The sequence below is a fragment of the Setaria viridis genome, chromosome 5 (assembly GCF_005286985.2).
Source record: "Setaria viridis chromosome 5, Setaria_viridis_v4.0, whole genome shotgun sequence".
In the NCBI taxonomy this organism is placed as follows: Eukaryota; Viridiplantae; Streptophyta; class Magnoliopsida; order Poales; family Poaceae; genus Setaria; species Setaria viridis.
This window is the reverse complement of record NC_048267.2, coordinates 12,697,994-12,767,562: the sequence shown is the minus strand read 5'-3', so window position 1 is coordinate 12,767,562 and position 69,569 is coordinate 12,697,994. Positions and strand designations below refer to the sequence as shown.

General features: G+C 46.4%; 6 protein-coding genes and 1 long non-coding RNA gene across 7 annotated transcripts in view; 5 read left to right on the top strand and 2 right to left on the bottom strand.

Annotated features, from left to right (window-relative positions):
- Positions 1 to 65, top strand: part of LOC117858920 (RING-H2 finger protein ATL66) — a 2,924-nt gene extending 2,859 nt beyond the window's left edge. The window contains exon 1 of the mRNA XM_034742077.2: positions 1 to 65. This exon is cut by the window's left edge and continues 2,859 nt beyond it. The gene's annotated coding sequence lies outside the window, so the exon portion shown is untranslated.
- Positions 66 to 3,269: 3,204 nt separating this feature from the next.
- Positions 3,270 to 4,360, top strand: LOC117855730 (uncharacterized). The gene has a single exon (XM_034738109.2). The coding sequence runs from the start codon at positions 3,579 to 3,581 to the stop codon at positions 4,104 to 4,106; it is 528 nt and encodes a 175-aa protein (XP_034594000.1). The 5' UTR covers positions 3,270 to 3,578; the 3' UTR covers positions 4,107 to 4,360.
- Positions 4,361 to 38,846: 34,486 nt separating this feature from the next.
- On the top strand, positions 38,847 to 42,009 carry LOC117855798 (uncharacterized). Its single transcript, XM_034738184.2, has 5 exons — positions 38,847 to 40,240; positions 40,340 to 40,459; positions 40,585 to 40,757; positions 41,060 to 41,249; positions 41,357 to 42,009. Exons 1-5 carry the CDS (start codon positions 39,803 to 39,805, stop codon positions 41,492 to 41,494), a joined length of 1,059 nt encoding a protein of 352 aa, XP_034594075.1. The 5' UTR covers positions 38,847 to 39,802; the 3' UTR covers positions 41,495 to 42,009.
- Positions 42,010 to 42,731: 722 nt separating this feature from the next.
- On the top strand, positions 42,732 to 46,667 carry LOC117855742 (uncharacterized). Its single transcript, XM_034738118.2, has 2 exons — positions 42,732 to 43,161; positions 44,690 to 46,667. Exon 2 carries the CDS (start codon positions 44,809 to 44,811, stop codon positions 46,591 to 46,593), a length of 1,785 nt encoding a protein of 594 aa, XP_034594009.1. The 5' UTR covers positions 42,732 to 43,161; positions 44,690 to 44,808; the 3' UTR covers positions 46,594 to 46,667.
- Positions 46,668 to 47,110: 443 nt separating this feature from the next.
- On the bottom strand, positions 47,111 to 50,984 carry LOC117855743 (sodium/calcium exchanger NCL1). The gene is made up of 7 exons (XM_034738119.2): positions 50,498 to 50,984; positions 49,139 to 49,327; positions 48,667 to 48,848; positions 48,405 to 48,550; positions 48,043 to 48,310; positions 47,653 to 47,955; positions 47,111 to 47,561 (listed from the first exon to the last, which is right to left on the bottom strand). Exons 1-7 carry the CDS (start codon positions 50,886 to 50,888, stop codon positions 47,313 to 47,315), a joined length of 1,728 nt encoding a protein of 575 aa, XP_034594010.1. The 5' UTR covers positions 50,889 to 50,984; the 3' UTR covers positions 47,111 to 47,312.
- Positions 50,985 to 52,740: 1,756 nt separating this feature from the next.
- Positions 52,741 to 57,004, top strand: LOC117858025 (uncharacterized). Its single transcript, XR_004640905.2, has 3 exons — positions 52,741 to 53,874; positions 56,608 to 56,661; positions 56,749 to 57,004. It is a non-coding gene; the product is annotated as an uncharacterized lncRNA (long non-coding RNA).
- On the bottom strand, positions 54,778 to 66,165 carry LOC117858024 (probable pre-mRNA-splicing factor ATP-dependent RNA helicase DEAH9). Its single transcript, XM_034740990.2, has 24 exons — positions 65,969 to 66,165; positions 65,708 to 65,852; positions 65,002 to 65,076; positions 64,228 to 64,317; positions 63,950 to 64,029; positions 63,401 to 63,470; positions 63,210 to 63,295; positions 62,685 to 62,754; positions 62,505 to 62,600; positions 61,649 to 61,754; positions 61,076 to 61,122; positions 60,903 to 60,986; positions 60,778 to 60,831; positions 60,093 to 60,193; positions 59,704 to 59,794; positions 59,385 to 59,549; positions 57,991 to 58,080; positions 57,833 to 57,904; positions 57,143 to 57,241; positions 56,926 to 57,012; positions 56,374 to 56,427; positions 55,398 to 55,477; positions 55,156 to 55,313; positions 54,778 to 55,042 (listed from the first exon to the last, which is right to left on the bottom strand). The coding sequence occupies exons 1-23, from the start codon at positions 66,079 to 66,081 to the stop codon at positions 55,166 to 55,168; spliced, it is 2,103 nt and encodes a 700-aa protein (XP_034596881.1). The 5' UTR covers positions 66,082 to 66,165; the 3' UTR covers positions 54,778 to 55,042; positions 55,156 to 55,165.
- Positions 66,166 to 69,569: the final 3,404 nt, after the last annotated feature.

The following is a 69,569-nucleotide window of genomic DNA, read 5'->3' as shown; positions in this document are numbered from 1 at the left end:
GTTACCAGACGTGTGTCGGCGACTTCTTGCAGTGCAACGTTTGATGGATGATGCTTCATGGGCGCGATTGGGCTTCCTTGAACCGAAGAACAGACGACCACCATGAACCGAAGACTTCCTTTATTCTAATAATCTGCAGACCGCAAACACACGCCGCAACAATAGCATTTTGCAAGCTGGCTACGAGCGACAACACAGCATCGTCAACCCAATGTTCAGAATTGAAGGAGCAGCAAAAATGGCGTTGCAAATATAACGACCTACAACTACAAAGGCATTTTGCTGACTTCTTTGCTCAGCCGATGTTTTCATGAAAAAGAATTGCACAGATGGTTTTGCAGTCGAGAGTTGAAACCAATGGCCAAGTCTGTGTATCTGGATATCCGGGACCAAGGGTCCATCTCCATTAACACGAACACTGGCAATGGTCTCCAACCATAATAGCCCGAGAATTCGACACGGGCCTCGCCGGCACAGCACAGCGAATCACCTTTCTTCTTCTTCTTCTTTTGGTCGTCGAAAGAAAGAAAGAAAGAGGAACACACTCGCCGCCGGAAGGCTTACAAAAATGGGCCTAAATGCGGGAAGGCCCAAAACGTGGAAGCCCCCCTCTTGTCCATCCACAATTTCCGTGGGTTGATAAGTTGAGCTGCTTTTGAGTCCACAGGAGAGTGAGTAGTCGTGCTGCACAGCTTGCTCTCTTCAGGTTTTCCTAAAAAAAATTAAAGAACGAACGGCCCCGGTGGCTACGCCGTCGCGATGGCCGCCGATCCAGAAACTGGGGGCCGGCCGATGATCCATGCGTAACAAAACCCATTGTTTCTCTCGATCGGGGAAGAAAAGGCCTCTTGGACGTCAAGGGGGGAAAAGAAAGGGAGGATGTCGACTCACCATTTTGGCGTCATCAAATCATTGCACCTTGCACAAGAGGCAGCCTAGGAGAGAGCTTTTTCGTGTGCTTCTCATGCCAGCCATACTGCCATAGTTTGGTTTTGTGTGGCTTGTGTTGGCCGACAGGGAATTTAGGAGCAGTATATCGATCTTCGTCTTCCCGTGGGCTGAGAGCCTGATACCAGCATCAAATGTTGTTGGTGCAGCATCTGAATCTTCAGAAGAGCCAGTGGGGAAGAATGCTTTTGAACTTTTTAACTGTCTCTCGATTGCGGCTAAACTAACTGTCCGCACAGAAAGTTGCAGCGTGAACCAACACACCAAAATGCTGTAGCAAGAGCTTGAAATAGCAATTGTTCCTTGACTGATCTCTAAGCAGCATTTTTTTTGCGACCAACACCAATTTTCCCAAACAGCAAATTACGGTGATCTTTCTTGGAAATTTGCAAAAACATCGTGTAGGAGTATTTCGTCGAGGAGTGAGCTGTAGAATTGAATCGACATGCTGCACTGCACGCACACAGACTTCCGAAGAGGGCACGTGTATCATCACACGCATGCAAACGAATGACACGGATTTCCTCATCATCACGCTGTGCTGATGTGCCTACCGATAATCACTTGGAAGATGGGAGGAGCACGATCGAGCAGGGTCCTGAAGCTATCATGATCACATCACCATCTGAAATCCTAGCTGTCGCCTGCTCGTCCGCACCTCGCAACCTGCCAACGGATCGAACCTGCGAGCGGCCTCTGCTTCTCCACCTTGCAGACGGGAAAGAAATGCACTGTTCTGCTTCTCGCCGTCAGATCAGTCACTTCAGGGAGGTACGGATCGCTACGTGTCGTGTGTCCGTGGTGCCTTTCGCGTGTGATTGATCATTCAGGTGCTGCAACCTCCGCGAACAGTCACTGACCCTTTTGCAGAAATGATTGTTAAAGCGCATTGCTGCAAGTAATATCACGAACTAAATTCTGCTACCAACCCGACCACAATTTTTGTTTCTTTAACGCACACATCAAGGACAGTTAGGAACAGATACAGGGAGTCTTGGGGCGTGTAAGCGTTGGTTTGTTCTTTTCTCGTTTTCTCATTTTATTTCGTTCACGTTTCTCGTAGATTTGTTCTGTACCGAATTTGTAAATTCGTGTAAAAATCCCCAAGGTGACATGCCTTGGCACTTACTACTAATTCTGTGGGCTGGTAAAAGAACAAAGCATTATGCTTTACGACCTCGTGCACCCGAACATACCGCTGCTGAGCTGACGGCCAGGCCAGTTCCACGAGAACGAGCTAGTGGCGCAACGAAACTTTTCCCACCATTAAAACACAAAATACACGCGCATCATGCACCGAATCATTGGGGTTATGACCGCTGACCACCAAGTAGCCCAAGATTAAGTACCAGTAGTACCAGGCCACGCACTGTAATCAACAAACCGATCACCATATCATCGCGATCATTAGCTACAAACACCGTGATCAAAACTCACTTAAATGTGAAGGAGGGAACGCGGTGCCCAATTCAGCCAGATCTACAGCTAGCAACACAAAATCCTTTTGGTTTGAGTTACACGTGATGACGACGCACTCACTACCAGAGTGAAGGCTAGTGAACACACGTCACACGTACGGCCCTAGATGTCCGACCACTGAATGAAGGAAGCAGGAACTGTCAACGAATAGTCGACTAGGCTCTCTCGCCAGGACAAACAGTCGTAAAACCATGGTGATGTTTATACATATCGACACATAATGACCCAACATATGACGTAGTTTGAGCGTTAGGTATTAGTGCAAGCAAGCAGAAAGCCGGAAAGACTGATTGGTCTAAAAGGAAGAAGAAGAAAAAACAGACGGAAAACGACTGGCATCTGTTGTAGTAAAGTGTAAACCGGGCAAAAAAATTTGGCATAACCAAAGCCCATAAAGGCGCCGAGAGGAAACTTCACACTCGACAATTGATACGCACGACGATGGATGAGTGAGTAGCAATCACTGTAGGGTCTGGCCCAGTGAACTCTTTTTTGTCGCGCCGCTTTCCGCGGCCGCGCGGCTCATCGTCCTTTTTCCGCTCCCGTCCCGTGCCGTGGTGCGGTCCAAAACAAACAAACCAACCAAGGCCTCCGTCGTCCTGACCCCCAAACGCCCGAGCCAACACCACCAACGCCGGCCGACGTCGTCGATCACCCCCGCGCGCGCGGCCTGGGACCCCAAAATATCTCTCGAGCTCTCACGTATGACGTCGTCGCGCCGCGCCACCACCACCAGGTCCCCAAGAAACAGAGACCCGCGCCTTTCGCCCTGCGCCCCCACGCGGGCCGTGTCGTTGAAGCCTCGCCCGCTCTCGGCCCCCGGCGGCTTTATAAATTGCCGGCGCGGCGCCCCTTTGCCCCAGCAAACGCACGCGACCTCCTCACTAAACAAAGTCGGAGAGGCCACCGCGCCAACGACCCAACCCCAAGCAAAGGAAACACCACCACCGCCGCTTGCAGCCCACGGATTCTCGCGTGCACTGCACGGGGGGAACTCCATTCCATTTCCAACGGAGTCGCCGACTGGGGGAGTGAGCGAATTGTTCGTTCCGCGGCCGCCGCTTCCGGCGCCGAGGAGCCAAGCAAAACTCCGTCTCCGTGCAAGTTGTTGTTGCGAGAAGAAGCGAAGCGATCGACGACTTTAACGAGCCATGAGCTCGCCAAGCTCGTGGCTGTTCTCGGACAACTCGAGGTACAGCACCCGGGCGCGGCTGCTCTTCATGGGCCTCTCCTTCGCCATCGGCATCCTCACCTTCCTCCTCTACCTCGCGCTCTGGTACGCCTGCAGCAGCAGCCGCCGCCGCCGCCAGCAGCAGCGGCGCGGCGTGGTCGGCGTGGCCGGCGCGCTGGATGAAGGCGGCGACCGCGGCATGAGCGCGGACGCGATCGCCGCGCTGCCGGCGTTCGTCTTCGCTCGCGACGGCGGCAGCGGCGAGCCGGCGGCGCCAGCGCTCGACTGCCCAGTGTGCCTCGGGCAGGTGGAGGCCGGGGAGAAGGTGCGGCGGCTGCCCAAGTGCGGGCACGCGTTCCACGCCGAGTGCGTCGACGCCTGGCTGCGCGCGCACTCCACATGCCCCATGTGCCGCGCCGCCGTCGGCGCGGCCGCCGCCGCCACCGCCACCAAGCTGCAGGCAGCCGACACCACCCCGACGCCGGCGGAGGCGCTGCCACCTGTGTAATGTGGCCGGCGAGCTGGACCACCGCCCCTGGGATCGGAATGCTTGAATTGAAGTTGAACACACATGCATGATTGGAGAACAGCAGCAGCTAGCTAGCTATAGTGACAGCAATACACACTAGGTAGTGTGATAACCTAGGATCATATAGAGGGAGTCTTGGTTTATTAAATTAATCGCGGAGATTTGTTGGTTTAATTCGTCAGGTCGTGCGTGCTTGTACAGCGATATCATATCAGTGACGTCAACTCTTGCTACTTGCAACTGTGTCCGTGCTAGCCGAGGTGAGCTGAGCTGTTTGGACTTTTTGATTGAACGGAATGGAAGGGAACGAATGGACAAGCAACCAAGCTGTCCCACACTAGGCAAAGGGTGCGTGTGCGGGCCACAACGCCCTGCCGGCCGGCTGCCTCTCGTTCCCTTTCGGCCCGTTCCGGCCGCCTTCGCCGCCAGGAACACGCGGTTCTGTTGCACGGTTCCCGCCGTCACCTCCCTCTCGGCCCGCGCGGCAGCTTGCGCGTATCAGCCAGCAGCCGCCGCCGCCTCGGCCGGTGTCCGTCCGTTCCATGAATCGATGCATTGGCATCAGCGGGGTGCGAAACCGCGTGCTCCCGTCGCCTCCAGCTTCAACCTTGGACCTGACTTGGTGCTCGTCGTCCCCGATTCCTTCTTCGCTGCGAGAGGCAAAACGGAACCGGCCGCGCACAAGACTTTATTCTCCGATTTCTTTCTTTCTTTCTCATCAGCCCTTCTTAACTTCATCTGGCCCCGTTGCCGAAATGGTTCGTTTCTTGCGAACTCGGTCGCTCGTAAATCTGGCGAGACGGAGACTTCTATCGGCTTACAGCGATCCACTATCACCTTTTATTATTCACGGCAGTTTTCGTACGAATGCTTTTGCCCTTTTCTATTTGTGAGTGCTGTGTTGGGTGTCCACTGTCAAGTGGTATGTCTGAACCCATGGAATCACACCTCCCGTTTCCATCTTCCGCAAAGCGATCAACCGGCGCTTTTCACACTCCTCAGGAAGCCCGTTCGGTCGTTTTCTATTGCTGCACCCTTTCTAGCTTTCTGGCATCTCCGTGCCAGCTGCGCGTGCCTTGCGTATCGCTGCTCACCGTGCATTTATAATCGATTGTCTCCGTGACACGATGCCACTGAGCTCTCTCCATGCTCAACTGGCCGCATACGTTCATACGTTCGATGGGAGGCGGCGGCAGCTGGGTACGTACACATCGGAGCTGCACGCAACTCAGGCTACTCAGTACGTACACGTACACCGATCGGCCGAGGTCGACGTGCTGGAGCCTTCGAGGTCGATCGTTCTTTGAGCTAACTGTGTGAACATATCCGAAGCTTGCACGGACGGGCTGTGCCCGCGATCACAGAAGTGGGCATCGGATCGAGCTCGAGCCGCGTGCTGATCGGATTTCTTGATTCGCCACGTCGGGCGCATTCGGACGCCAAATAAACTGGCTGCTATCGACCGATCGACGACGCCGATGCCGTTGCTTGCCGCTGGGTTCCAACTCCAGCCGCGGACCGATTGCTTGGATGGCATGAGGCGATCGATCAAACATCAGACAACTGGAACCGAGCTGATGAGCAGAGCTTGCGTATGGCCAAAGGGAGAACTCAATGCGGCTTTGCTTTTCTTTTGTTGGATGATGCTGGCCGAACGGACGAGAGGGAAGCTTGGGGGCAGGCCGCAGGGGTCCGCACCTATGCCCTTGCTCCTTTCTGTTGGGGCCTTGCGTCCGAGGCGCATGGGGCTCGTGCATGTTGGAGGTGAGGCGCGCGAGAGCAGTGGGCAGCTTTTGGGGACATGGAAAACAAAGCACACCAACTTGAGGGCCGGGAGGTATGGCCCCCGCCCATATGGGTGACAGATTCGTATCCGTTCCTGCCTAGGTTTGTTCCAACAGTAGGTTCCTCGAAAAAAAAAAGTTTGTTTCAGCAGTAGGGTGCCTGCATGGTTCTTAGAAACTGAAACTTTATCATCACTACTACTAGTCCATCAACCCATGCTCCCGCACGGACTAATATTTTTAGAAGCTATTGTATTTAAAAATTATTTAAAAATTAAACTCTTAACTAATAATCAAAATTGTTTACCTACTGCCCTCTTATTTTTCAATACTTCAACATAATACTTATATAGATATGTACCTATCTTTGTCTAGTTGTGATTGATTTTTAATTAATAATTACTCTATGCACGTTTTCATCCATATTCATACTTATTCCATTTTGTATCACACCTCCAATCCTCCATACATTATATTTAGCATACAAATTAATATTTTTCATTGATTCCTCACATACATGTATAAATGGTCTAAAAGGTGGCACTCATAATGTGTATATATTTTAACTTAGTATTTTTATATTAACAATGACATAAATAGGTAATTTAGAATCATATATTAGTTTACTTTTTGACATTTCTGTATGATGCACACGAAAATAATTTTTGTATGATGCAAACGAAGATAATTAGATTAATATTTAGGTGTTTACTTTAGGTTATTTTTAATAACGACACACGTGGGTAACATAGATAAAATTTTAGAATGACATTTTAAGTTATGCTTTATAATGATGTGTATTAGTAAATTGGATGAAGATTATGGGGTTACTTTAGATTATTTTTTATAATAGCTGAGCTCGGTAATTTAGATATAGGTTTAGAGCTAATTTTTGAATATTTTCACAATGACAGTGGAGGGTAACTTTTTAGAAAATATAATAGATCAATGGCTATGATTATTAGAGTTTACATGATTGGTGTTTGATGTTTTTAATTTTTATGAGAATTTATCTCTTTTTTCTAACTTGTCTCGTGGGAACTAATGCGGAGTCTCCAATGGAAAAAAATGAGACTACATTGCTACAAAACTATTACCATAAACTACCAATCGTTTGTTAAATATTCAAACACAATACTTATGTAGATATATACTTAATATCTTCATCCAATTGTGATAGATTTTAGTTAGTAATTACTCTATAATATTTTCAACCATATTTATAATCTTTAACTTTTCATTTTGCATCGCAAGTATGCGCTTGAATTTGTTTAATGAATCCTAAGTTTGAGATACAATTTTAGCATAGAAATCTATATTCTCATCACTTTATATCTTTATAAATGGTTAGTAATTACTCTATAATATTTTCAACCATATTTATAATCTTTAACTTTTCACTTTGCATCGTAGGTATGCGCTTGAATTTGTTTAATGAACCCTAAGTTTGAGATACAATTTTAGCATAGAAATCTATATTCTCATCACTTTATATCCTTATAAATGGTGACACACATCACGCGTATAGACTTTAATTATTATATCGTATACTAATAGTGAAAGATATAGACGATTTAGAATCATATTGTTGACGCCAGATTTTGACACGTATGGGATCGGCGTCAAGAGAAAAAAGGATTGGCTGATATGGTGGATTAAAGAGGTCACGATTGGGAATCGGCCGATTGGTGCTACAACTGGGAATCGGCCGATTGGCGCTACAGTATTTTGGCAGATGGAGTTGGTGAAGATCGGCCGATTGGAAGGCTGGAGCGATTGAGCCAATGTGGGCTTAAAGTGGGTTAGAGAAAGGAGAGAGAGAAAGATTGACCCATGGGAGTACAATAACCAACTCCGATACGAGTTGTGTTTGTAAATATTCGTTTTCATTTAAAATTAGAGATAGATCCTAATCGGTTAGGAAATTGGTTGTAACAGGCTATAAATAGCCATCTTTAGAGATTTGTAAACAACACATCAATCAATACAAACAAATCTACTTTTCATTGTACTTTTAAGTCGGTGACTTCGCCAATACATCTTTTTCTTTCACGAGTTCGTACGGGTTGGCGGGGCTGCATCGACACGATCTCCGGCCGATTTTGTAAGTTCCGTATATCGAGTAATATCTAAGCTTTAACTTCGGGCGCATCATTGTCGTTTTGTTTAGATTTATTCACCAGTTATCGATACTCACTAGAATTGTAGGTTTTATCTATAGCTCTAGTTTTTGTCACCAGTTATCCAGCTTGAGATTAGAATTGTCGGCTTTATCACTATTCTTTTATTAATTATCGCGTAGCCGATTAGATCTATTTCAAGTGTTGCCTTTGTAGCTTTGTTTAGTTTACTCTAGTAGTTTTCTTTGCAATCGCTACGCGATTGTCGGCTGTATCATAGCCGATTATCTTTATATAGCAAATCGGCCAATTCGCTGATACGCTTTTCGAGATCGGAACCTTAGCCGATCAGAACCCCTGGAATTTGACACGTTTTCTTCCTTGCCAATCAACAGGTCAGATTGGCTGGCACGCCGCGCGAACCGCACCAGGGCGATTACCCGAACAGGAGCTAAGCAGATTCTCCCGGGTCGTGTGTCCGACGCTGAGGGTCAATCGGCGGACTTTTAGCGCCAACACATATATTTCTGTATATTTTTAATTAAGCTTATTTGATTCAAACGTAGGGTTACCCATGTTATTTTTAATAATGGCATGTGTGGGTAATATAGATGCAAATTTAAGGTTCCTTTAAGTTTTTTTAAGTAATAGTGGTAGGCAATTCAATTGCAAATTAGGGGTTATTTTAAATATTGTTTATAATGGCATAAGTGGGTAATTTGGATGAAGATTAGGGGGTTACTTTAGTTTATTTTATATAATGGCGGATGTGGTTAATTTATATGTAGATTTAGGGGGTTACTTTAGGCTATTTATATAATGGCATAGGTGGGTAATTGTTTAGAAAACATAATAGATCCAAAGGCTACGATGATTTCAATCTATCGATTGATGGTTGGATGTTTTACTTTTTTATGAGAATTTGTAGGATTTCTCTGTTTTTCTAGACTGTCCACCTAGGAATCCTAGGTGGCTTCACCTGGAGACCTCAAATGGAGCCTCCAAGTAGTAATAATAAGATTGTGCGAGGAAAAGTTTTTCTTCTTCTTCTATTTTCCCTCCATGGATTCAGGGTACGAGTCAAAAAAAAATCATGGCCAATGTTATTTCAGCCCAAAAAGAAGTCTGGTTTTGTGTTCATCGTGTCCCGAGTGAGTTTTAAACTTGTTTGTTTAGGCCTTGTTTAGTTGCCAAAGTTGGGAGGTGCCAAATTACTGTTACAACACTGCAGCACACTGTAGTATTTCGTTTGTATTTGTGAATTATTGTCCAAACATTGACTAATTAGGCTCAAAAGATTCGTCTCGTAAAGTACAACAAAATTGTGCAATTAGTTTTTAATTTCGTCTACATTTAGTACTCCATGCATGTACCGCAAGTTTGATATGATGGGGAATCTTCTTTTTGCATAGTGTCAAAGTTGGGAGTTAGGGGTAAACTAAATAAGGGCTTAGGTTCATTTCTAATTAGATTGTGCAGCAGCTGGGCGGGAGATGCACTGATCCTAGCTTATGCAAGTTGTCCTGAATACGCATGGAGATGATCGTGTAGGATCTTGGAAAGCCAACTTTAGCCGAGCTTTATGCCACCATGGTATGATGATCCACCATATATAGGATTGTGATCCTATATCCCATCAAAATAGAGTGATCACGAGCTGAAGACACAAGCTGGTGCTCTACCTGTACCTTGAAGTAGTAGAACTGGATTTTCAAAAAACTAAAATAAAAATAAAAGAAGAGGTAGTAGTAGAACTACAACTTTCATGGCGCCCGTATGGGCCTTGTCCACGCACAGATCGCCTCTCGTATGCATCTGCAGCTCCGTGTGCTGGAAAAGTTGTTCTGCTGTCGTTTGAGAATTGCCAAATGGGAGAGCTCCACGGAGATAAAGCGAGCAACCTTTCTTTTCGTTCTTTTTTTTTGAAAAACGCAAGGGAACAACCTTTGATCTAAAATGAACAATATCCTTGACCATCATACGATGAAGTGCGACAAAAAGCGGATCAACAAAGCGCATCATAAGAACCGATCGAGCAGTTTTTTTTAGAACGGATGGCAAAGAGTTTTGCTGAATTTTTATTAGAAGAGGAGAAAAAGGAAAAGTACAACTTGGTGGATGCGACTAGGCAGTGCCCAACTGCAGAAAAAGAAGAGCAAAAAGAGAGTGGTACAGAAAAACAGAAACAAACAACTAGTGACCCCCTCGCGTTCGACAAAAACAACAACAAGAAAAAGAAAACGGAAACGGACACACTAGGCTTCCTGCTGTAGGTCTTGGTCTTAGTTGTTTCGCTGTATTGCCAATTGATATTGCCCGACTTCTTCCTTAATGAGGAACGCCACATCCTCAAAAGGCTTCCTTTCCTAATTGAATGTTCTTCTATTTCTTTCTTTTCATATGTTCCACCAAAAATACACGGCAAGCCCGTCAAAATAGGGTCTATTCTGTCTGTCTATAAGCTGCCTACTTTTTTCCCACCAGTTGTAGATTGAGGACGTTGTATCTGCTGTTGGTAAGTGATGCAGGTCAAACCATGTAGCTAGGCGGCTCCATACCGCAGTGGTGTAGGTACAGCCTTTGCACAAATGTGTTGGAGTTTCCGGAGCCATATTGCATAGCTTGCAAATTTGGTTCTTTTGGCCAATTCCGTTTTGCTAAATTATCCACCGTTAGAATTTTTCGGTGTAGTAGTATCCAAGCAAAGATCCTGCATTTGGGTTCTGTTTTGGCCTTCCATATCGGAGTGATGTTTATTTTCCTCGTTTGTCCTTGGAACTGTATGAGGTATGCACTTTTTGTGGAGTATTCGTCATTCTTTGTCCAACGCCATTTGATTTCATCCTCGTTGTCCTGATTTATTTGCTGCATCTGGATTTCCTCCCAAAGCTTTACGTATGCCCTGACCTCATCTCCTGTCGTTAGTGGCCATATTTGGTCTATCGAGTAGTTATCCTGTAGTGCTTTATACATTGTGAAGTTTTTGCGTCTAGACTTGTGAAAAAGCACCGGCGCGATGTTTTTTTGGCACCGTCCCATTTATCCAGGAGGAGTGCCAGAAGAGAGCTTTTCTACCATTGCCTACCGTCACTATTATTGATGCATTGAAAAGGTCCTTGTCATTTTTTGTGCAGGGATATCCAGTCCTTTCGATGGCCTATCTTCATTTTTCCACTGGAACCAGCACCATCATATGCGTAGGGCCGTTGCTAGCCACTCGATATCAAGGATTCCAAGTCCCCCCCCCCAGTTTTTTTGGCGTGCATGTCGTTGTCCATTTAACTAGGCAATGTTCTCCATTTACTTTTTCCGATTCCTCTCCCTTCCATAGAAATTTCTCCTCAGACGGTCTATCTGCTTTATCAACCATTTTTGCACCGGGAAAACTGTGAGATGGTATATAGGTTGAGAAGTTAGTACGCTTTTAACAAGCGTCTCTCTTCCCGCGAGGGATAACATTTTGCCCTTCCATCCTGGTAGACGACCGTCAATTTTGTCTATGAGTGGTTGGAAGTCTACTCGTCTTAGTTTTCGTGTATGCAGTGGGAGGCCCAAATATTTTCCTGGGAATGAGGACACCTTTCCTGGGAAGTTTGCTAGCGCTTCAGTGATAGTCTCTGGTGTGCATCGAATTGGGAAAATTTTCATCTTGGCGATATTGACCTTAAGTCCTGAGCAGTCGCCGAATAGTTGCAGCAGTTGCTTAATTCGTTGTAGTTCCATTCTGTTTGGATTGGCAAATATTGCTGCGTCATCAGCATAAAGGGAGCAACGCAATTTTGCCGCCGTTGGCAGGACTGGCTGGATGATGCCACGTGCTGCCGCTAGTTTCATGATTCGGTGCAGTGGGTCAATTGCAATAATTAACAACATTGGGGACAGTGGGTTGCCTTGCCTCACTCCTCTGGCATGCTTGATTTTTTTCCCTGGAGTTCCATTGAGTAGTATTCTAGAGGATGATGTGGCCAGAAGTGTTGATATCCAGTTTCTCCATTTCTGACCAAAGCCCAAAGCTTCCAGTGTCTCTAGTAGGAAAGCCCAGTTTAGTGAGTCGAATGTTTTGGAGATGTCCAGTTTAATGAAGAGAGGCCTCTTTTTTGCTTTGTGCAAGGCCTTGATTACGCTCTGGACATAGCCGAAGTTGTCGTGAATACATCGCTTCTTAATGAATGCACTTTGGCAACCTGAGATAAGACCATTTAATTTCAGTACCAGTCAATCTGCTAAGATTTTAGTACTTATTTTGGCAAGGCTGTTGATCAAACTAATGGGCTGGAAATCAGCTATTCTTGTCGCATCATCTGTCTTAGGGATTAGGACAATGTTTTCCTCGTTTATCAGCTCAAGGCGGCGTGTCCTCAAGGAATGGAAGGCTTGCAATGCGTCAATTAGATCTGCTCCTATTATGGGCCAACATTTTTTGTAGAATAGACCTATGAATCCGTCCGGTCCTGGTGCTTTCTCTGCTGGCATACTCATTACTACTTTTTTGATCTCATCTTGTTCAAAAGGCCTTTCCAGCTCAGCTAGGTCGTGGGCTTGGTATCCCAAATTGGCCCAGTTTAGGCCTTGTGTTCTTTCCTATGGTGTGCCCAACAACTGAAAAAAATGGTTGTATATAATTTCCTCTTTTGTTGGTGCTCACTGGTCTGTCCCTGGGCCGTAGTTAGTGTCGGGATGTGTAGCCGTCGCTTTCTGTTATTTGCATGAAGCATAAATAGTCTCGTGCATGCATCCCCATTGCGTATCCATGTCAACCGGGAGTGCTGTATCGCTCGTGCGCACGGAATTGTCACTAAGCCAACTGATTTAGCCTTTAGGTATTTACGAAATTCCAGTTCCTCAGTTGTGAGTGCTCTTTGCTCTTGTGCTGCATCTAGTAGTTCTAGTGCTTCATTTGCTATGGCTAGTCGCAGTGCTAGGTTTCCTAAATTTTGTCATCTCCATAATTTGAGGGCTTTCGCCGTTCTTATAAGTTTCACGTGGAGGCGCAGGATGGCATCCTGTGTATTAACTGGCTGGGTCTATGCTTCCTGTACAGTGGCTATGAATCTAGGCATGGTTACCTAATAAGACTCAAATATGAAGCCCGCATAGTTTTGTCTTTTGATGTCTCCTGTTAAGAAAAGTGGGCAGTGATCGGAACCCCTAGTAGCTAGTGCTTGTAGGTCCACGTTAGGGAAAAGAAGGTGCCATTCTGGCATCCCAAAAAATCTGTCGATTCTTGTAAACGTTGGGTTTGTTTGTTCGTTACTCCATGTGTAGCGCCTGCCCCATAGATCAATCTCCATCATCTGCATCTCGTCCAAGGCTTGTCGAAAATTGTTCATGAGGTGCCTGTTTAGTCTATTGTTGCTTTTATCGTCAGCTTTGTATATTAGATTGAAATCCCCTATCAATAGCCACTCGGGGTGGGTTTGATCTTTTAGGCTCTTCAACTCCTCTAAAAAGGCAAGCTTGTCCTGGTCATTTTGCGGGCCATAAATGCCTGTCAAGGACCAAGGTTAGTTGTTGTCTTTCATGATGACAGTGGTGGAAACAGAGTGTTCTGTGGTGGTGCAATTTTGGATGTCAAAATGTTGTTCTGCTGCTGCTAGGAGGATACCTCCTCTTGTTCTTGTTGCTGGCAGGGCGAAATAATTTTTAGCGAATTTTGGTCCCAAAGTGTCAGAGACTAGACGAGAAGTCCAGTGACTTATTTTTGTTTCTTGTAGGCAAACGATCGTCGCTCCTGAAGCGTATACTATGTTCCTGACCGTTGCTCTACTTGACGCTATGTTTAGGCCTCAAACATTCCAACACAATATGTTACAATTTTTTTACGACATTAGTCTTCAACAAAGCAACTGGCAGTACAATGATGTCCCTGCTGTGCAGGGGTTACAAGCTTGTTGTTAGGCCGCACAGGGGAGGCAGGTGTTTCACAAAAGCTAGCCCTACTACTTGGGCTCACACCAACAGTCCGGCTCCTGGTCACTTGCGCTGGGCAAATAGGTGCTGCCCCTCTGAAAACGCAAGTCCAGCTCTTCATGCTAAGAAGTGTTATAGACCGGTACATGGAGAAGGAAACAATTATCTTGTCTAACATAACTAACAGGAACAACTTATGCAACTCTGAAGGACCCAAGCCACCACTTGCTGCACGCTCTAGGCCTCCTGAACTCCCTCCTGCACCTGTTCTGCTGCGGCCAGGCTTGGGGCAACCCTGCTGCTGCACTTCTTGCGCTTAGACTGATTGCCCTACTCCACCAAAGTCCTAACGGCGTCCATCTTTGTGTCGTTTATTGGCTGCGGAAGATGTTTAGCAAATTGGTTAAAATCAGAAGTATTTGTAGCCTTTGCTTTAGGTGAGAGTTCACCGAATTTACTGATGAGGACTTGTTGTGCCATTTGAACGGTGTCCCTGCTTGGGTTCAATTTTGCTTTGGTTGCTATTCTAGTGCTCTTTCTTTGCGGTGTGGCTGTTTGAAGGTGTGTTTCAACTGATGTGGTGGGGTTCTTGCTCGGCGGAGTATTTAGTAGGGGGGTAGCCGGTTTGCAGGAGATGAATTCTATGAATGTGGCCAGATCATCCATATTGGTTTGGCTTGCATCGATTGCTTAGGTGCTCTCTGTTGCAGGGGTTGTGTCATTGTGATCTTCATTGTGTTGTACAATAGGATCTGGGGAGCTTGTGGGTGTTGTGTGTGCCACTGTATGAGGGATCTCTTCTATTTGGGGTGTAGCTATTGGAGGGGTTGTGGTGGCTGTGTATGTATCACCCTGATGGTGATCTTCTATGTGAGTTACACTAGCCGAGGTAATTGCAAGTGCATGTTCAGGAACCACCTAGGGGTTGCTGTCGGTGTGCAGCTCTCCTGCTGTAAGCTCTTCTTCTGCTCCTGTCGGTGAGGAGATGTGAAACCAATCTGGTGCTGCTGCAAGCATCTCCAGGATGAGAGTCTCTTTTGAAGGGTGGCCTACATAGGAATGGGTGTTGCAACACTCATCAAGCATGGGGTCTACCCAATCATCCATTCTAAGCACAATAGGAGAGAAGTGTTCATTACTATTTTCATAAGTGGAGATAGGCTGACCCATGATCTGGATAAGCGGTTGGCGAAGGTGACTCGCTTTCCACTGCCTTTCTTCTTCCAGGTTGGCCGCCCGCTTGCCTGATGTGGAACAGTGTTGCCGGTGAAGAGGAACAATGGCTTGTTGCGGCTAGAGGGCACCCTGTTGCCGCCTCTGTATCTGTTGGTGCTGTAGCAATCTTCAGCTGCTTCCCTGCAACGCGTCATCCTCCCCCAGGAGGATTGGCTTCGCTGCCGCCTCACCCCACGGTGGAAGTTTGCGTCGTAGTCATCGGGGTCATCCCTACGGGGGCGGTACTCACGGCCAGGACGGTCGTCGTGGTCCTGTCCGCGGTGCCGCTCACCCAGGGAGTCCGACGCCCCGTAGCTCCAGAGGAACTCGCACCGCGGCTTCCTGTTGCCCTCACCACCGAGTCCGCCATTGAAGGAAACAGTGATGCTGGCTCATTTTTTGGAAAGAGGACAGGCGGCGCCTATTCTGACTTCTTCAGAGGTATTCTCGAGTACTATAATCTTCGGTTAGTCCACTTGAGTCCGAATGGTGTGCTGCATATGGCTATCTTTGTACACTTGTGTGAAGTGTACTTGGGTGTTCTGCCTAGTCTGGATCTATTTAGAAAATTGCTTCGGTGTAAACCACAACCCAACGCGACTATGACAGAAGTCTTTGGAGGAGCTGGATTTTAGTTGAGAAACTCGGGTGCTTATCTCGAGTATGATCTGTCTGGTTCCCATGGTGACTGGAAGAAGAGGTGGTTCCATATTGGCAACCACGATCCTGTCTTGCCAGTAGTCACCGGCCATGCTCCAAAACATGCGGACAACTGGGTGACTGAGCCTGAGGATACCCCTGAGATCACCAATATGTTAGCGCAGATTACCGAGTTAAGAACTTTGGGGTTAACTGGGATCAATGTGGCTGCCAGTTTCCTTAAGCGCAGAGTTCAGCCCCTGCAGCAGCGTGCTCACTCGGGCTTTGAGTATACGGGTTTTGATGACCCATCGCGTATGTCCTCTGAAGACGTATCCGATGATGACATGGAGGCATTGTTGGGTAAGTTATTCAGGAACTATCAGGGAGTGCCAGTACTCCCTGGAGTCTTTCGGCAGTTCGACGGTTGGTATGGACCAGCAGAGGTATTTTTTCTTCTCTTTGCTCATTTTGTGTAGTCGGAGATGTAGTCGGTTGATTTTGTTCAGTAATTTCCGAATAACAGAGTTGTCTTGTTGGTTTGTAGTCCTAGGTGCTGCTTGGTTTCTTGACTACACCTTCCGAGGATGAGGTAGCCGAGGGCAAAATTGAAGATGCGCCTTCCGCTCCTTCGGCTAAGAGACGCCGAGTAGTGCGGAAAAAATCCGCTACTCAGCATGCTGCGACTTCTTCGGGTTTGACTCCTAAGGGGTCACAGGGTACCAAGGTGCGTAGTCGCGTGTTGCATTTGTTTGGGTACTTTTGAGTTTCTTGTTGACTTAGTCATATTACTCGCTGAATACTAACGATATTAGTATGGGTGTTGAAAAGGCCGCCGACTTGACCTTTGGCGATGATGAGGCTACTTCTGATGAAGTGGTCACGATTGCTAGAGACGCAGTTGCAAGTGTCATGGCTGTTGAAGAGCCGCCCGTGGAGGAGGCGTCGTTAAACTTGGGGTTAGCAGCCCCCGAGCAAGTAGCCTCCGAGCCGGTAGCTCCTGAGTTGGGAGCCCCCGGGTAGGTTATTAAGCCATCAGATGATGAGGCCACAGCTTCTGAGCTGGCAGATGCTGTGAAGACACCAGGAGTGGCTGCTGACGCCTTGCTGCATGAGGATATTACCGGTGGTGAGTACACGATCTGTTCTGGTAGTCGTGCGTACGTAGTCTCAACCTTGGTTCTTTCAGGACTTAGCAAAAGAGTGGAGGACCTTCCTCTCGTGGCCCCTGTGGTGCCAGCTATCTAGCCGGTGGTAGTCGAAAAGAGGCTTGTTCGTCTGCCACCGCGATGAGCCCAGTAAGGATTTGTGTAATCTTTCCTTTTGATGATTTTTATACTCTGTAACCAGATGATAATCTCGTGACTTGATCGATCCAGGGATGCTGAAGACATTATTCCCGTCGAGATGGGGGCGGAGGCTGGTCCGTCGACTACCTTCTCTGGGCCCATAGTCGACTTGACTATGGAGGATGCACATGAGATCGAAGACGCAAGTCATTTAGGTGCTACTATATCCATGCTGTAGGAGGTCATCTGCTCGGTGGAGGCCCCGACAGTCCTCGAGAGTTCTGGAGGTGTGCTACCTACAACGGCTGAAGTTGCGTCAACTATGAGCGCGACTGGTGATAGTGCCTGCACTGGTTGTTGCGACGGAAGTAGGCAAAGTCGGCGCAACAAAGTATGTTACTGGAGTGGAGATGCTTTTGAAGGGAAACTACCTTGTATCCAGTTATTAATCATGATTTTTCTTGTCAGGGTCTGTTGTGGGTAAAGAGCCGGAGCCTGAAGTCGCCAAGAGCACTGGGGGTCCGGTAGTCAAGCTGCCACCAGAGTCAGAGATCAAGAGAGCTATCCAGAGCTTTCAGGTGCATATAACCCATTTTCTTTGACTAATTGTATTTTGACAAGTCTTATGCTTCTGTTGTGTTGTTGTAGGATCTGTATGATAAGGCCAAGAAAATACTCGGGCTCTTTAGGAGCGCAGTGAGGCCGCACAACGGGTAGCGCAATTGGAGCAAGAGTGTCGCCGTCTTACAGATTCATTGAGAGTTCATGAGGAGGCTGCAAAATCTTTTGCAATTGAGAGAAATTATCATGAAGTCCTCCAGGAGCGATTGGAGAGTCGCTATAGATCTATGAACCAGAGATACCAGGGTGAGAACTCATAGTTTTTTAGTATGTTTGATCGTAGTCGTAGATTCTGATCTGTGTGGTGTTTGGCGCAGAGCTCAAAAGCAAGGAGGCCGCTGCGAGTAGCCAACTGCTTGATTGGAGAAATGCTTATGACCGGGTAGCCGATGAGGCTACCCGCCTTGGGGCAACACTGGCTGAAACTCAGTCGGCCTATGAGCATGAGAGGGATAGAAAGAATCAGAATGGAATGATGCTAGCATTAGCTATGGTGTCCTACAGAAGCCATGCTAGAAATGTGGAGAGGCTAGAAGGTGATCTTCAAGAGTTGACTAGTGCTGCTCAGGACGTAGTCAATGCTATTGCTCCACCCGAAGATGATGTTGAGCCTTGCTCGCTAGTCTAGAGACTAAGAGCTGCTCCGGGTAGAGTTGCTGGACTGTGTAAGACTATTTGCAAACAAGTCCTTGCGGTGGTCAAGGTCAAGTCTTATTACCCGAGGGCAAACTTGTCGGCAGCTAGCAACGGGATTGCCCAGAACTGCACAGGGGATGCCTATGCGCAGTATCTTGAGGAGGCTGAGCCAATTGCGGCAAGGATGACTGAGTTCATATCTTTGGAGGAGCCCTAGTCATTTGAACTCGAGTTGTATTTTTTTGTTTAATGCTTGTGGCTGTACTCGAACAATTGTCTTGTAAATCTTGCTCTGAGAAATTCTAATATGATCAATGATCTTTGGTTGACTTTGTAGTCTGGAAAATAAATCTGAGTAACCGAGTAGTCGTAGTATCTGGTGTGGTCTCCAATTATTGGAGTTGTTGTTGAGGGTACTGTGACTATTATTCCTTTGTACTTGAGAGGATGCACGGGTGTACTATTTACTTTTGTCTGTTGTGCTCAGTGCGGTCACGAGCGTGGAGTTAAAGTGTTTGCTTGGCCCTTGTCAGTGCCTCAGGCTGATCATCACGAGCAAGTAGTTGGCAGTTGCAGCCCTTCGGTTATAAATGAGCCCCTAGGTACTCGACCAGGATCATACCCTTTAGTATAGCGATGGCTTGCTTCAGGTTGCTGTTGTTTGATAGTAGGGAGCTTCCAATGAGCGCCCCGGTGTTAGAAGATTCCTCATAGATTAGAGCCGCCTTTCCTCCACAGACTCTTGCACTCATAGGGATAGCCGCAATGCTAGAAGAATCCTCGTAGGAGGGTTTGCCGCGTGCCTCATCTTGCAACTCACGATCCAGCTCAGTCTGCGCTGGAACTTGCGGGTGAAGGATGATGACCTCCGCGGTCTTTATCCGGCTCCCTGATCAGAGGTGGAGGTGTGGCATGCGGTAAGGACCTGTGCGCTGAAGCTGTCCAGGGAGTAGCTTCGAGGAGTGCACTTCATTTTCCTGGTGCTTTTCTTCCTGATCCTGCGTCGGGTATGCATCCTGTTGCCGTTGAGGGAGCGACGGTGAAGGAGTACCTTTCCGGTTGTTAGGGGAAAGCAACAGGGTATGGCTGCGTATTGCGTAGTTTCCTCATGTGCAGGTCGTGCCTTTTGACACTGCTTGTACCTTGGTAGTCGAGCAGTCACCGGGCTTATGTATCCTTGTGATGTAGTAAAAGGCTGGGACTTCTGTTCTAACTACCAGTAGGTAGTTTCTTGCAGTCGTTGTTATGCAACTATATTGTATTTTGTATACCCTGACTTCATTGGGTAGTCGAATGTAATCCTGTGGAGTTTTGATGCAAAAAATGCAAGTATGAAGTAAGTTTGAGTACTCCTTGACTGATGGTTGCGGCAGTCTTGTGCCTTTGAAGAACAAATGACTAGCACCATAGTCGTGGTTTGTTGTCATAAGCGTTGTAGCCTAAAAAGTGAAATGGCTTTGTGAAGCCGCTTAGTCTTGTGGAGGTGAGTTGGTGAGAGAGTGTTGAAACTCGTAGACGTGAAAAAGCTTGAGTGGCTGTGAATAGCCGACGAGTTGTGATAACTCGAAGAGACTTAATGAAAACAAGTTGAGGGCAGAGCGCTAGGGCTCGCGGAGCTGAAGAGCTTGAGTGGCTGTGAATAGCCAGCGAGTTGTGATAACTCGAAGAGACTTGATGAAATTAAGTTGAGGGTGGAGCGCTGGGGCTTGCAGAGCTGAAAGTGGCTATGAATAGCTGGCGAGTTGTGATAACTCGAAGAGACTTGATGGAATCAAGTCGAGAGCGGAGCGCTAGGGCTCGTAGAGCTGGAGAGCTCGAGTGGTTGTGAATAGCCGAGCGGAGGCAAAGATAGTGTTTGCCAAAGAACTTTGTTGTTTAATAGACTATGGGTGAAGACCCGAGTACATGTCTTGTAGTCTGCTACGGGTAATAGCGACATAGATGCTCTATATTCCAAGAGTTTGATATTTCTTCGCCTGAGAGTTCCTTTAGTTGGTACGATCCAGGCCCTATGACCTTGGATATGACATAGGGACCTTCCCATAGAGAGTTGAGTTTGTGCAGCCCTGATGTGTCTTGAATGTGTTTAAGGACCATGTCACCCACGTTGAAGGAACGTTCTTTCACGTTGCGGTCGTGATAGCGTTGTAGTCCATCGAGATATCTGGTTGACTGAACCAGTGTTGCACATCTTGTTTCTTCCAGACTATCAAGGTCTAGGCGCCTTATTTCCTCTGATACTCCTTCGTCATACTGCTCAATTGCGGGAGATTGCCACATGACATCTGCAGGGAGGATGACCTCTAACCCATATACGACGAAGTAGGGAGAGTGCCCAGTAGGCTTGCATGGTTGAGTGCATAGTCCCCAAAGAACATTGGGTAGTTCTTTGAGCCATTTTCCTCATTTCGAGTTACCGATGTCATGTAGTCTTTTCTTGAGAGCTTCAAGTAACATGCCATTGGCACGCTCGACTTGGCCGTTGGCCCTTGGGTGAGCGACGGAGACGTATCGTACGTCAATTCCGCTGTTCTTGCAGTATTCCTAGAAGTCGTGATTGTTGAAATCGGATCCAAAATCAGTGATGATTCTGTTGAGGAAGCTGTAGCGATGTACGATCTCATCCAGGAAATCGAAGACTCAGTCTACCTTAGGGCAAGTGACGGGTTTGACTTCAATCCACTTGCTGAACTTGTCAATGGCTACGAGTACTCGATTGAACCCTCCTAGCTCAGTTGGGAGTGGACTAATCATGTCAAGCCCCCAGCATGCGAAAGGCCATGTTGGAGGTATTGTGATGAGCTTTTAGGCGGGGACATGCTGTTGCTTGGCAAAGAATTGGTAGCCTTGGCATCTGCGGACTAACTGTTTTGCGTCAGCCAGTGTCGTGGGCCAGTAGAAGCCTACTCTGAAAGCTTTGCCTACAATCGTTCATGAAGAAACATGATCACCACAAATTCCTTTATGTATTTCTTCCAAGATTTCTTGACCTTCTTCTCGGGTGACACATTTCATGAGTATCCCTGAAGATGCGCTCCTTCTGTAGAGCTTGTCCCCGACTAGAACATAGCTCTTTCCTCGTCGCGAGACTTGTTCAGCTTGGTTCTTGTCAGATGGTAGCAAAATTTTTTCTTTGATATAGTCGATGAACGGTGATCTCCAGTCAACTTTGATCAACATGATCTCTCGGTTGGGTTCTGGAGGTTTGGTAGTTGCTGGAGTAGCTTGTTCTGGTATGGATGGCTTGCGAAGCTCGTGTACAAAAAAACCTGCTGGAACTTCTGCATGAGTTGAGCCCATTTTCGATAACACATCAGCAGCTATATTGTTGTCGCGTACGACATGGTGAAACTCCAAGCGTGAGAACTTGTTCTCTAGCTTGCGGACTTCCTTGCAGTAGGCATCCATATTTTCCTTGTTGCAATCCCACTCATCATTGACTTGGTTAATGTCGACTAGCGAGTCACCATATACCAGTAGTCGTTTGATTCCGAGTGATATTGCGAGATGAAGACCATGGAGAAGTGCTTCATACTCGGCTTCATTGTTTGAGACTTCCCAAAAGATCTGCAGAACGTATTTGAGTTGTTTACCCTTAAGAGAAATCAAGAGTACTCCTATGCTGGCGCCTTTAAGCTTGAGGGAACCGTCGAAGTACATAACCCAATGTTCTGGCCTTTCGACTGTTGTTGGTACTTGGTTTTCCCTCCACTCTGCCATGAAGTCGATTAGAGCTTGGGATTTGATAGCTGTTCTAGGTTTGAAGTCTAGAGATAGAGCTCCAAGTTCTACCGCCCACTTGGAGATTTTACCCGTTGCATCCCTATTGTGAAGGATTTCGCCGAGCGGAAGTCAGTGATGATGGATATGCTGTGTTCTTGAAAGTAGTGTCGCAGCTTCCGTGAGGTAAGTAGGATTGCGTAGAGTAGCTTCTGCACCGGTGGGTACCAAGTTTTGGAGTCTGAGAGTACTTCACTGATGAAGTAGATGGATCTTTGGACTTTGTAGACGTGGCCTGATTTAGACCTTTCGACTACTACTGTTGTGCTGACAACATGAGTAGCAGCAGCTATGTATAGGAGCAAGTCCTCGATTGGAGATGGAGCCGTGAGGATTGGTGGTTTTGACAGAAAGTCCTTGAGCTGTGCCAAGGCTTTGTCTGCCTCCTCTGTACATTGAAACTTGTCTTGCCGTTTGAGTACCTTGAAGAAGGGTAGTCCGCGTTCTCCAAGTCTTGAGATGAATTGATTAAGGGCTGCCATGCAGCCTGTAAGCTTCTGCACATCCTTGATGCCAGCTGGAGCTTGCATATTTGTGATGGTAGAGATTTTCTATGGGTTGGCCTCAATGCCACGTGGCTAATGATGAATCCGAGTAATTTACCCGAAGGTACACCAAAAACGCATTTTGTAGGGTTGAGTTTCCACCGGAATGCTCGTATACTTGCAAAGGTTTCTTCTAAGTCTGCGACTAGATCATTTGGATTTCTTGTTTTGACGACTACATCATCTATGTAAGCTTCTACATTGCAGTGTAGTTGCTTCTCGAAACACATCTGGATGGCACGTTGATAGGTCACCCCTGTATTTTTTAGCTCGAAAGACATGGTTTTGTACCAAAATGCTTCAAACGGGGTGATGAAAGCAGTTTTAGCTTGATCTTCTTCTTTAAGGGCTATTTGATGATAGCATGAGTAGCAGTCGAGAAAACAGAGCAGAGTACACCCAGCTATGGAGTTGACTACTTGGTCGATCCTAGGTAGTCCAAAGGGGTCCTTTGGGCAATGCTTGTTGTGGTATGTGTAGTCGACGCACATCCTCCACTCGTTGTTCTTCTTGCGAACGAGTATAGGGTTGGCTAGCCAATCAGGATGGAAAACCTCTTTGATAAACCTTGCCGCGAGTAGTTTGGCTAGCTCTTTTTTGATTGCATCTCTTCTGTCCTGGGTGAACCTTCGTAGTCGTTGTCTTTTTGGGGTGGCTTTGGGATTGACGTTTAATGAGTGCTCAATTAGCTCCTTGGGGATACCGGGCATGTCAGCTGGCTTCCAAGCAAAAATGCCGTGGTTGGGCCGAAAAAAATTGACGAGCGCGTTTTCCTATTTATGGTCTAGCCCTGTTCCAATCAGGGCAGTCTTGGATGAGTCACCAGTCTGGAGATCGATGGTTTTGAAGTCCTTCTCGCTTGCTGGTTTCACCTTAGTTGATCCCGACTTGTTTTCTAGGATCTCGAGTTCAGTGGGGCTGAGTTTCTTTGAAGCTATGAAGACTTGTGGCATGGGATTGGGTGCTTGAGAAGTCGTTGCGCTCTCGACAGTTTCCGTGTCGCACTCATACAATTGCCTTAAGTCTCCACGTAGTGTTAACTCAACCTTAGGTCCCAGGTACATAAAGTGTGGTATGGCAATAAACTTGGCCAGGGCTGGTCTTCCGAGTATAGTGTGGTAAGAAGTTTCGAAGTCGGCAACCTCAAACCTGATATACTCGGTTCGGTAATGTTCCTTGGTGCCGAAAGTGACTGGTAGGATGACTTGTCCTAGAGGTATGGCAGCATTTCCTGGGACAATCTCGTAAAATGGTGAGTCCGTTGGAGTGAGCATGTCTGTGATGTTGAGGCACATTTTCCTTAGTGTCTTGGCGAAAATGACGTTAAGTCCACTTCCGTCATCGATGAGTACTCAATGACAGGGTCGAGTACTAGAGGGAATCGGCCTAGTTCTGAGAAACTTGTCCATTGGTCCTTTCTGCTGAAAGTTATGGGTACCTCAGACCATTTGAGTGGTGTGGGAGCTGCTGGCTCGATAGCCATAATCTCTCTGAGAACTAGCTTATTGGACCACTTGGACGCGGTACCCTGAATTCCACCAAAAATGACGTTGACCGTCTTAGAGGCAGTCTGGAACTCGCCTTCACCCTCATCATCTTTATTGACCTTGCCTTTACCTTTGTCCTTCTTCTGACCAATGTCTTCGGGAGGGGGTGGTGCGGGTAATTCTTGCATTACTCGGCGCATGCTATAGCAATCGATCGCCGAGTGTTTGCTGTTTGGATGCCATGAGCATTGTTTCTTGAGTAACTCAGTAAAGGAGGGCCCGTCATTGCATTTGTGTGACCCTTTCTTGCCTGAGTTGGTCATAGCTGCGACAGTGTTGTCGGGTTTGTGCTTGCGGTTCTGATTACCCGAGTAGTTGTTTCGAGAATCATTGTTGCAGTTTCTGTCTTGTTCATGATTGTTGTTATTGTTGTCGCGACTGTGGTTGTGATGAGAGCCTAATCTCTCACGCTCTTTGTCTTCTTCATCTGCCCATTGTTGCACCATGATTTTGAGATCTTTGACGATGGTTGGACGACGTCTGCCTAAGTCTTAGTATGCTCGACGATCATAGAGGCCATTTTGAAAGCACTCAATGACGTCTGCTTCTGAAATGTTAACTATTGTAGCCTTCTTTTCAAAGAAACGGCATAGATAGTCACGGAGTGTCTTGCTTTCTTTCTGTTTGACTTGGCTCATATCAATTTTGTTGCCTAGGTGAGACATGGAGCCCGCGTAATTATTAGTAAAGGCTTTCGTCAGGTCTTCCCAGGAATCAATCGACTTGGGCTTAAGTGACTCGAGCCATGTTAATGGTGCGGGTTCCATGCATATGGGGAAGTGAATGACCTTTGTATCGTTATTTCCCCCAGCTACTTGAATTGCTAGAGAGTAGCATCGTAGCCATTGGACTGGATCTTGCTTGCCATCATACATGGTAATCCCTGTCGGCTTGAACTTTTCGGGTAGTTTGGTCTTCATTACCCATGTAGTGAAAGCGGGAAAGTGATCATAATCATTGTCTTTGCGTTTGCGTTCTCTGTGGCGGTTGTTATTGATTACCTCTCTTAGGTCACTGAAGATTGAGGCTTCGCGATCAGTTCTGCGGTAGCAAGGGCTCTTTGCTGAGTTGGTGCAGCTAGCCTCTCCTGCATCTGTGTTTCGCCTTGGTACCTCGCGTTCATCTCTATTTACCTTTGGCTATGTTGCCTTGGCTGGTTGACTACTTCGTTACTATTTCTTGGAGCCTTGCGATGGCCACCGTGGATTGCGACGTCTCTACTGCCGCCTTGGTGCCGAGTTGCGAGGGATAGATGGGATTGGAGATTCTTTGTCGAGTAGTTTGTAAGCTTGTTCTGCGAGTTGTGCTATTAACCCGTTGCCCCTTTCCGTGAGTTGTGTTGTTAACTCGTTGTCTCTGTAATGAGGTATGAGAGTTGATATGAGATTGATTGAAACAATTGCTGCGAGAGGAGTGTTGTGCTCTCGAGCTTACACTGCGTCGAATGCTCTTTCGAGGTTCACGATAGGAATGTTTGTAGCTAGTAGTCGACGACGATCTGCTCGGGCAGCATTGCGTGCCCTTCTTTGATTTCTCTGTTCAGAGTTTTCATCTTGCGGGGCGTTAGCTGATGATTCGTTTTGTAAAACGTCGTCGAGTTGTGTAACCCGTCGAGGAGTTTTTTTATGGCTGGCACCCGTGTCGTTGTTAGGTGACGTGATGATGAAGATTTCTCTATTCGGGTAGTAGCTTCCAGAGCTTGATGTTGCAATCTCTGTAGTGCTTCCTTCAACGCGGGTTGAAGTAAGCGGGATGCCCTCTTGATACGGGAGGTTGTCTATGTAAGCGACAAGTCGTGACTCGTAATCTTGGGCCAGGAAAGATGGCTTCATCCTAGGCCAATAAATGAATCTTCCTTGTGGAGTCAAAGTAATTACCAAGCCGTGAGCTGGGTCTGATAAAGGGATCTCTTAGACAAAGTCCGAGTTGTAGTCGCGATCCCCGACTGACTCGAGTTCGGTTTGAACTTGAGTAAGGAATTCTTCGTGGACCACGGCTGCATTGTGAAGTCCGCGCGGGATTGACTTCGAGTTGAAGTCGACTTGTGGGATGACTTGGACGTCAGCTTGTGCGGGCTAGTCCGAGTTAGGGTTGAGTCCGAGCCGTAGTCGAACTTGATGTCGTTGATATTGAAATTTGGATTTTCTCGACAAGATTCTCTGCTTCTTGATGAAGAGAGTTTTCATCGAGATGCTTCTTTGCCTGGTTGCCGATGATGCAGTGTTGAAAGGATCCAGCGTCATCAGCGATGCAAAGCCAGGAACCGAAGACAGAGGTTGCGCCTACCTCAAAGGCGAAAGCAGGCTTGATGATGACTGGTGTCATCGATCTCGCGTGGAGAAACTCAGCGACTTCCCCGACCTGGCGTGCCAGCTTTCGGTGTTTTAGACCGACAACTCGCTTAGGGAGTACCCAAGGTGGTCTTTTGTGCAGTGGGTGTCATCGAGAATCAAGAAGTCGATGGTGAAGCAAGAAACACGATTTAGTCAGGTTCGGGCCTCTAGATCGCGTAATATCCTACATCATGTGTGTTGATTGTATTGAACTTATGTTGAGTTGTTCTCCATTCTTTGGAGGGGGTCCCTGCCTGCCCTTATATAGTCGGGGGAGCAGGGTTATAGGGCGGATTGTATATGAGTCCTAGTTGAGTACGTTACAGAGTCCTACTCCAACTTGGTAGAGTAATTTCCTTTTAACCCGACTAGTCTTCGGGGAGTCCATGAAGCCTACGCGCCCTACAGAGTAGTCTTCATGTCCGAGTAGGTTTCGGGTACGTTCCTTTAAGTGCGTCCGTACACGTCTTCTGGTGGGCCCAGGGGTGCCAACCCGACAGTACCTTTTTGAGGATTTTGTTCAGGTTGGCACACCACACCGAAAGGTCGTAGGTGCGCGTGCGGCCTTGGCAGCGTCAATGGCCCTTGACAAAATGGATGGCGCAGTTGGGGACGATCTTGTCTAGGACCTCCTCCGACCAAGTGTGCACGGGCACCCCTTCAATGCAGAGCCGCACGTGGAATTCCAGCATGCTCTCCGCTGCCTCGCGCCGCTCGATCCATGGCTTGAAGTTGAAGGTCCTGCCCCGGTGCGGGACCTCCCGGTGGTGTACTGCGCGGTGTTAGGCGCGGCTATCGGCGAAGAAGATGAGGTACTGCTCGAGGAAGTGTTTAACGACCTTGATTTCATGGCACGATGTGGAGCTTCTCCTCCATGGCGTCGATGATGTGATGCAGCGCGGTGTCATGGCTGTTGTCGTTGAGCCAATAGACTACCGTCCTGCCGATCAGCTCCTCCCGCTTGTGCTTGATGGCTCCTGTTGTTGAAATGGCGCAAATAGCCAGCTCCGGCCGTGCACGCGGGTCACCTGGGTACGATGCCATGCTTGCTGGTGCTCCTTTGGCTGCCTCCAGGTAGGAGCGGCCGGTGTTGCTGAGGTGTGGTGGTGGAGGTGGTAAAGTTGTGGTAGTGGAGGATGTAGGAGGTAGTTGCTGCTACACCGGTGAGGCTTTATGCTTGCTCCAAGCTAGGCATCCTCGAGCAGTATGTCCCTGGCCTAAGCACTTCCAGCACTTGTTGTTGCTCCTGCAATCTGCCACTCGATGTTTAGTAGAGAAGAAGCTAAGGCACTTTCCTCTGACTAGCTCCCTATACTTCTTCCTCCTCTGTTCTGCCTCATCCATTTGGCGATGTTGGAGCTCCTACTTTGAATTCCCATCCCGCTTGCGCCACCAGTATGGTGGCTTGACAACCTGGAAACCATAGTCGTCGATGGAGGTGAAGATTGATGCTTTGTCCCTTGGCAATCCTAGTGATGAATGCATATCTTTCTTGTTCATAGGTGGCGTGATTTCTTCCGAGGGGTGATGGCGTATCCATTTACAATTGGTACCGGCGAGACACCTCCCTTCAATGAGCTTCCTCTTCCCCCTGCATTGGATGATGTCTGCGTCGGACGTTGCTGTGGCGCTGACTGTTGCTGCTCTACAACGCTCTTCTCCTTCTTTGTCGCTGTAAATCTTCTCTGCTCTGCTGCTGGATTTCGCGTGTTGAATGCTGTGATGAGCTCGATGTTTGCCCACGGATATTGGGTGATTTCTTTGCTGCTAAGCCTCTGGATGATGTCCAATGACATCGGGTCATCGTCGTGGATGCCGGCCTCGAGCCCCACACGCACCTGCATCGCCATTGATGCTGCTTGTGCCTGGAGGTCTTGCACTAAATCCGGGAGGATGAAGACCGCTTCCTGCTGCAATTGGGCCTTGGCTGGAGCTCTGCTGCCTTGCTGCATCATCTCCAGGTGCGCAGAGCTCACCGTCGTGGGCTTCGGGATGTTCGCTTCATCTTCTTGGCCGGACTTTTCCTTAGGCTCGAACTCTTGCATCTTGACTTGTTCGCTGTGGGAGAGGTATGTGGGTGTGGATCTGCGCTGGCTGGCACCAGATCCATTGGAGCTGAGGTGGGGGAGACGATGGTTTGGGGAGGGATCTGGCTAGGGGAGGCGGTGGGCCACGGTCACCATGGGTGCCGCTAGGACTATGGATTTTGAACCTGCAAAAAACCCGATGTCGTCTTTGTGAAGAATTCTCAGCGCAACTCATTAGGACCCTTGACTAAGCTTTCTCCAACAACAGGTGCTTTGCTAGACTGAGGATTCAGCAACTAAACAAGTCACCAAAAGCTTAGATGCACTAAGCGAGTGGGCGCATATGTATTTGAACCTTTTCCCCTACCACATCACTTGGTGCTCTGATTCTGAACCCTAGTCCACTGACTGCAGACGGCCAATCAACCGCTCTCAAGTCTGAACCCTGAGTGAGTCCCTGTCTCCCTAACCTTAACACTTCAGATAGCATAACTTGCTACTTTAACAGCGGTATTATTTGCTATTGAGAAATCGGCGCCCCGAACTTGACACCGACTTCCTAGAAGTGGTAGCACACTAGTGTGCTACCACTTCTTTAGTAGATCCTTACTCACACTACTTCAAGAAAACCTGCACACTGACACCAATGCGGGAGACCAACTCTCTACAAGGAAACTCAAACCTTTATTCACTACTCAATTTGATACAAGACTCACTTGCACACTCTTTGTGTGGCTATCCTACCATGAGACTACTACACTACATGGCTACCTTGCAATCTCCTACTTGAGACCTCCTATGCCATGGTATGGCTAGGAGGGAGGGAGCACCTCTATTTATAGGTGCTCATAGTCCTTGTGGTGTTGCCATGTGGCAACTTACACACTCTTCTTTACAAATATCTAACTCTAAAACTGTCCCTCATCCTTATCCTACCATATAAATATCTTGTTCTAGAGTATTCATAAGTTGCCATGAAGCATGGCAACTCTAAACTCTTGACATCTCCAAAGTTTTTTAAAACATTTGTACTTTGTCATGATCTTATCCTTATCCATGTCAAAGTCTCTTGTAATTTCCAAAACCTTCTAGAACGTTCCAAGTATGCATTGCATATTTCAACACTCTCCCTCAATGCATACTTGTTCTTCGGTGTCTGAATCATTGCATGTCACTGCCCTTAGATCTTCTACGCTCTGCCATTACGAACCTTCTTCTTCACTTGCCCTCGTGACATCTTCTTCTCTTCTTTTGATTTATAGTCCTCTGTCTTTAGCTGGAGGTTTCCCGCAGTCTCAATGTTTCTATTCAGTTCTTTTTTCTTCTTTACTCTTCTAGTTGTCCGCCCTCTAGGTGCTTTCTTGTACCAAGGCAAAATCATAGCAGGTGAAGCATTGGCATACCTGTGATCTTCACATCTACATCCTTCTGGAAGCTTCTTCACCACATCTCGTCTTCAAATCCTCATAGATTACCAATGCTCCATCTTCATCTTCGCTATGCTCTTGTGGCTTCCTGTCATCATGAAGACTAGGCTCTATCTTCTCATTTTTAATATCTTCTTCGTTGTCGCTTAGAGCCTCCCAATCTTCATCGCTATCATATCCAAATACTACAAATCCTTCAGAAGTATCTGGATCTCTCACCTTCATGGAGAAGCCACCTTCTGCATCCCACTCTATCAAGTCTTCCACGAAGTAAGCTCCATCATCTTCAATTGTGGTAGCTGCCTCAGCATCCCACTCTTCTTCACTTAGGCACGTACTCAAGACATCTTCTTTTGTTGTAGCCACATTTCCTTCTGAGTGCCTCCATGGATTCCGGCAGTCCTGTGCCAGATGTCCCTTCTTGCCAAAGTTGAAGCACTCACCTCTTCTTTTCCTATTGCTCTTGACTCACTCCTGATCACCTTCGTCGCCACTCTCTTGTTGAGCTCCCCTTGAATAGCTGCTCTTCTTTGGGCAACGGCTATCACCTTTGTACACTCCTTCGCCTCTCCCTAGCCTCTCAGTGGACCCTTCTTCCTGATGAAGAGTGCCCGTTCTTCATCCATCTCTTCAAAGTGATGTTACCCATCTTCTTGGCTAATGCCTCCTGATTAGCCAATAAGTTCTCCAGCTCCACCAAGGATGGTTGTATTGGTCATCCACTCACTGCAGCCATAAATCTACTGTACTCGGGTCTTAAGCCGTTGATGATGATCCTTCTCATTTGAGCTTTGCTGACCTTCTCCTCCAGGTCAAGCTGAGATATCTCCTGACAGATATTCTTCATCTTAGTAAAGTACTTGTTAATGCTGAGAGTTCCTCGTGAGATACCTGCAAGCTCTTTCTTTAGAAGCTGGAATCGTGCCTCATTCTTCTTCGAGAATAGCTTCGACAATGTCTCCTAGGCCTCATTTGGTGTCTCCGCGTTTCTAATGTGCTCCACCAGGTCTTCCTCGATCGTCGTCTTCAACGTGAACATAGCCTTGCCTTCCTTGATTCGCCACGTCCGTAAGGCTTCCGCGTTCTCTTTCGGTGAAGGAGTTTTCTCGATGCCTGCTACGACCTCCCATAGGTACTGACCCAGGACTCTATGCAGGTTTGCTAATAGCTATAATTGTGGCTATTGAGCTTCCTCATGCCTCCTACGCTCAAGAGATCTGCCATCTCAACTGACACCCAGCATCACCTACGCTTGGTCCCGGACCAGCATTCCTTCACAGTCCCGGATTGTGATCTCCGACAGAGTCTCCCCTTAGCGTCTCTGGGCGCCACACCAAGCAATGTAAGCGCCATACGCCTACCAACAACTGCACCGACCACTATGAGTGTTCCAAACTCATCACAAACCTCCTTCCAATGACGGCCCTGACCATTTTGCTATGATACCAATGGTTGAGAAATTGGCGCCCCGAACTTGACACTGATTTCCTAGAAGTGGCACCAAAGTAGTGTGCTACCACTTTTTTGTAGACCCTTACCCACACTACTTCGAGAAGACCTTCGTATTGATACCAATGCGGAAGATCAACTCTCTACAAGGAAACTCAAACCTTTTATTCACTACTCAATTTGATACAAGAATCACTTGCACACTCTTTATGTCGCTATCCTAACATGACACCACTACACTACATGGCTACTTTACAATCTCCTACTTGGGACCTCTTATGCTATGGTATGGCTAGGAGTGAGGGAAACACATCTATTTATGTTCATGATCCTTATGGTGTTGCTATGTGGCAACTTGCACACTTTTCTTTACAAATATCTAACTCTAGAACTTTGTCTTATCTTTATCCTACCATATAAATATTTTATTCTAGTTTCATGGCAACTCTAAACTCTTGACATCTCTAAAGTGTTCTAGAACCTTCATATTTTGTCGTGATCTTATTTATGTCAAAATCTTTTATGATTTCTAAAAACTTCGAGAATGTTCCATGTATTTATTGTATATTTCAACATTTGCATATGGATAGGCCTCGCTTAAAAGAAATTACTCTAACAGCGTTGATCTGAATATGACATCGATTTGCATTGGCAGGTGTTCGGTTGCAGTATTACTCTAACAGATAAATGCAGTCGTGCTTGTTCTACCGAAGCGTGCATACTGCATAGCTTGTGGAGAAAGAAATCGGCTCGGGCGTCGAGTAGCGTATCTCACTGCACCGAAGAAAGAAACGTCCAGACCCGCGAGATGCGTGGCGGATTGAGACGCTGCTCCCTCAGAGGTGGCGCTCGCGAGCTTCGCGTGGCTCCCTTTTTTTTTTCCCGTTTGCCTTTGCATCGCTTGCTGCAGCGGGGGATTCGACACGCCGGTCCCCTATTCGCTCGCCGCGCGCGTCGTTGGTTGTGCTCTGTAGCTTGCGCACTCCTCCGATCCTTTTCCAATGTGGATAAGCGACCGGCCGGGTCTCCGGCCGATTGATCCTGTGTTGCTTCTTCCCCGAAGAAATGGGACACATATCCTCGATCACGCTTCCATCTGCAAACTGGCCATCACGATATCCACCAACATGGATATCTGCACATGCCAGACATACCCATCATTTGCAGAGGTAAGATGTAGCTGTATTTGTACACTGGGACTCTAAAAAAGCCGGCTGCATAAGGCAGAATGAGAACGTCAGTCAGAATGATTTGCACAGAGTAAACCCTGGCTGGAATCAAAGATTTCAGCTGTCAGCAGGTCGGTCACAACCGCTCAACGATCCGTCGTTTTGGATGGAACGGGAAACGATCCATGGACATGGTCACATGATCGATCGGATGAGGATGAGAAGAGAGGAACGGATATGATAGGGTACGTAGGCGTAGGTAGTAGCTGATCAATGTGTTGCCGCTCCACGAAGCCGGCCGAGCACAGAGATAAAGCAGAGAAATATCACGCTCGGTCCCGACCTGTTACTCGGCGTCTCGGCAACGGCAGGAGCAGGACATCTCGCCGCAGTTTTCCTTTACCAGGACGATCACCGGGGCTCGGACGGGAGCACGTGAACCGAAGTGGCCTGGACGGGGATCACCGGACCACGCCACGAATCTATGCACGGACGCAGCAACCGCACGCCACACATGGTTCGGTTCGACACCTTTACCCTTCACCGATGCTTCGTTCTGATCGTGCACGTGTCACCGCTGCGCTATGCTCCGTGGATTCTGGCACCTGGTGCTGCGCGCCATGGGACGGACTTCGAATCGGCGGCAGTGAGCCAGTGACTACTTGCTTCGGCTCATTTCCCCTCGGAGGCCGAAAGGCCGATGCCCGTCCGTGGCTCCGTGCTCTCTCTACGGGTGATTCGCTTTGGGCCGGATCAAAAACAGTAGGCTGCAGGCATTCCGTGACTAAAACGGGATGGGCCTGAAAGCTACTTCCAATCAATGTCGCAGTACCCTTGCTGGGCTAGCTCTGACTTTGTTATTTGCTTGTAGTGAGGAAACACGCAAACTCGTGGAGGAACCAAACGACTTGGTGAGCAACTGAGCATCCAATCCAACAACTGGAGCAGGACCATTGTCATCCCATTTCGCTTGCTATGCTCGGCTATACAGTAACTGCAATTGTGCAAGAAAGGACCACAAAATAACACAAGCTTGCCGACCCAGGGCAAAAAAGGACCACAAAATATGGGCGTAGAGCTTATTACGCGCACAGGAATCTTACCTCAATGGCACATGTCCACGGGGTCACAAGTAAACTGAAGCGTTAAACAGGTTGGAAAAAGAAATGTATAGCACATGTAGTTCGGCACTGTGAGGTGATCTGTTTAACACTGCCAGAAGGTGGGTCTCTAACAAGTAACAACACAATCTTTTCCCCGGCAAGAAGATAATCAAAAACAGCAACAAGCAATAAGGTGTAATGTTCAAAAGTTGCAGAATATTTGGACTGCAAATCTGAAGCAATGGCAGCTAGATACGAATTGCATGTTGGTGCATTTCTCCGACGCTTTGGCCACGGAGTTCTCTAATTAAGAAAATTGACGCGCAGCATTTTAGTTAGACGACAACAAGCTCGCAATACAGAAGTAAGAGTTGTAAATTTACAGGCAGCAACAAGTAATGCGGTAGTCATGTTATATGCAGAAACGTGCCATCCAATAGCTAGTTTGGGTTTCCCTGCAACTCATCCCATAATAGTAGGGGAAACTGCAGCAGTAAAATTACATGGAGTCTTTGCCGATGTACTTGGAGAAGTCACATTGCATGTAGTAGTGAAGTAAAACCTTCTGGCAGAAAATGGCACAACCCTTACAAGTTTCTTATCTCTGCTATCGATAGCAAGAACCCAGCCGTTTGGATCGCAGGGGTTACGCTTGGACTTCATGTACACAACGTACGCATCCAGTACCGGGTCCGTGCTTACCACCTTGTTCAAGGCTAGCTTTCCCTTGCCGCCGTCCCAGATATCAGGAAACAGGGCAGGGAGACACGAGTCTGCCGCCGGTGAGAGGCTGCTGGATTCCACGGTGAACGTCTCCATTCATCGGCGGAACTGAACAACCTCCTCTTGGACACGGTGGCCGTCCAACGGCGGTACTCCGTGGTGGGATTGTTGTCCCTGGCTGTCCACAACCTGGTCTTGGTCGAGAAGACCTGGAGATCATTGGCGGGTTCATGCCGAAGCAACGGGCTGGGATACCCTTGCAGCAGATGAGAAGCCACCCGGGCAGCCCTGGTTGTCCACGAGCTGGTCTCGGTCGAGAAGACATGGAGATCATAGCCCATCATCCGGCCAAGGCTATCTAACCGCCGCAGGACAAGACGCCGGGGCGCTTGTAGTAGAGGTTAGCCGGCGGGCAAGGGTGCGGGAGGAGGTGGAGCGACGGCGCCCCGGGGCCGGCCTTGTAGAGGAAGACGTCGGTGTGCGTCTCTCAGACATCGCGGTGGGGGAAGCCCACGATTAGTAGGAGGAAGGCGCCATCCGCGGCGATAACCAGGGGCGGCGCGTTCACGGCGTCCTCCTTCAGCTCCGACCTCCGAGCAGCTGACGACGCAGCGCGTGAGGCCGGGCGGGTCGACGACGTCGAAGGATACCTCGATGGGGATGAGGGTGCTCGTCATGGTTGCAGCGGTGGTCGCATTTTTGAGGGGGACGACGTGCGCTTTCGGGTCGAGGAGGACCCAGTCGGGGAAGCTCGGGCATTGTCGGGAGGCGGAGGAAGGTTCCGGCATAGCAGTCTGATCGGCGGCGAGGGGAGGGAGACGCAGTAGATTTGGGCCTCTCGTGCGGTTCTTCTATAGGGTCGCGGTGATTGGCATGCGGGCTGGATTCGGAATTCGAGTCATCATCGACGACTGGCGTGACCAAAAAGGGCTGGGCCTGAAAGCTAGTCCCGAGTCCTTGCTGGGCTCTGAATTTTGTTGCAGTCGGAACCCAAACAAGTTGGTGGGGATCCAAATCCAACACAGCTAGCTGGAGAGCAGGCAAGGACTGACTATTCATCATCACGTCCCTTTCACTTGCTATGCTCGGCCATACAGTGACAGCAAGTGCGCAAGCCTCCCACCGTTCCAACCCAAGAATACAAGGTTGCCGTCCATGGCAAAATAAAGGACCACAAAATATGGGTGCAGAGCTTACGCGCAAAGGCATCTACCTCAGCTGGGAGCTTTGCAGGTAAAGTGAAACGCCTCTGCCAGACTTACCCAACAGTTAGTAATCAAAACACATTGAAAAAAATGTACACAAAGTCACTGTACTAACTACTACTGCTGCTGCTGCTGATACTTGCACGGCAAGGCCGATCAGTTTGACACTACTGCTAGCTTTACGGTCACCGACTACTTCAAAAAAGCGTAAGGAGAGGCGTGTTGGACCTGTTGGTACCAAATCATGAAGCGTATCCGTGTGCCAACGACGCGATCATGCGAGATCCAACCAAGTCGAGCAGGCTCTCGATCGAACGAAAGCCGGTGGATTCGGCGGGCCGGAGCACCGGCCGGTTCGGCTTGCTAGATGACACACTACATGCGCGGCGAAAGACGTCGCCAGGCACGCATGGCCGGCCGGCCACCACACCCCGCTAGGGGCTAGGGGACGCACGCACGCATGAAGCATGTGCGCGCGATCTGCCGGGTCGGGAGCCAACAACCCAACCGATAGAGAGGACAAGGCATTAGCGAGGGCGAGGGAGCTAGCTGTGGATCCGCGGCGGAGTCAGCCGATCTTGGTGAATCTTTCTCGAAGCTCCAACTGCGCGGCTCAGCTTTCCGGGTGGTCCTGCCGCTTCCTCTCTATCCACCGGCTAAATCGCCCCACCGCCCGCCGGAGAAGGACGGGGACCGGCCGCCGGACGTGTACTCCGGAGCATCCGTGCGCAGTGCGCGCGTGATCCTCGCCGTCCGATGGACAGGGGGTTGGTTTGAGCTAGCACTGGGGATCGATCGATCGAGGATGGTCTATAGCTAGCAGCTAGCTGGGAAGAAGCTCCGTGATCTTTCCCTCTTACGGGCGGCCCTGAGGTGGACGCGAGAAATATATGGTTCGTTGTTAGATATACGGTGACACGGGAGATTGAGCTGCCATCTCCAAAAGATGGAGCTACCCCTTTCCTAAGCTATCTACTATACCTCGCGGCCTCGATCGGATCCGATCGTTCTTGCTTGCATCCTACTGGAACTCATCTTAAAGTAATAATAAATTAATAAGCTAGGGATTGCGTTATGTGCATGGCTCTATCTCCATGGGCCTTGCATTGGCATTGCAGAATGGGTTTATCTAGCTTGTTTGCCATGGCACATGGCTTTGGAAGCTCTTAGCAGAGTGCTGACTATTCAGACCGTACGTAGGACGATGTGCTCATCAAGATCGGTAACTGACATGCCATGTTTGGATAACGACATACGGCGTCTGGAAACGGCATGTTTATGCTGAAATCCCGGCAAGATCTTAACCGATGTGCGCCGGCCCCGTGAGAAACCCTAGCTATCTACTTTACTGTGAGCTGGACTCCTGCTTCTTTAGCTGAACTTAGCATGGGCTTATTATATAGACCGCAATGTAGTAGTTGAGCTATTCAGATTCTCCACTGCTGTTCTGTTCAAGATTAACATCAACCAGCAGATGGATTATGACACAACTTCAACAACCTATACTTAGGAACGTGAGCTGTCCAGTTGCAATCGGATGGCTGGCACAAATGGACATCATGCTAACAACTTTTGTAGACAAACACACAAGTATCGTGAGAAAAAGGAACAACCTTTTGTGCCATCGTGGCAACTTATATGGACCAAATATAAGCACCAGGTGGACAATTAGATCGTCGTTAATTAGTTGTCCTTTCTTTTGCAAATCACAACTCCAATATCCACCTATTGCGCTCGGCCTATCGCTCTTGTTCTTTGGTCATTTGCGGCCCTTCTTTTCTGTACATAAAAAAATTTGATGCGCAAAAATTTTCATGTCTTAATTATAAAAAAAACAAATATATCAGCCAAATATGAGTGTCTCATCATCATGATACAAGATAGGGTTCAAGGACTTGGACCACATGCCATATATGGATACATCACACCATTGCTTAAGCCACTAGCCACGATTGTGCCAGAAATAACTCTGTCCAGGACTCCGCAGGTAGCGCACAAGCTAGCCTCCCAAATGCATTGCATCTGAGGCGAAGCTACGCCCGCGCTGAACTGGAACAATTCTACAAAAGAATGGCCAAACTTCCTGCTTGCAACCTGGAAGTCTGGAACACGTTAACATCTCTCCGATCCTAGGAGCTAGGGTTTGAGCACTGATGGGGCCACTGTCACTGTCTCATTTGCATCACCACTAGCTCGATCACTAGATTCAGAGAACACGCGCAACCGAACGAGCTGAGGCAAAGATGCATGAACAGAGGCATACATGTCCCGTGCCAAGCAGCTGGAACAAGCATCCCGTCGCCCCAGGTTCTCATGATCTGATCTGCCATCCCTGCAGCTGCAGCCATCGTCTCCTGGCCCAGCCAAACCCCCTTGACGAATCGAGGTAGGTCGCTCACATGGACCTCGTGCAGTGAATGGGATTCAAGGATCCTCCGAACCGATCGCTGCAAGTGGTTGCAGGAGGGAGAGAGAGGGGCCTAAAAGAGGGGGCAGAAAGGAGCTGCGCGCGTTGCCAATCCGAGCGAGATGCCCGAAACGAGGCGGGTGAAAACCCAGGGGAGATCAGGACGAGATCGTGTTGGGAGCGCGTCCAAATCATCGGAGATCGCCGAGGGGTCGTCGAGGGGAGAACCTACTGTGAAGAAAGCTCGTGCGCTTTGTCCTGGCTCGCTGAGATTGTTTTGGTCGGCCCCAGCCTCACTCCCCAGATGTGGAAACTGAACACTGGGGCTCCATTATTGTGCCCTCTGTATAGAAACCTTGGCAGGCCAGGGGACCAGATTAGGTGCTCCTTTCCTTTGCTTTGTTCATTCATCTGTGAACACTGAACACAAATGTTATTCTCTTCTGATCCTCTGGTGAGTTTACATGTGGAGGCAGGTTTTCTTTGCTGATGCAAACTGGCTTTTGTTCGTTGGATAGGATTCCAAGCGATACACTTTCGAGGCAGTTCTTTGCGCTGAGCTAACATGTTGTTTTCTAGTTTCAGCCTTTCAGGACAACTATGCTTGTAGGATATATCATGGGTCATGGCCGACCATCCCTTGGCAAGCTTCACATTTATGCTGGCCTAAAAGGAGGCTCTTGTAAAATTATTTCACAACAGTTTAAAAGTTCAACGAAATGATAATACAGTTTCAACAATAAGCTCAAAACATCCAGTGATTTTTTTAATGTATATATAATAAGGAATGCAAGAAAAACATTATAATAGGTTGACTTGGCTAGAGAACTATCCATGGTGTTTACTGATCGGTGGTGCATGTCCATCATGCAGACTGGCAATTTCCAACGAGAAGTTCAGTTCATGCAGCCGTTCAAGAGGGCCTTTGCTCCTGCTATCGTGGGCGGCTACTCCTCCCCCTGCAACCTCGGAGGAGACAGCGGGTGTGATTCGAGAGAACCGGGAGCAAAGTGGAGCGAGGATTAGGGCGGCGGGTTAGCTGGCCGGGGCGAACGGAGAGGAACAAGATTCGATCCACTGCCCTGCGCCACCCCCTGTGTTCTCGCTCTAGATCTCCCCGCTCCCGAGACTCCCGGCCACCGCCCGGCCGGCTCACACCACGCCACTCGCGGACACGCTGCTCCTCTCGGCTCCCACCTATAAATACGCCCCTGCTCATGGCGCTCCCCTCTCAGCCACATGTGTCCTCGATTTGGTAGCTTGCAAGAACCCTGCTGCGACCCCGTGTTGCGTTGATTCCTCCTCCTCCTCTCTCGAGATCCTGGCAGGGAGTCGATCCCCGGCCGGTTGCGAAATCGGTGGTTGAATTGCTCTTCACTGCTCTCGGGGTTTGTTGTCTTTGAGCGGTGGCTCTGGAATAGTCTGTTTCTGTTCTTGTTCCTTCTCATCTCTCCCTTGATGCATTTCTCCTTCTTGGACTCGTAGAGGTATCTGTCCACATCGACCACAAAATTGATCTTGCGGCCTCTCTCTAGCTTATGCGGTTCTGAATTCTGCCTGTTCTTCATTGATTTGTTCTGTGCGGTCACTCTTCAGTCTTCACTGTCTTGAGTTCATGAAGCTGGGAACTCCAGGCATATCAGCCCGCATTTACTTGTTGAATCCGTTTCTCCTTCTGTGACGGGAGAAGAAGAAAGAACCCCCGGCAGAACTCTCGTCTCAATTCGATTGGTTAGATGCAAAGAGATGGTGCATGAGCAGAGCGGCCACCACCACCAGCAGCTGCCGAGGTACGGCAACGGCGGCGGCGGCGGCGCCGGCGCGGCCACCGGCGTGGCACGGGCGTCGAAGAAGAACAAGCCCAAGAAGATCCCGCAGCGCGGCCTCGGCGTGGCGCAGCTCGAGAAGCTCCGGATCGAGGAGCAGAAGAAGATGGAGGGAGCCGCCGTGCCGGGGGCGGCGCACGCGCCGCACCCGCATGCCCTCGGCGGAGGCGGAGGCAGCCTCGGCCACCTCCTCTCGATGCACCCTCCTCCTCCGCCGCCGCTCTCGCTGAGCGCCCTGCCGAGGCCGGCAGCGGCCGGCAGCGTGCACTGCGGCTTCCCGCCGGTGCTCTGGGACCCGGCGGACCCCATGAGACACCCGTACAAGAGAAGCCTGTGCCCGCAGCCTCCACTTCCGACGGTACGTGCCTTCTTCTCTTCTTCAGACGCCCATGCATACATGATGACTAGCTTCAGAGCTCAGTCGACCTCAGTGGCATGGAAACCTTTCTTTGTGTAGGTGAGCACGGGCTTGTCGCTGACGGCGTTGTCGAGCCACCCAACGGAGCCCCCTTCAAACCAAATGTACAGCAGCAACGTTAGCAGGAGCAGCGCGGCGGCGCCGGCCGAGGAGGACAGGGTACGCGTCTCGTTGAGGTTTCAGATTCTTTTTTCATGGAATTGAGGTTTCAGAATTGTTACTGTGCAATAGAAATATTTTGGTGCTTGGGATTGCTGCTAAGTGTGGATTTGGCCAGAGTGTAGGACGCGGCCGGCGTGGATAGGTCCTGGCCCTTCATGTTCGAGGGCATGAACGCGGCCGCATTCCGGACGCCGGGCAAGGCGCCTTTCCCCGCCAGGATGACGAGAGAGGCCGGTTTGCCTGATGTCTGTCCTGACCTGAGCAGATACGAGTTCAGAGCAACGAATTATTTCAGGTAAATGTTGTAAGCCTACTTCACATGTTCAATGTGGATTTGTGATTTCATCTGAGTTCGATTCTGAATAAAGCAAATTATTGCCAAGAATCAAGATATAGCAGTGCATAGGTGCTTGGCCTTTTTCAGTTATCGCATTATCCTCGCAACATTCAGTAGTAAGTCAAAAGCTAATGAAGAGAAATGGGGAGGAAATATGACGATCTTACATTCCTTTCTATGCATTTTTTTCCTGCAATTGATCCCAGTGCTAAAAACATTAAACACGCATGATCTGATTTTAGTTTAATCTCTTGCTGCAGCACAAATGCGAGTTATTCAGACTGGGCATCAGAGTTTGCTCACTGCAAGAGCAGCAAGGAGAACGGCTGCGCCGGTGAGCCCGCCTACCTCACCTTGAACGCTCAGCCTGTGCCCCTCATCAAGCAGCCTCATGTGATCCCATCGATACACCTCCCGGAGTACAGCGACTTCGGCGTCATGCAGTCTCAGGCAAGTGAAGTTCTCTTGCCAAGCCATCTTCTTCTGAAACCTGTGACTTGCCGTGAAATTTCTGATGAACTAACCCGGCCGAGTAACCGGTGACCTGTTGTTCACAGCAAGGGAGTGTTTCAGCGTCTTCGTCGTCGCGGCCATTCTACAGCTTCATGCCGGTCGGTCCAGTTCGATGCGAGAGACCCCTGAGCGAGATCAAGGCCGACGTGTCTGACGGCGTCGATCTTGAACTGAAGCTATGAAAGAGCTCATCACTGTGACTCCTCCCTGTTCCTTCCTGATAAACATGGCACCAAACTTGCAATGGGAACAACACCTCGTTGAAAAAAAAATCAATCGTAGTGGTGTGTTCAGATTTTAAGCTGAAACATGATGTATGAACTTTGCGTTTTGAAGATGGTTTTCACTTCAAATAAACATCTGGTAAAGGCTACCTCTATCTGAGCCATCATCTGGTCGTTTCAAGCAGAGCAGAGTGTCTGTGCATGATCGAAGCACGAAGCGTTTCCACATGGTCCCGATAAGCTCGTGCCCAATGTAGCAGAGGCTTCAACAGAAAAAGGATCAGATGGGCAGACGGTGCTGTGTTGAACAGGAGCATGTGCAGGATGGGCATTACTAGCTTGCAGCTAGCCTGTGGGGTCTCTTCTGTATATAGATCTAGCAAGCATTATTGTTTTTCTTTGACACATTTGTGGATACCAGTATCAGTTATCTCGCAGAGTCAGAGTCATTGATTCTACAGTTCTTCCATCCATATCCTTAAGGTGTCCATATTGTTCACCAGCTTCCAATTCAAATATCTAATTAAACTAACGCTTCCGGAAAAAATTTAATTGAGATTTTTTTAGAAATTTAGGCATAAGCTAAATTTTCAATGACGCAATCAGACTACCGTGCAAATTAGGTTGAGATTATTGATTGAATTGACCTTCACCTCTCTTAATTGTTCCTAAACTTTCTTTTCTGGTTATGCTCTCTATTTTTCACTTTTAGGTCTAAAGCTTACCACATTATGGGCAACATCGTTAGTTGGGTTGAGAAAAAAAGGATCTAGCTTAACTGTTTCTTCACACTTCAACTTGTACACCCTCCATTTCAAAAATAATTCACATATTTTAACTTTGATCAAATTTAAAGAAATATATATTTACCAAATAAATATATTATCAAGCTATATTATATTGTGAATTTAATAAACTAATTTTATGTTATATACGTGGTGCTTTTTCTATAAATTTTATCGAAATTAGATAAGTCTGATTTATAATTTGGAATAGAGAGAGTAATATTTTTTATTTGAGATCTTCTCATCTTAAATCCTGGGAGGAAGAAATATCTTTGTTTCGAAACTTTTATGTATGATGACGAAGATGGCAATAGATCAACAGGCGTACTGTACTATGGTTCGAAAATGAAAAAAAAAAGTAGAAAAAAAACGATGGCAGAATATCAAAAACACCCCTCCATCCGCGGCCCACTCCCATCCAGCCCTAACTGACCCATCCAACATCCATCGTCCTCCCCATCCCGGCGCGGCGGCGCGGCAACGCCACCGACCGTCCGACGCCGCCTTCCTACTTCCTCCGCCGCCCTCGCGGTGACCGTATCGAAGGAAGTATCGCGCCGTCCACTGGCGGCCTCTCTCCGCCGGACGCGCCTCCTTCCACCGAAGCGAAGCACTCCATCCACTTCGGAGGAATTCGTCCTCTCTACTCGTTCCTCATCCTGCTGTCCTCTTCTGGACCAGCGTGGAGCGGAGATCTTCCTGTGCCAGGCCACCGCTCGCTCGCCCGTCGCTCGGCCACAAGCCGCATCGCCCGCTCACCCGCCCGGCGGAGCAGGTCGCAGCGCCGGCCTTGCTCATTCTCGCTCTCCTCCCTCGTCTGTGAACCCCAGACAACAAGAGGTAAGCAATCTCCTTCACTTACCCTGTCAATTTTGCGGGATTTGATGTTGAACCCTAAAATTGGGGCAAAATCAAGAAGCCCTACAACTAGGAGCATGTCCAGTTCACACTTTTCACCAGGGGGCATCAAGAGGAGGTTAATAGACTAATTGTCACTGATTAAAACTACACTTGCATGCCATATTTGCATGTTGTCTCGCGTCTAGTCTCTTTTGCTATGGATTTTGTGCTCAAATTATATGAGCTATGTGTAAGGATGATGTGAAATAGTGTCTGTATTAATATGCAAATGGTCAATTTTAGTCTGCCTTGGAGGAATGGAGTCCAAGGACTGGCCTTGAGGGCATTTTGGCCATAGATAACTGCAATGAATGGAAAACTTGATAGAGTGCTGCAAATCAGAACATTGGAAACTCTGGGTCCTATTGAATTGTACTGAAGCATTTCTGTGCTATATTTTTTCTAAAGTTGGGAACTTCGAGGGAAACAAGCCATGGTCACTGGACATCATCGTGTTTGCACCAGTGATCATGTGCTATGCTGGCTTCAGTCAACCAGGAAATTGATGGTGTCCACTATTGATTTTGGTAAATATATTATAAGATGGCATGCCCTGTCCAGATGTCTACTTGGCCAGTGTAACCAAATATATATCAGCATACAATGTACCTTACTAAAGGATAGAAAACTATATTGAAGTCACTTTTTTTATTTAGGAGAAAGTCCATTTTACTACCCTGAAGAATCTTCTTTATCCACATGACCGATGACCCTAACAAAATCCCGGCTCCATATTGGACAAAGTGGCTTCAGTCACCATGAAATTGATGGTGTTCGCTATTGCAAATATAATTGAACTTAGGCTATTTTGGTAAGTATATGGAATGACTGTCCAGTTGTCTACTGTGATGGTGTAGCCAAAGAAACCATCGGCATACATTTGACTTACCAAAGGATAGCAAACTTCTGAGTCACACTTTTTTAATGAAATATTGAAGTCACATTCTAAGTTTAGAGAATAGAATGTTGTACTTGCATGAAAAAGCAAAAAACATTGTATTCTAGGTTGCTTACAGCTCATGTCAACCGTAGGGGTCCCTGAAGAGGTTAGGCTGTAGATGGAGTTTTATTGTAATTTTTTTATTTACTTTTGATTGCAGGAGGCTTTGCCCCCAAATCCATTACGAAACTGATGATGTTACATGCTAAAAACACCAAAAAACAGGGCAGTGAGTTGCAATATACATACAATTTGTACACTATGGCATAAAGCCGATGGCCTAAACTGATTTACTACCTCCGTTTTTAAATATATGACACTTAGGACAAGATAATTGGTTTGAACTAATTAGCTTGTCCTAAGTGTCATATATTTAAGAACAGAGGGAGCAGTAACAAACTGCAGAGGCAGACCTATATAGTTTGTACCCTGCATGAATTCTCAGTAGCCATAACCACACACGCCTGTTTGGAATGAAATCTTCTTTTCTTACATTAATGACAAATTGCTTGTGATAATGCTGTGCAGGTCAGTTGGTCTTTGCAGCTAGAGGGAAATTTCGCCTTTGTTACTACCAAGTTATCTGGGTGTTTTCTATGGTTCAAGGACAAGGAGACATATTCTTCAGTTAGTGGGTCTGCTTGTTGATGGAAGACGACCAGATTTTAGTTCAGCCAGAGCAGAACCTTATACCTAGCGAGCAAACCCTTGTCATTGGTCAAGAGTTTGCAGATGTTGACACGTGCAGGAGGGCTGTCAAAGACATGGCCATTGCTTTGCACTATGAGCTCCGTGTTGTGAAATCTGATCGTAGCCGATTCATCGCCAAGTGCTCAAAAGAAGGTTGCCCATGGCGTGTGCACATCGCTAAGTGCCCTGGTGTTCCGACTTTCACTGTTCGGACTTTGCACGGGGAGCACACATGTGAGGGTGTTCGGGACCTGCATCATCAGCAGGCTACTGTTGGTTGGGTGGCTAGGTCTGTTGAGGCAAGGTTAAGGGATAACCCACAGATTAAGCCAAAGGAGATATTGCAGGATATTCGGGAGCAGCATGGGGTTGCTGTATCTTATATGCAGGCATGGCGTGGAAAAGAGAGAAGTATGGCTGCCGTCAATGGTACACTTGAGGATGGATACCGCCTTCTTCCTGCATACTGTGAGCAGATTGGTAAGACAAATCCTGGTAGTGTTGCAACATATAGAGGGACTGGACCAGGGAATGCCTTCCAGCGGCTGTTTGTCTCATTTCGTGCATCCATTTATGGTTTCCTAAATGGGTGCAGGCCCCTTCTGGAAATTGACAAGGCTGACCTAAAGGGGAAGTATCTTGGGACGTTGCTATGTGCTTCAGCTGTTGATGCTGATCACATGATGTTCCCTCTAGCGTTTGGTATTGTTGATTCTGAGAGTGATGACAACTGGAGGTGGTTTGTATCAGAATTGAGGAAGACGCTCGGAGTTAACACAGATAAGATGCCCATCTTGACAATACTATCTGAGAGGAATCCCCAAGTGGTCAAAGCTGTTGAAGATAACTTCCCTACTGCTTTCCACGGATTTTGCTTGAGATATGTGAGTGAGAATTTTCGTGATGAGTTCAAGAATCCTAAACTTCTTAACCTTTTTTGGAGTGCTGTTTACACCCTCACGGCAGCAGAATTTGACGCAAAGGTAAATGAAATGATGCAAGTTCAAGATGTCATGCCATGGTTACAACGTTTTCCACCAAATCTGTGGGCAGTTGCTTTCTTTGAGGGTATTCGATATGGCCATTTTAGTCTTGGAATAACTGAGATATTGTACAACTTGTCCCTTGAATGTCATGAGCTTCCCATTGTGCAAACCATCGAGCACATCAGGCACCAACTGACCTGCTGGTTTGCTGAACGTCAGAACTTGGCACAATCATACAACTCAGTTCTTGTTCCATCAGCTGAGAAACTTATTTCAGAAGCCATCACCGACTCACGATGTTATCAAGTCCTTCGAGCAAACAAGGTGGAGTTTGAGATTGTGTCATCGGAGCGAACAAACATTGTGGACACTCAAGCTAGGTTTTGCTCATGCCGTCGATGGCAAATTTATGGCATTCCGTGTGCACATGCTGCTGCTGCACTGCTTTCATGTGGTGAAGATCCCCGCCTCTATGCTCATGACTGCTTCAGTGTAATGAAGTACCGGGAAACCTACTCCCAGCCAATCTATCCGATACCAGACAGGAGCCACTGGAACAGTTCATCGTCTGGGTTACAAGGTGTGGTCAGCAGAGCAGATGTGATGCTTAGCCCACCAAATATCCGGAGGCCTCCTGGTCGTCCCAAGATGAAGATTCTTAAGATAGAGAGCCTGAAACGACCAAAACGGATTGTTCAATGTGGTCGTTGTCATCTTCTTGGGCATTCGCAAAAGAAATGCTCATTACGAAGCTGACTTTTTTTTCCATTACTGTACATTGAACTTTGTTTTATTGACAACATAGGGAAGTTTATGTGCGTTTCTGTCTATCCATATTCCTACTATATGCAATTAGTCCAAATAGTTTGCTTCTGCAAATACTTCTGTGCAATTTAGTTACCACCGAGTTTACCATTGGCGTTGGCATCTATAGTCTATATGTCGGGTGACCAAGGCTCGACGTCCTGAGCAAGCGTCGGTTCTAAAGTTTCTATGTTTTCCTTTGAATATGATCATAATGTAAAAATAACACATTCATTTTTGTGGAAATCATCTCGATATGAACCATTCTATAGTCTATAGCACCGAAAGTGTCTATATGCATTGCCACCACTACGCAAGGCAGGCGTTAAAGAAAAAGGTTTAGAAAATGTGATCAACAATCAGATGTCATTTTACACTTCTAATACTTAAATCTACGGACAGTTTGCGATCTTGGCGATTTAGAACCTGAGGCACATTTACATAATTGATTTAAAGCGGCACTGTAGTGTGGAGCTCAAGAGCAGAATGCAGCGGTTGTTAGAATTTGACGGAAGTACGTGGTTTGGATACACAAGGAAAGATAGAAAGAAGAGCGTGATTACATCAACACGAGAAACAGAGTCTGCACACATCCCGCAGCAGTCAAAATCACAAGATCAAACCGACTGGTGGCCGCCAAAAACAGGCGTTCGCTTGGGGAGCCAATGAGCCTATGACCAGCCGAAGACGTAGTCGAGGATGTAGACGATGACGAGCGAGAGAGGGTAGAGCACGTAGGCGACGAGGCAGGTCCAGAGAGGGAAGGTGGTCCGGAAGCTGGTGAAGAGGGCCATGACGACGCAGACGACCAGGATGATGAGCACCTCCGACGAGAAGTCCCATGTCAGGTTCCGGAAGTAGATGAGCGCCAGGAACACGCCCAGGCACAGCGTGTTGTTCATCGTCACGCCGCCGTACACCTGAAAGCACCATCGTCAGTGTTTGTTGCCAATGCAAGGAGCTTCGGATGCAGTCGCCGTGTCTGTCAGTGGTGCACGCAACGATACGCACCTCGGAGAAGGTGAGGGAGCAGGTCCGCTGCTTCTTCCTGCTGGCGAAGATGATGGCGGAGACGGCCTCGCTGGAGTTGGTGGCCAGCGGGAGGGCGATGAACGAGATGAAGAAGGACGGGATGTGGGTGGCGTTGGAGAAGTTGTGGACGGTGTCCACGAGCGGGTCAGCAAACGCCGCAGCAATGGCAGCGCCCAGGAGGAGGAGCGCCACGGCCTTGGTGATGCACCACCCGGGGTTCTCCACGCTCTCCACCGCTTCGTCGGACCTGTCGATCAGCTGGTCGTGCTCCTGCCTAGTCCTCTGCACAGTTTCGCTCAATCCGTCAGGTCAGGTGTTCTGCTGGGCACAATTCCTGAGCTACTGGAGGCTCCAGGGTGAGCAGATTACCTCGTGGAAGTCGTTGATAAACTTGTGGGAGAAGGCGCCGCCCGCTGGCACGCTGCGCTTGGCCTCGTTGAGCCACTTCTTCATCCCCTGCACGAACTCTTCCTCCTCCACGACGTCGTTGCGGGACGTGTCAAAGTCATCCATGACCTTGTTGACCGCATCCATCTTGTCAAAGTCAAGCTCCTCGAAGTTAATCCCGACAATGAGTGCGTGCAGCTCCGATCGAGACAGGGTGCAGCTCTCGTCCATGTCTATTTTGCGGAACAGCCTGCGTGTCAGCACAAAACAAGGTTCATGACATCTCCATGAAATAGTGTTCTCCTGCCCTAGCAAGAACCAACAGGATGGTCAGAGAATCGCACTTTCTGATGACATCTTCATTGGGTGTGCCGTCCTCGTTGAGCAGCCGACCGAGTGACTGCATTTGGGCGTGCCTCAGGATACCGGAGATCACATGTTTGTGCTTGGCGTACGCAAGCTTCCTCCTTTGAATCCATGGCTGGAAAACCTGATGCAAGATGGAGTATTCAGTACCGTCAAACATGATTCTTGTGGTCCAGATCTTTCAATCTTGTAATCATTTCATGAGGCTGAAGTGCTTAAACGTATTTCTGATTCGTTTACCTGATACACGCAGTAGGAAAGCACAAGCAAGAACGACACGATAAGGGCCAACAAGACAGCCAGGCGCTGCCCATGGTGGGTCTTCAACATCTTGGGGAACTGAGCAATGACAAAGGGGATAACAGATAGCCCCATGATCCGTGCTGCGTAGCTGGTCTGCACATCAGTTGTAATACAAGTGCCTGCCAAAAATTTACAGGTCTAGTAAAAATTATGGCAAACTAAACACATATGCTCAGGATCATATGTAAGGACGAGCTATAGTTCGGTTGTTATTAAGTGCTTGAATTATTCTGCCTAGTTGTTATCGGTAGGATCATATCAACCGTACTAGTGTACTACTAAATTTTCTACTTCCTTGATATAAACAAGCGAAACTTTTGTGCTTCACTGTACTACTTCAGAATTACAAGAAAATCAAGCATCAGACTGTCTCCATTAGCAACACTTAACATAAGAGAAAGCAACATACCAGTCAAGCTGAAGCCCTTGGTGTTCGTTAAATCAACTGCCTCACCGTTTGGCCCGGCGTCACACTTGCCAACAACGACACAGGTTCCCCAAAGCAGGGTGAGGAGGAAGACAGTGGAACCAGCAAGCAGCCCCATTCCAATCAGGACCTGACTTTGAGCCGTCTCCTTACTCCCGGAGAGGCCAGATACTGTAAACATCAAACAGATAAGAATTGTAGCTGGATGTGTAAGCATAAAGATGATTATTCAGTAAAAGAAAGCTAGTTTCATGATTCTAGTGTATGGGCAAAAAGAAATTTGTCTGATCAATTGTCAAGAGTACTGAATTTTACATCATAATATCACAGAAATATGTGTTGAGCCCATAAGAAACAAGAACACAGAACAATTTCTTATGCTTCACTGAATTTTCAAAAGTGGCTTCAGGAGTATCAAATCGTTATGTTAAGAGAGTAGGATAATAATGGGCTACTGTGGTATTCAGACCACAATAATGATCTGATCAGATGTGGTTGTTGACTTGTTGTACAAGACATTAGAGTGGTATGTCAGAATCTGTGATTAAATTGCTGTAGGCCCGTGCCACATTGGTACACTGGGGTATGCAGATCGCACCGAGATCTGTACAGTTAGTTTGGCAACCCCACTGTTTTTTGATAGCATGAAAATCTGTACCCGACTGTAGCAACGAAGTCGTACTCCTTTCTGAGTACACAAACTTCACTAGAGATTTCACAGCACAGGAGGCTATGATCTGGTGCACAATTCTAAGGTTTGGCTTCTCGATTTACAAACCAATCCTACGCAGTTCACAGATGAAAGAAAAGTCAATTACGCAAGACAGAAGGAAGTGAAAGGAAAAGGTTAAAGGTCAAAAGGCTTTGATGGAACATTAGAAAGCTATGGAACAAACTGAATAACAGTAAAAAGCAGAGCACAGACTGCACATCAAGCATTCGCTGATGCTTTAGTCCTGGAATAACCAGAGGCTCCATGCAAAATGAATAACCAAAAGCTCTGATCTAGTATCAAACCAAATTAGTCTGCTAGAAACTTCAGATCTGAAGCAAACAAATAATAGAGAACCGAAATTTTTAAAAAGCAAAAAAAAGCGTTTGAACTTCATGACTCCGATCACTTTTGCCCCTTATAATCCCAACAGAAATTGCGCGATCCTTTCTACCCCGAAGTGCTCTACCCTGAAGTGAGAAGTAAAGAAGCTTTGCGAAAACCTCCTAACGCTTGCTCAAACCATGAACTAGGCGACGGAGCAGGCAACCGAATGCTTGGCAATTCATCAAAGCAAAGCACAGAATGAGCTAGTGAGGGAAGCAAGCGAGGACGAGGGCGGAGCAGACCTAGCACGAGGAGCGCGTCGGGGAGGGCGCCGAGGATAGGGAGGAGGAGTCCGCCGACGAGCCCCGGCCCCATGATCTCGAGCAGCAGCTCGCTCCCCGAGGACAGGTACGTGGCCGCCTTGAACATGAGGAAGCCGTAGACGAGGATGAGGAAGAGGTTCCCGAGCACGGTGGTGGTGCAGGGGAGGAATCCGTACGACTGCTCGCACTTCCCCTCCACCGCCGCCGCCACGGCCGGCGACGCGAGGCGGATCACCGAGGCGAGGAGGGGCGCCGACGGGGCAGCGCCGCCGTCGGAGATGAGGCGGCCGTACGCGGCGCAGCCCAGGAGGGAGATAAGGAGCGGGACCAGCGGGAACGCGCGGCGGTGCTGCCGGCGGAGAGCCGCCATTGCTGCGGCCGCGGTGGTGGTGGTGTGCGCTGGGGGGCCGGGGGGCGTGTGACTGGTGGGCTGGGCTCCTTCTCCTCCGTCTTTTGTTTGGTGGGGAGGGCGGGTGCGCGTAGCTATAAATACGGCCGGGGGCCTGCGGGATCTTCTGTGTCAGCTGGATGCGTTACCTTTTTTGAATTTTGAATTCTTAATTCTTCGAAGGGATGGACGGAGTTGGAGATGGAGTGCGCTACTGCGCTGTTGGATCATACCAAAGGAAGCTATTAGAAGCGGAGGCGACGCGTAACATTCTTTACGTGGCGTGCTACAGCTTCCTGTACGCTTTCCATGCGGCACCTTTTGGTTATTAGATTTTTAATATCCAAATTTGGAAGTGTGAGAAAGAGATTGCCAGATTGGTAAAGCCAAGCGACTCCGGATCTGTAGATGACAATACGTACTAGGCAAATATGAAATATCTAGTAGGGTCCACGTGGCCAAGTGGCTGCTGTGTTGTCCATTTTGGGGGTGTTTTTTCCCTTTTATGTTCTGGTTGTGGTTTAATTGCTTGGACAAAACTATTGGTTGTGCATTTGTGACTTTTTGTAATGATACTGCGAGGAGGTGAAATATCTTGAAATTATTGCTATGTCAATGTGAGACGTTTGACAAAAAAAAATGCTGAGTTCAATTAGTAACGGAAGAGTATGTCAATGCAATCCCATTATCCATGTGATGGAGACCCATTTTCAGCTTACATAACACAAATTGCAGTTACGAAAGCGCTAATAGTGGACCCCGTGAGGTCGTGCGGGCTACCAACTCACATGCGACATGTCAACACGCCGGGGGGGGGGGGGGGGGGGGGGGGGGCGGAGATGGAGCCACGACAGCAACACATCGAGTCCTCGACGCTGGACCTTGCCCGGTCGCCGACATCGTGGCAGATGGCACGCACGCTGCACCGGGCCCACTCAGATCAGCTCTCACTCTCACACTCGCTGCTGCGCGATCCGGATAAGTACAAGCAAATCTCTACCGGCCAACGGTGCAAGCCGTACCCCGTACCGAGTGGCACTCGGTACGCCCACCACGGGCATGCTAAGTGGGCCCACCCCGGCCCCACACCCGCCAATCGGGAACAAAGGTGGGCAACCTCCACTCCATGACTGGGGTTCTATTATTCGTAGGCACACTACACATCTGAGATCTCATCTTGTGCCACTTGTATAGCCTGACGCCCCTGGGACCCATGCTCATGCATGAGAGAGCCTTATTTGAATTTTTCAATGAGGCAAATGAATGATTGGTTAGGACTTAGGAGTCGGTGATCGATCCATCACCGATGAGGTACTGTAGCTTGTCAGCCACCTGCACGACTTTAGCAGCTCGACACGATGCAGTTCTCGACTTCTCGTACGTATTCTAAGACCCCAAAAAAAAAGAAAAATAAAGTAGATCATGCGCTAATTGGCCATGCTGCTTGCCCTGAGGTTAGCAACCCTGGTTCACTGTCACTGACCGGCGCCAGATTTGGACACGCAAGCACATCTTGACCAGCATGGTTTAACTAAACCACCTCCAAATCGCCAATCAAGTCATCCACGTACACCTGCCAAATTGAAAAGAACACCCGGTCGCTTTCTGCCATGACCGGTCTTGCTTCATCGCCTTTCTTGATCACTAATCTGTTCCTCGCTGACCAGAAAAAGAAAACGCGGTGGGGGGGGGGGGGGGGGGGGGGGGGGGGGGGGGGGGGGGGGGGGGGGGGGGGGCCGCGGCGCGGCTTAAGAGTTAGACACAGATTGGGGCTTGCGAGAAAGGCTTGACAGGCTTTGGAAGCAACTAACCACAGCCTGTCGCTTGCAGCTTTGATGGCAAAAAGTGAGAAGCCACGTTCAGGAAGAAAGGGGCCACCGGGTTATATTAAATGCTAGCAAGTGTTGGATCCGCGGAGTGGCCGCGGTGGTGCACCAATAATAATCACATGCTATCGGTCGCGCTGGCGCCTGTTTTTGACTATATGCTCGCGTTTTTATATATAAGTACGTTCTAACAACGTTTATGTTTTTTAAAGTTAAATATTTTTAATTTGATCAAAAATATCTTTAAAAATAATTTATAGACATGGTCATGTTTCATGTGATGACTTGCCAGTTTTGCAGGATATTGTGGGCTAACCTTGTTTGCAGCTATCTGAAACTCTGAATAGCCCGTTCTGTGACCCCAAGCATTTATCCAAGCCGTTTTATCGTGCAATATAATATTCCCTAGGATAACAAAGCGACAAAGAAAAAAAGGAATCAATCTCAATTGTACGTGTCGTTGTATAGCAACAGTTTACCATTTCTCTTCTTGCCACTTGTCCACTAAATGAGCGGTACTGATCCAGCGTTACCGCGTAGGCACCGGTGGCAGCGGCACGTCGCTTTTGATAATGCTCATCACAATACTAATTTCTTTCTTTAAACCACCTTTAATCAAAGTGCAGCAGGCCGTAAAAGTTTTGAATTCACACGACACAAGTGGCCAAGTGGGCGATCCACCCTGGTTTGAGAGGACAGGGGGGGAAAAAAGGGCAATCTTTGCCGCCGCGGCCGTTTAACCGTCGCTGTAGGAACGAGTTCACTGATGTTTCTGCTCTGCTTTGTCGGCAGTGACTTGTGCTGATTTATGGAACTGTGCCACAAGAAAACCATGCGCGTCTTCCGCGGCCGGCACTGGGCCGGTGAAACCGCACGCGGGATCGCCGCGGCGTCCGGGGAGGACGGGGAGGAGGGGACAGAGGACATGTTCGGATTCATACGATACGACAGAGGGGATGCACGGCAAACTCGAATCCTTGGTCGCAGGCGCATCATTCTCCCTTCTCTGCGCAGGAGCCTTCAAAACCGACAAACCATATCACACCACATCACTTCATAGTGCGAGCTCACATCTCCGATCGCCGAAAGGGGAGCTGATCGTTGGGAGCATCAGCACGGATAGAGGACTGGGATCCGAATCGGTAAGATTTAAGGTTCTCCATTTCCAATAACAAAGAGCCAGTACAACCAAATCGCAACAAAGAGGACAGATGATTCGGCTGGTGCAGAATTGAGATTCCATGTTACCGACCAGTAGCCAAGCGGCGCGGGAGTGTTCTTCCCCAATCGAACAAAATTTCGCATACTTTTTCCTTTTTCAACCGAAGGGCACTCAGTACAAAATTATACTAGTATATCAGAAGAGGATTAGATACCATGCGGCCTGCTGACTCTTTAGGGTTTGAGGATCTAACACATCTAACTTGCTCTTTACCTCGTCCTCAAGATTACAATCTCCTTATATGGAGTGTATCGGATTCCCCACTTGCTGAAACAGGTAGAAGCAGGCTTACAAAATGGCGAACAGTACCGTTTGTTTAAGCCCACAGGCCTCTTTTCTTCCCTTCTTCATACTAGTCCTTGGTGATTTGCTTATTTCTAAAACGAAATGTGCTAGATGAACCGTAACCGGAAACAGGTTACAATCTTACATTTTTCTTTCCCTGCTGAATCAATAGAAAATTGAAACAGGCACCGTTCAAAATAAAAGAAGCTGTAACAAAAAAAAAACTTCAGGCAACCATCTGCATCGAGCTTGAAAGGAGCATACAGTAACAAGGTAGCCTAACAACAGATAATGCCATCTTCAGGGATATGTGAAGCAGAGGCCTCCTAAAATTTTCTCGCCCTTATTCGGTTATATCCTTACCTGATTTTCCACTCACTTTCCTTTCATCTCTTCAACGGTTTTTCAACTTCCCAGTTCCAATATCTAATGCCAAGTAGGATAAAATACAGGGAAACGAGCAATAGTGATTCTAAAAAGGAATGTTTTACCTCAACAATGTCCCATGATTACTGGGAGTAGGATAACACCACAAATGTTAAGCATAGACAAATACGGGCAATCCTTTCATTAGCAAAACTGCGCCAACAAGTAAAGTTCTCTCACATAGCAAAACAAAGTGCTCTATACATTAACGTCAAAGGCATGGATCAGCCAACAATCAAACAAATACTTGATCTGCTGGTTGATTACTATTAAAGCAGCTACTTTTAGTAAAGCAAGCCATTCTGGTCTGCATAACAGCACCCATCTGAACTAATAAAAGTGGCGACTTTGTATCCAACATCGATCAGATAAGCTAACTGGGGGAGAAAAAAAGATGTAAACACCATTAGTCTTGCTTTACGTCATTGTTAAAACTTCACAACATTGTTGAATGCAAGGCAAAGACAATTGAGTAACCAAAAGAAATTACCATAGTAAAGTTAGTGGAGAGCCGGGTTGGGCGTCCGGAACTGATAAAAATGTGGTGCAGCTTCTGTAAGCCATGACGGTTCAATGGCAATAACATTCCGCATATAGTGCTTGTCAGTTGAAACGAGAGACTGGTAGACAACCCACTTTGGATTGACCCTAAAATGTGACAATGATGTCATGAAAGGTATAAATTGAAAAAATAAGTGTTCATGAAACATAAGAAATTATTAGTGAGCTCACCTAAAGAGAACTGAAGATGGATGAATGTAAACTTCTTGTGATGTCCTAATCGTTTTGTACATTCCATTTTGGCTGTATTCCTGTATAGCAGAGAAAGCCATTAGGGTCACTGAAGATTAAATGTGCGTAACTACTTATCCGCACGCTGTTGATAAACAGCTATCTGGCTAAACGGAGCACAAATGTGCAACAGCATGTTAACTGCAGAAGAACTTAATATAATTCATATTTTTGCAATGTCCCACAGACAGCAGCTAACTGATTTTGGTAGCAGAATTAAGATTAGATGAACCTTATAAAATCTCAATGCCATGCATCCGCACAGCAAAACAAGCACCCTCTCATGCGGGTAAGGATGATACTTTCAAGGTATCAGATACAAATGGAAACGTTGCATTTTTTTTTCTTTTGTTCAGGCTATGTTAACCAACCAAGGAAGCTTCCAACACAGGTGCACCCTTTTTATAGTAAGCAACCAAGAAGGTGAAAGTCTAACTGGAAACTGTGTTGACCATACATATACAGTACTAGGTCAGCTAAGGGATCAATTTTTAGGGGAAAAAACCACACAACCACATGTGCAAAGAATAAGAAAAACAAACATAAGACAGCGATATGGTGTGGGACAAGGAAAACTGAAGAAATGCACAGCTCATCTTGAGACAGAGGTTAGCTAGGCAGGTCAGCTCAACAAAGCCGCAGATGGCTCAGGCGAAATCCATTCCCAACCAATATTCCCAACCAATAGGCCTATCTAGAGTGGCCTAATCTCCTTTGGGATGTTTTCCCAATCAGACTGGCAAGTTGCCATCGGTTTGCTGATGCACGGATAAAGATTTATAGGCCCAAATCACATATTAGATGTTTGTGGGGATTGAGAAACTAAACTCTCGCTACAAGTTCGATATATTAGAGACCACCCAATCTGCTCGGTAATGTGATAGATAAGACCACATTGATTAAATAAAGAAAATACCTCCAGATGACATGCATTAGCAAATGAACCGGCAATAATGGCCTTTCTAACTGCCTGCAAAATATCAGGATACCAATGCGGTAAGCAAAAGCATATGGGTATTTTTGATAGCTAATAAAGAATACATTAGGAAACAATTTAAATCACGTCAGATAAACATAACACTATAACAGTGGGAAAGAATGTGTAAAAGTTGATGCCATAAATAACCAGTTCTATATATTTTTTAAATAGATACAGAAAGGACAGCATCATACATACGAGGTACCATAATGGCGATTGCACTAGGTATGTCCCTTACTCAATATATAAAGATATCCTCAGAGTGTAGCTATTTGTATAGTGCTTCATTAATCAAAGCCTAGTGCTAAACAGGTGTGTTGGATGCCACCTCGGTGACAACAATCATACTGATTGCTGCCCTAGGGTGAGAGGATGGCCTCGGCAGTGAAATGAAGAGCCACAGGGGAGAAAGGTGGTGATGGGTGGAATAAATCGGACCCCAATATGCACAAAATAATGGTGCCAAAACTAGGTTGAAGTTCATCATACCTGCATATCTCTGTCACATGATTTCAGTGGTATTCCAAAACTCTTCACTATCCTGAGAAGCTGCCCCCTAATGTCAACGACTTTCTTCTGCGGGGATGAGAAAAGGATGTAATGAAAATGTGCACGCGCATTTGGAACAATGGGAGAACAGCATAGCTTTGGCTATGCGCAGATTCCTAATTTAAAAGGATCATAACCTTATTTAGTGAATACATACCAATGCTTGGTAATTCAAAAAGTTCTTGTAACACCATTGGCTAGATTTTCCAGACTGGTGAAATCCTTTGTAGATATTCAGGAACGTTACATGATCTCCCTGTGGTAGAACATACATTCAGGACATAAGAAAATATGATTATTCAGGAACGTTACATGATCTCCCTGTGGTAGAACATACATTCAGGACATAAGAAAATATGATTAACCAACCAAGAGAAAACACAGACAACGCAAGTACTTCTACGACATGGAAAGCGCTCTAAAAGTATGGATATGCTAGCAACGATGCTAATCTGATCCAAGTTCCATGATAAAAAGAGGAAACTGGCTTATCCAAATTCTAATAGGAAGGAGCAATCAGCCTATCACCAGTATCAGCTTGCTGATTCCATGTCATCAGCGCACAACACACAAGTTTTAAGCTGTGTAATGCAATGAGGATTTTGCTCAAATGTAAAAGAAAACAAAAAAACACCTCTAATTTAGAAAAGCAATTAAGAACAGGGTAAATTAATGACAAACATATATTTATGATCTAATATTCCTTTACTGTCACCAATGGGTGTCCCATGGTACTTGACCTCACTAAGCAGTAAGCACCAATATAAGTGTCAATATTAACAGTTAAGTGACATCAGGGTTCCTGAGTAATATAAACAATACAAATGTGGCAAGTTGATTTGCAAACCTCAGCAGCAGCAAATCGAAGCTTCGCTTCATCAAATTCCTTCTTCACTCCCCTCACAGAAACCCACACAGACTGCACAAACCAATAGGTATCAGAACAATTGGAAGATTAAAATAGCACAAGGAAAGGAAAAGAGTGTCTCAGATACAAATTCTAACTTGAACAGATAGAAATGATGCTATGGTCAATATCTCATCAGAGCATCCAAAATCATTTGCTGACAAGATCATTTTCGAAATCATGGGGTCCTGCAAGAAATTATTATGTTAATGTACATATTAATATGTTAACTTGGGCAGAGAATGTTCTTCAGCACAATTGTAAGAATAAAAGAGCATGCTGAAAAGGCAAGTGACAAAACAGTAAAAAGTGTACGATTGTGTATAATGCATGGGTTGTATTGCTTGAGCCCCATGGGCTGTTTATGTAGGAGTACATGGCTTGGAGGGCAAGTAGCCTCTCCTAGAGATAAGGAAGGTTATCCCGGGATTTACAATCAATCCTAAACTAGACCATATCCGGAGTTGCCTAATATACTCTAACAAAAAGGGCCAACAGGGCAGCATAAGTTTCAAGCTTTCAGCTGCTTTCAGAGCGTTATCAGTCAAGTTCAGCAAGTAACAATGTACACCATATGTGAGGGTAAGTAAATAATTAAAACATTGGAAGTGTTATCTGAAAAAATAAAATAGTATACAGCGACAATTGCTCAAAAAGTTTAGCCACAAAGTAAAGCATGTCACCCATTGGATGCATGCCTGCATCACATACTTCACTACACAACAATCTCCGTTAGTAGAGTTTAACTGGCAGTCTTTCAGGCAAAAATATATAAGCAGCAATCTGAAAAGTATTGTGCCGAAATAATAATTGCGAGAACAACGCATGTCCATGTTTCTATTTCAAAATATTTTACTCAGTATTTTTCTTTGCAATTAAGAAGTACAGAATGACCTTAATTGTATAGCCCTTGTTTTCTTTGGAAATCTTTCATTCCAACAAAAGGGATTCAGATAGCTTAATTATTTTATCCTGCCTAATAAATTCAAATGTGAGAGCTAACAGCATTAAGAATACTTCCAAAGAGGTTTTTGATTAACCAAAGGTATTAACATCTGTTTAACAGCCAGAATAGTTATCTAGTACCCAAATTCCTGTGCTACTGCAGTAACCATCAAACATAGTTGAAATTTTAAGGAGGGGGCTGTCAGATAAAAGTTTGACCGCTCTAGAGCACATCGACCGCAATTAAACTGACTGGGTTTTCGGTTTTCCTTGCAGGAGTTTTGTGGCCTATGCATTTTTTTTCTAGAAATATATGAGTAATTCTGAAACTCAAAGATTAGTAGTCCACAAATGATACCAGTTGGTGGAAGTGCCTTAAACTCGCTAAACCCAAACCCAAGAATAAGCAGACTTGACACAGTTGGAAGGATTACCATGGTATTGCCATGACTTGCCACAGCAACTATTCCATAATCGTATTGTAGAAGATTCAGAACATTCCATTACACATGGAGTTATCAGAAGGAAAGTATTAAGCTGCACATACCAGAGGGATCTCAGCAACTTGGAAACCAATGGGTACTGTTAATTTGGCATCTTCATCAAGGATTCCTAGGGAGAATAGAACTTCGAGAGCCCGAATCATTGCCTCTGGAGATGGAGAAGCTGGCCAATCAAAGCCCAGAATGTTGTCTATGCCTAGGGCTTTTAACTGCCACCATGGAAAGAAGATAACGAAGCATTATATTTGTCAACTTCAGAGAGAAGGATATGAAAAGTCGGATCCAGAAAAACATCACTATATAATATATATCTATATAATAATATATGACTAAAAGAATAAGGAAATAGACAAACCAAGTTACCTGTATTATGCAGGAGACCAGGTTGGACCTTTGCATTTCTGGAATTCCTTCTGACTGCATTTCATTAAGATAATATTCCTCTGTATAAAGCCTGCAGGAGATATCACCTAACGAAATTACAAGATTTACAAAGACAGTGAAAGTCAAATTCAAGGAGAAAATGTGACACACTACATAACTTAGTAACTTACTGTAGGAACTAGATTTATTTTGAAAATATTCAATATAATTTGCAATGTTTTACAATGAAAAATATATGTTCAAAATCAGTTATGACAAAATTACGCCAGCATATAATTGTCATTAGAAGAGGAGAACTAATCAACCCCATGGTTCGTATTATCGACAAAAATAATAATGATACTTCTATAACAAAACAGCTGACCTACCTAAAGCACTTCCCAGGTCGCACTCTTCCAGCTCTGCCTGCTCGTTGTCTTGCAGAGGCCTTGGATATTGGTGCAACAACTAAACTCTCGATGTCAGAAATCTAAGCCCAAAAATAGATGCAGTGTCAAAAAAAAACTCTCATAAAATAATAAGAGGCTACACCAACCAATTAGATCTCAGTTTTAATTGTCTGACCTAATCAACCTTCAAAAGAGGTGTAGGGAAATATTGAGAATGAGTAACCCAAAGGTGCATGATAGCTTTTTAGAATATGAGAGGTGTTTTATCGTTTAAGTGTCAGTTGAACCTAGATACGCTTACACATTGATATTCTTAAGATTTACAACTCCTATTGAAAGCACCATAGTACCTTTTAAAAGCAAAACTGTAATTCTATCGAACAAAAGAAGGGGCCAGAATTTACTCATGAGGAATGCCTTTACAGATATTGATTGGCTACTGGATTCGAAATCCAAGAATACTCATGCTTGCATACAAAGTATTGGGCATAGAAAAGTTGGAACCTAAGGTAATACACTAGTTGATGTTCAAATGTTCCCTCAAATATTCTATGGAAAGGGAACAGAAAGTAAACCTATATCTATGACAGGCAGATTCAGTGTTAAAGTCAAGTTGAGAAGACATGGTGAACTATTTGTCATAAAAAATAGAAATGTAAAGTACCGGATTATAACACTTCTGCTTGGAAAATCCACTATCAACAACATACACCACACCCTGCAAAACACTCACAAAATCAATAACATATTTACTATCAACTGACATTCGTTATCCTAACCAAGCAGTACCTCCAAAGTCAATGATGTCTCAGCAATGTTGGTTGATAACACAACTTTCCTTTTCCCTTTTGAAGTAGGAGCGAAAATGAGATCCTAGAAAACCAAAGAGAAACAGACAGTCAAATTGGAGAGAGTGGCACCAATTGCAGCATCACTTACTAACACTAATGCGATTTGCTTACTTGATCTCCGCGCGGAAGGCCAGAGTACAAGGGCAAAATCAGCAAGTCTGAAAGTTGAAGCAATATGAATGCATTAGAAACCAAAAATTACAACTGCAAGCAAAATGCAATTTGACAAGTAGACTTGCCCCCAGAGCCATCTGGGACTCAACTCAAATACCAGTTGCGGGCTCAGACTGGGCATGGACTAGGCCCTTAATAGGCTGCGCAAGAGTTGTCTGCCACACAAACCTTAGCTGTTGCATCCTTATCTTTAACTAGTTTGATGACTTGCTTCATGGTCATATTAGTGGTTATAGTTCCTAAAGATCCAGTTTTTTTGCATCCCTCCCTCCCTGACTCTAATCTCAACCTTGCGTGCCCCTAAATTCTGGAATCACTTGCAAACCATGCGGCTGGTAGCTGGCAAGAGACAGGTCCAGCGCATCCCTCTTACCAACTGCAATATCAGTCCCTTCTACGTAAGCATGTAAATACTGCGCATTCACTTCCAGCATACCATCCCCTGGTCATTGATTAGTAGTATTAACCTATTAGTTCACTATTTTCTATGATGCAGAGAGAAAATTTTACCCAGATAGTGTCTTCCAAGTTGCTGAATTTCTTCATTCAGCAATTTAACAGCAGCATCTATGTCATCCTGACCAGTTAAGAATACCAAGATATCCCCTGGTGGTTCCTGCAGAAAAAAACCCGTTAAGTGAGAACAAAGCAATTCTATTTGATTATCGGAGCTCTATAAGCGCTATAACAAGAAAGATAGCAGCTCCTTAAATACTTTGGAAACTAAAACACTGTGAAAAGGAATCAGGAAAGCATGATGGTTTATCTGAGCTACGATGGCGTCGCTTAAGACTTCCATTAATTACTTTGCCTGACATTGTTAGGTAAATAATTAAATTAGACAGATATTAATTACAAGGATAAGAAAACAGTTTGTCCTTTCTTTTCTCAACTTGCTTCACTCATAAATATTTCAACAAGTTATCTCTTAATCATAAGCGATGCTTTATTTGATGCATGTTTACATTTTATGAACATTGTTGTGGGAATGTATGTTTATTGTGGCTGTCAAGTTACAACTTGAGTGCAAACGCTTTTAAGTACAAGCATGTGATTGCAAACAACACTTCTGTAGATCACATAGAGTAATGGCAGTTGAAAAGCACCCATACAAATCACTGGTAAAGTTTATGTTAGCTTCAGAGATTCATCTAAGATCTGAAACAGTAGTGTGAATAAGCTTGTCTTTTGTTTTGTTACGTTGAAAAACAGCATAACAGAAGTAAATAAAATACAAACCAATCAAATCTAATCTAGGAAATAACGGAAACTAAAGTCGCAAATCGTCAAAAGAATGACACTAGGAAGCATAATAGCCAAATTAAATTGTATTTTTGTTAAACTTAAACAGCAAGAAACGGATAACCTTTTCATGAATAAGAAGTACAGTATTCACGGCAGCCTGTAAGTAGTCTGAGACAGGTTCTTCAACATAATGAATTTCCACAGTGTATCCTTTACCCTGTAGAAACAAATTATGTCTTTATTAATAAAAGAGGTTATGACATTCTCCCATGCATATCTCATCTCAAAAGGAGAACATTACTTCAACAGAAAGTATAGCAGGTTCTGGGTTGGGCAAATCATCAGAAGACCCAAGCAACGAATTCTTCCGCCTGTGTGTGAAATAAAATACAAAGAACAGGACCACAATAACTTGTTAGCAGAAAAGGAGTGTGGCAGTGCATATGATGGACGTAAATGATGTTTGAACATCAGTCACCAATGCATGCATCAGAGTTTACAATTGGATGCAGTTGATAAATAGGATTCTCCGTGCATTCATCATGGCAAGACCTTTATCTTGTTCATCAAAAGAAACAAACAGTGAACAGAGCCACATTGCATGAGATTCCTAGCAATACCAGTATGCCTAGATTTATCATTTATGCGATGTATCCTGGATCCCAAGAATTTAGTGCAGCTTAGTGCGACAGCAGTTATTGAGAAAAAAACCTTACAAATATCAATGCTTTGGATAGGAATTGTGGTCATTTCACTTGCAAGGTTATAGGCAAAATAACAACAACATACAGCCAGGAAGAAATGAAACTTCTTGATAGGGATTGACCTAATGTTGAAGAAAGTTGACATTGATCTTGCTTCAATTGTTGCAGAGGAGATGATAAGACGCAACTCAGGCCGGCGACGTTGAATCTGATTTACCCATGTAAAGATACAACCATTATGGGAAATAAAAAATATTATTCACACACATGAACATTAAGCGAAAGCCAACTCTGATATTCAAGAGATGCTAACCTTTTTCAGGAGTCCCAGCAACATGTCTGTTGAGATGGATCTTTCATGAGCTTCGTCCACCATAATTACACTAATGAAAAGAAAAACGTGGATCAATATGAGAACAAAGGGAGTTGGCACGGCACCCTCCTGGACAACTAATCAGATAATTCCTCGGATCACAAATTTGTTCATCTATGTTTGTTCTAAGTCAAACATTTTTAACTTAGACCATCTATATCTAAAATTTTATATAGATTGACATTACTAGATTCATTATAAAAATTACGTTTATAATATATAACTCATTTAATTTAAGTTAACATATTTTTATAAATATTGCTAGTCAAAGTTCTAAAAAATTGGCTTGTGAAAAAACCTAGGTGGACTTAAATTTGTGAAGTAATTATTAATGGATCTTCTCCCGATAGAAAAGAAATTTTTTCCTCCATTGTGAGACAGCAAATATATATCTAGGGCGTCAAAGAGAATCACTTGTACAATTGGACCAGAGATGGTTGAGTAATCATGACAGACACGTAAGCTAGGGCTTCAAGCTTATGAACATACCTATATTTGGTAAGAAGAGGATCTTCCATCATTTCTCTAATCAATACCCCATCTGTGAGAAATTTTATCATAGTCATACCCTGAGAAACCAGGTGGGCATAAGCAATAAGCAGATTAATAGGACAAGGAAAGTGAAAATTTTGAATATTCTGCTTTGATACCCAAATTAGTACTCAAATCAACAAATGAAAACTGTAGACATGTTAAAGTCATAACGTGTTTCATATTGCCAGATTGATATAAAGAAAACTAGTGTAAGGAGTAAAAATTGATGGTACCGGATTTGTTTGATCTTCGAATCGGATTGTATAACCAACTTCTTCTCCAAGTTTCACGCCTACTTCTTCAGCTACCCTTGATGCAACCGTCTGTTCAAATAAAAAAGATGAGTTGAAAAGGCGATGTTAAGAAGATAAAAGGAAAGGAGAAACTTCTGCATACATAACAGGAATACTATGCGATAACAGTGTGTCAAACTAGTAAAAAGTGCACTAGCATCCATCATGCAAGTCAATAATAATATTCTACAAATTGATTGTTCTAGAATGGGATCTAGACCAGATGAATACGTTTTCAGCATAGTAGTTCCTAATGCTGAATTGGTACTTAGAGTATTTCTTCAGCAGACATCATATTAACAGGATATCATCAAAAGTTGAAATACTATTCAGCAAATAATGTCCAAGTGGAAATAACTACAAGTAAAAGGTTCAGACATCCCATACTAAAATATTTATCCAGACCATGTATGTTTGAGGAGTAGTTGCAGAATCAGGACATGCAAAACCTGGTCACAAAAATTCTGCTCGGCAGGTATTCTTAGGTCATACTAAGTCCCAAGTACAACACAGTTAAAAGTATTAGCCATCTGAAATGTGCAAAAGGAGCATAACTGTGGCATCCTATAAGATCAAAACAGAATGCTTTGTGTACCCCCAGAAACAATTGCATTCAACATGGCCTCATCAGATGATAAAACAAAATGACCTAGTTTTGAATAAAATAGTTTGCGCAAGCACAACTAAATGGAGGATTAAAACAGCACTTGATACCTGCACAGCCAATCGTCTGGGCTGAGTGCATCCTATAAGTCGACCACCATCAGCCCAACCAGCCTCCTTGAGGTACTGATTTCAAATACAACGAAGTCAGTGATGAAACATAGCCAGTAAGACAGACATAAATTATATGCGGATTACTGTTGTGCTTAGTTCTTGCTGTCTCTCTGGTTCATGTCTGCTCCCTTCCTGCCTTTTAGCTTATCGCTAATCTAGGTGGGTGTATACTGTATACTAGCGTTCAAGTGCACTACTAGTTTTGATGTTGATATATACACAAAGCATAGACATTATTGCAACAGCAGATGTGGATTGTCACCAACTGCAACAATGGTAGCTAGAATCAATACAAATGGTAGCTGGTAGACACCGCATGGGGGCATCAACCAAATGCAGAACGGAGGAATCCATATCACGCAGCATATGCCAATCTCCCACAGATGATGTTTAGGAATTGTGAACAGAATTATCACAAATATGTTGTGTACCCGTTAAGCATACTCTTGGACCTCATCACTTTAAATAACCCTAAGAATGTTCCCACATCAAGTAGCGTACGACGCTTGTGGGGGGACTGGCTAACGTGCACCAGCTGTTCGGCTGAATGCCTATTGGAAAGGTGTAGCACAAAAATGCTACCAAATAGCCCTGCACACCCCGATGAGTTCGACGAAAAATGTAAGAGCACTTACGGAAGTACCTGAGGGATCTGTGTGGACTTGCCGCTGCCTGTCTCGCCGACGACAATGGTGGTGGCGTGCCGCTCGACCAGGTAGAGGATGGCCTTACGGTACCTGTACACCGGCAGACGCTGCCGCTGCCTCTCCAAGCTCGCGTACCCAAACCTACCGCCGAGCACAGCAAAAGCAACAGCAGAGCACCCAGTCTTAGATTTTGAAACGCCAAGCAAGGGACAAGGGGACAAGGGGGGATGGGGAGGGTTTCGGGTTTGGGAGCGCACCCGGAGGAGGATGCGGAGCTAGTGGAGGAGGGGAGGAAGACAACTCCGCCCTCCTCGTCGTCGACGAGCAGGGTGCTCGGCTTCTCCGACCCCGGCTTCCAGAACCTGGACATGGCCGCCTACTCTGATGTCTGGCGATGGCGCGGCGCCGCGGCTGGCGGTTGGAGAAGTGGGGGGAGGAGGAACGGCGAGACACTGAGAGAGAGCGTCCAGCGGGCCGCGCGTCGGGGATAGCGTGAAAACGCACGGCCCAGTTGTCCGACCGCGGGCCTTTCACACAGCCCACAACCGGTTGTGTTTTATTTGCTCGTTTCCTTTTCTTTGCTTAGCTTGGTTCAAAAAAAGACAATCTGCTTAGCTCGCAAACTACAAGTTGTAGTCTTACAGGAAACTTAATTGGTTAGATTTCTTACGGTAAAGCCTATTCAGCAAATTTGAGTTCTAAACTCAACATGGGTGATTATATTCCAAATTACCCCTCAAGTGTGTCCAAAGTATGCATAACCTCCTAAACTATCCTTTGATTCACTTTACTCTTATAATTGCGTTAGTTGTCTAATTTACTCTTAATAAGATTTGTTTTTCCTCCTCGTACAAGTGATTTTTTTTCCAGAGATATAGTGGGCATCGTAACTTATGTAAAAAAATACATTATGAACTTTTCATCATATCTTGCGTTTCTAACGTGTTGATAACATGTACTCCTTCCATTTCAAATTGTATGTTATTTTGACTTTTCAAATACATAGTTTTTGCTACGTATCTATACATAGCTTATATCTAAGTGTATAGTAAAATGTATGTATCTAGAAAAGCCAAAACAACCTGCAATTTGGGACTGAGGGGGACTATAGTGTAGTCTGTGTATCTCAAATTAAAAAAAAAACTTGGCATCAGTTTTTAAGAAAAGCCTACTGATGATGATAAAGCATTCTATAAGCTCCTATATCCGTGTAGCTTGCCCCAGTCGCTAGCTGGAGTTAATTGGTGAGAGCGTACGTACGTCTTCACATATCTATCAACTCGATGGAATGGAAGGGACGTCGACGTGTCAAAGGCCGACGCGACGCATCGATTAGAATTGGTGATCGATTCTCCATGCATATGCGCATCGCCCTCATCATTTGCTTTCCGTGGTTGCACGGCAAAAGCTGACCCAAATTGATACTGCTACGTGCAGGTATGCCGCCTGGGATCAGTCGTCCTTGTCGGTCGATCGAGGGCATCGTCGAGCGCTCGCTTCAGTGGCTTCACAGTGCCCGGTATGAGGGTTAATTTCTCGTGGAGTTGATGTTTCCCTTGATCCCTCGTACATTTCTCCTGGAGTCTTGCATTGGCCGCCGATGAGACTCATAAGATGACGACTATGCATGGCACCTTGGAGTAAAACCAAAAGCGAGATCGAGAGATTATTGCAACGCGTTGAGTATGCTGTCTCCCTGTGCGCGCGCATGATGATAGTATGGTTTCATGTCAGAATGGTTCGAGGACGTCGATGAAGTACTGATGCTGTCTGAACACACACGGCAGTAAAAACTTGTGGGCCTAGATCGCTACTATACTGCATGATGATGCATTTGGCAGCCATTCTGTTGGATCGCTTACTGGGAGAGAGGACGGAGGAGGGTAGGTGAAGCCGTGAAGAGCTGAAAATGAGATGCCTGGCCTTTTATAGGGCTAGGGGGTCGGCACGCAGGGGCTTGGTGTAGCTAAAACTAGCCACGAACGCGGGGACAGACACATACACGCAGCGGAGTACGACCGAGCTGAGAGATCTAGCTAGTAGCCAGTAGCTAGCCTAGCTAGAGGCACGAATGGCCGGTCGGCCGGCCGGCTGGGCCAAGAGAGCTGCAGGAGGACGAGGCCCCCGCCGCCGTAGTGGGCGCGGCTCGCGTGCATGTGTCCCCCGGCGGTGTCTGGCCCGGTGGCCCGGGCGTCGCCATGCATGCAGTGGCCTCGTCAATCGATCAATCGAATGATACCTTCCCTTGCCCCATATAAATAATTCTGAATAAAACCCATTAGCATAAGAAGGTACACCATCTATTAGTCCCGTATTGCTAATAGATAAGGGTGTTGGGAGATTTTCCTCCCTGTATTCTGGATCACCCCTCTTATGGTAAAGACGCACCATAGACTACTACACGGGAAGACCCCCGGGTTAGGATATCCCCAAGGTGGTATATATGAGTTAGGTTTTACCTCTTCTACACTACTGCGCTGCCACTGTAGTATTCTCCGTTCCATTGCGTTGGCATGTACCGGCGAACGAGCAAGCAGGTCTTCGGAACCAGTCGTCCTTGTGATCATGCACCGGGAAGTTTTTGGAAAGTGCTCCGCGCGACTCAAGTTTGTCACCACGACCCGTCCTCCATCCAATCTTCGTGTCGCAGCGTACCATTGTCTTCAACGTCAGCTGCTGCGATCCGTCCGCAACACCGTCGTCGTTCCGTCAGCGTCGCTCATCATCACGGCTTCCCGGTACATGCGCTGTGATCTGATCTGGTTGTTAATCATGTTTTCTGAGATCATAATTATGTTGTTCCTGTTGTCTAGTATGTTACAGTTTTGCATGCTAGGATTGTCTCTTGTCATGATTTATTTATTTCGGAAATTAATACAACAATTGCCTAATTATCCAACAATCCAAAAATATAATAGGCAAGTGTGAACTTTAAGAGATGACAATCAAAGGTTCGTCTGTGGCTTAATGCGATGCACATCTGGGACACGAGAATAGGCAAACTAGAAGGCGAACAGACTGCTAAGCAGCAGCAGAAGTTCATGGATGCCAATAATCTTTTCATGGGATATATCATCAGCGTGCTCTCCAACCGTCTGGTCGATGTCTATGTGGACTCGACAGATGCGAAGGAGTTATGGGATACTTTGGTTACAAGGTATGGTGCAACAGATATAGGCAGTGAACTGTACCTCATGAAGAGCTTCCATGACTGCAGGATTGTGAACAACCGTTATGTGGTACAACAGGTGCATGAGGTGCAGTGCATTGTGAAGGATCTTGAGCAGCTCAAGTGTGAGATACCCGACAAGTTTATGGCTGGATGCATAATTACAAAATTGCCTTCCACGTGGAGGAATTTTGCCACAACTCTGAAACATAAGAGACAGGAGATATCAGTTGAAAACCTAATAACGTCTCTTGATGTTGAGGAGAAGGCTCGGAAGAAAGATGTTCCTGATAAAGGAGATTAAGGCTAGTCTAGCGCCAACATGGTGCAGAAGTTCCCACGCATCAAGAATAAAGGGAAAACAAGGTCATTAAGACTACTACCTTCAAGAAGAAGAAGATGAACAAAGCTGAGTTGTCTTGCTATACCTGCGACGAGTTGTGATATTTCTCAAAGGATTGTTTGGATTGCGCAGATCGCAAGGATAAAAGGGCTAATCATGGATCTGGATCCAAGGATGTCAACGCAGTGACCATAGGCAACACTGGAGACGGGTATGGTAATTTCTTACCTACTATTCTTTCAGTTTTTCAATCTACCAATTGGTGGTTTTGATACGGGTGCCAATGTTCATATGTGTGCTGACATATCTATGTTCTCTTATTACCAGGTCGCTCAGGATTCCTCCG

Excerpts from the sequence above, each read along its gene's own strand:
- LOC117855730 (XM_034738109.2), top strand. The coding sequence starts at position 3,579 with ATGAGCTCGCCAAGCTCGTGGCTGTTCTCGGACAACTCGAGGTACAGC.
- LOC117855798 (XM_034738184.2), top strand. The coding sequence starts at position 39,803 with ATGGTGCATGAGCAGAGCGGCCACCACCACCAGCAGCTGCCGAGGTAC. Across the intron at positions 40,241-40,339 it reads CGCAGCCTCCACTTCCGACG|GTGAGCACGGGCTTGTCGCT; the intron begins GTACGTGCCTTC and ends TTCTTTGTGTAG. Across the intron at positions 40,460-40,584 it reads CGCCGGCCGAGGAGGACAGG|GACGCGGCCGGCGTGGATAG; the intron begins GTACGCGTCTCG and ends GCCAGAGTGTAG.
- LOC117855742 (XM_034738118.2), top strand. The coding sequence starts at position 44,809 with ATGGAAGACGACCAGATTTTAGTTCAGCCAGAGCAGAACCTTATACCT.
- LOC117855743 (XM_034738119.2), bottom strand. The coding sequence starts at position 50,888 with ATGGCGGCTCTCCGCCGGCAGCACCGCCGCGCGTTCCCGCTGGTCCCG. Across the intron at positions 48,849-49,138 it reads CAAGGGCTTCAGCTTGACTG|GCACTTGTATTACAACTGAT; the intron begins GTATGTTGCTTT and ends AATTTTTGGCAG. Across the intron at positions 48,551-48,666 it reads TTTCCTACTGCGTGTATCAG|GTTTTCCAGCCATGGATTCA; the intron begins GTAAACGAATCA and ends ATCTTGCATCAG.
- LOC117858024 (XM_034740990.2), bottom strand. The coding sequence starts at position 66,081 with ATGTCCAGGTTCTGGAAGCCGGGGTCGGAGAAGCCGAGCACCCTGCTC. Across the intron at positions 65,077-65,707 it reads AGTCCACACAGATCCCTCAG|TACCTCAAGGAGGCTGGTTG; the intron begins GTACTTCCGTAA and ends ATTTGAAATCAG. Across the intron at positions 57,013-57,142 it reads TTTTGAATTACCAAGCATTG|AAGAAAGTCGTTGACATTAG; the intron begins GTATGTATTCAC and ends TCATCCCCGCAG.